The 54422-nt window shown below is 40.7% G+C and overlaps 2 protein-coding genes across 4 annotated transcripts in view; one reads left to right on the forward strand and one right to left on the reverse strand.

The window, feature by feature from the left end:
- Positions 1-4080: 4080 nt before the first annotated feature.
- Positions 4081-31703, forward strand: LOC133661323 (muskelin). Of its 3 annotated transcripts, none has more exons than XM_062064449.1 (19): positions 4081-4186; positions 6726-6795; positions 6891-7033; positions 7207-7295; positions 7371-7480; positions 9355-9547; positions 9618-9734; positions 9878-9943; positions 13026-13138; positions 13215-13427; positions 15012-15233; positions 15301-15430; positions 18343-18490; positions 22281-22395; positions 23405-23544; positions 25227-25329; positions 25403-25457; positions 28167-29522; positions 29796-31703. In XM_062064449.1, exons 1-18 carry the CDS (start codon positions 4107-4109, stop codon positions 28286-28288), a joined length of 2229 nt encoding a protein of 742 aa, XP_061920433.1. In that variant the 5' UTR covers positions 4081-4106; the 3' UTR covers positions 28289-29522; positions 29796-31703. The 3 variants fall into 3 exon arrangements, with proteins under 3 accessions (XP_061920433.1, XP_061920432.1, XP_061920435.1); XM_062064448.1 differs by having other exon boundaries at positions 28167-29489; XM_062064451.1 differs by having other exon boundaries at positions 9618-9695; positions 28167-29489.
- A 2370-nt stretch (positions 31704-34073) lies between these two features.
- LOC133662554 (collagen alpha-1(I) chain-like) overlaps positions 34074-54422 on the reverse strand; it is a 56291-nt gene continuing 35942 nt past the window's right edge. The window contains exons 3-8 of the mRNA XM_062066669.1: positions 51183-51331; positions 51074-51097; positions 40628-40760; positions 38791-38834; positions 38558-38677; positions 34074-34853 (exon numbers count right to left, since the gene is read on the reverse strand). Coding sequence (XP_061922653.1) covers positions 34659-34853; positions 38558-38677; positions 38791-38834; positions 40628-40760; positions 51074-51097; positions 51183-51331 — 665 coding nt within the window. The 3' untranslated portion in view covers positions 34074-34658. The remainder of the gene's footprint in view (positions 34854-38557; positions 38678-38790; positions 38835-40627; positions 40761-51073; positions 51098-51182; positions 51332-54422) is intronic.

Raw genomic sequence — 54422 nt, forward strand, 5'->3', positions numbered from 1 at the left:
GAGTGAGTGGGCGAGAGAGGTGAGGGAGTGTGTAAGACACCAATAAAGTCACAAAGTTGCAACAAACGGCCGGCCTCGTCATTCACCGTCAGCTGTAAAGACCCACTGCCGGGTAAAGTGAAGGGTGTTAGTGGTGAAGTACAAAGTACAAAGTACATAGACCCTGGAGGAACGTCTCCCCTGCACTCCTCAGTTCTTGTCCGCCATGTATGTCACGGACTCAACGTCTAGGTCCAGAGTATATCAAGTCAGCAAAAAGGAATGGACAATGAAGGTGAAGACAAAAGAGTGAGGAGTGTCCTGAGCAGATATCTACATCCCTAGTTTGATTGATGTCAAATGTTCTTGATCACATTGTTTGCGTGTGTAATAAAGATGTAGTAGTAAAAACAGTTCAAACTTCATTTTAGCGATCAGGACTTTAGTCTTCTTTGTATTTGACTTTCCCTCCATTCCATTGTTGCTCTCCTCACTGCCGCTCTCATGATTCGTCATCAGTCCTGCCTTTGATGGCATCTTACGTCACAAAGGAGTGCTAAGTCAAACCTTCCTAATTACGCCACATTCTGCCAGACTTCTGCTCTATCAAACGTCAGCTGCCCAACATTCTGCCGCCAACAATGCAGACTTACTGTGGTTGAAGACTTTGATGGTAAAATGACTTTAAAAGGCATACAAATGAAGATTAAAGTGTCAGCTTGGCACCAAAATATTACATCATGGAAATGGCAATCCTCATTTTGGAACATCCAGCAGCAAAGTTTGCTGCAGTGAGAAAATGTCAAAAAGATCTGAAATGAAATACAATAAATGTCATAGAATAATAGGAATAGAACTATTTCATTGTTTTAGTGGAGCATCACACCATCTTGTATTATCATCATTTTTAATACTAAATGAGCTTGATTAACAATTGTTGCCCCGATTCTCACTGAATGTTTTGAACGCCTATTTCCATCCCAAAGAGCATAAATAAAGTCGCCAAGCAGAGATTCTTGTTTTTATTAGGACAGCAAACCTCCTTGCACAAATGTTCTTCCTCTCAGCGGGACAATTCAAATAGTTCATTAACACCTGGTGTGGATTGTCAGCAGCTTTTATTGTGAAGGAACAATTGCCAGCACTGGAGGTGTTTCAACTGACAGGAAATAGTTCATTAACACCTGGTGTGGATTGTCAGCAGCTTTTATTGTGAAGGAACAATTGCCAGCACTAGAGGTGTTTCAGCTGACAGGAAATAGTTCATTAACACCTGATGTGGATTGTCAGCAGCTTTTATTGTGAAGGAACAATTGCCAGCACTGGAGGTGTTTCAGCTGACAGGAAATAGTTCATTAACACCTGGTGTGGATTGTCAGCAGCTTTTATTGTGAAGGAACAATTGCCAGCACTGGAGGTGTTTCAGCTGACAGGAAATAGTTCATTAACACCTGGTGTGGATTGTCAGCAGCTTTTATTGTGAAGGAACAATTGCCAGCACTGGAGGTGTTTCAGCTGACAGGAAATAGTTAATTAACACCTGGTGTGGATTGTCAGCAGAGTCACTCGGCAGCTAAGAAGACTTCTGACCAAAAACTGAAAGGTCCTGAGATCCCCTGAAGGCTCTTCTGCTCAGTCCATCATCCACAGGCCTCTGCTGGGACAAACAGGAAGTGTGTGAAGATCCGCTTCCTGAATCCTCAGCAATTATAACGCTTCGTGTCCAACATGTTTAGCATAGCTGGCATTTACTGACATAAGCTGGATAAATGACATGAAGCAGTACTCAGTAGTACCAGCAGGCTTGACCTACCAGAGTCTAAACATGCTAACATAAGCTGGATAAATGACATGAAGCAGTACTCGGTAGTACCGACAGGTTTGACCTACCAGAGTCTAAACATGCTAACATAAGCTGGATAAATGACATGAAGCAGTACTCGGTAGTACCGACAGGTTTGACCTACCAGAGTCTAAACATGCTAACATAAGCTGGATAAATGACATGAAGCAGTACTCAGTAGTACCAGCAGGTTTGACCTACTAGAGTCTAAACATGCTGACATAAGATGGATACATGGCATGAAGCAGTACTCGGTAGTACCGACAGGTTTGACCTACCAGAGTCTAAACATGCTGACATAAGATGGATACAACCTTTGATGTCTTGGCATAGCTGACATGACTCTGCCTGGTTCTAAGAGGAACACTGCATACCTCTGTCTTTTGTGGCCCAGAAGCAGAAGACTGCATACCTGTTCTAAAAGGAACACTGCATACCTTCGTCTTTTGTGGCCCTTGTGGGCGTGTGAGTTAGCGCACCTTGGCTTTGGCCCCGACACCTGACGCACACTCTCAGGACAGGAAGGCCCCCAGGCTCTCTTGAGAGGAGAATGCTTGCCTTGCCCGGTTCCTCGGGGCCAATACACCCCCACGTCCACATCTGGCAATTCTTCAAAGCCGACTGGACTAAACCTTGGGGAAAGTCCAAGTGCCAGGACTTCTGGGATGTGGGACATCTTTGGACTGACCCATGATTGACACACTGAGACAACAAGAAAGTAATGAGAGCCAAGTCTTTGGTCGTGTTTGAGAATCAAAGGAACCAAAGAACCTCTCTCTCCAGCACGTCTTCTCTTTCTGACGTTCCATGACTGAAGAACCAAAGAACCTCTCTCTCTCCAGCCCGTCTTCTCTTTCTGACGTTCCATGACTGAACAACCAAAGAACCTCTCTCTCCAGCACGTCTTCTCTTTCTGACGTTCCATGACTGAAGAACCAAAGAACCTCTCTCTCTCCAGCACGTCTTCTCTTTCTGACGTTCCATGACTGAAGAACCAAAGAACCTCTCTCTCTCCAGCACGTCTTCTCTTTCTGACGTTCCATGACTGAAGAACCAAAGAACCTCTCTCTCTCCAGCCCGTCTTCTCTTTCTGACGTTCCATGACTGAAGAACCAAAGAACCTCTCTACAGCACATCTTCTCTTTCCGGCCTTCCACTTTCTGCTATCACTGCACATGATACTACCACTGCACAGGATGCCACCACTGCATGTATATATATATATATATATATATATATATATATATATATATATATATATATATATATATATTTAAATGATCCCCTCAACTCCCCCCAAAAAAGACAATATAACATACATCCATAAACGTGGACGCATGTGAAAAAGTGCAATATATTTATCTGTACAGTAATCTATTTATTTATTTATACATATTTGTTTATTCTATATATATATTTATATATTATTTATATACATTTATTTATTTATATCTGCACCTTATTGCTTTTTTATCCTGCACTACCATGAGCTTATGTAACGAAATTTCGTTCTTATCTGTGCTGTAAAGTTCAAATTTGAATGACAATAAAAAGGAAGTCTAAGTCTAAGTCTAATATTGAAAAAGCATATTAGTAACATTGCAAAAAAGGTTATATTAGTAAGATTATAAAAGATGGTAAGAATGTATTAGTAACATTGCAAAAAAGGTTATATTAGTAAGATTATAAAAGATGGTAAGAATGTATTAGTAAGATGTTAAAAAAAGGTTATATTAGTAAGATTATAAAAGATGGTAAGAATGTATTAGTAAGATGATAAAAAAGGTTATATTAGTAAGATGATCAAAAATGTTATATTAGTAAGATGATCAAAAAGGTTATATTAGTAAGATAATAAAAACGGTTGTATTAGTAAGATGATCAAAAAGGTGTACTGTGCCTTTAAGGACTAACTTGACTTGTATGTTACAGTTTAAAGACAGAGGACTTTCATTAAACTATTATAAAAGATGGTAAGAATGTATTAGTACGATGATAAAAAAGGTGATATTAGTAAGATGATAAAAAAGGTGATATTAGTAAGATGTTAAATAAAGGTGTACTGTGCCTTTAAGGACTAACTTGACTTGAATGTTACAGTTTAAAGACAGAGGACTTTCATTAAACTATTATAAAAGATGGTAAGAATGTATTAGTAAGATGATAAAAAAGGTGATATTAGTAAGATGATAAAAAAGGGGATATTAGTAAGATGTTAAATAAAGGTGTACTGTGCCTTTAAGGACTAACTTGACGCCCCTGCTTGTTTGTTTCCTGCAACAAGATGGCTGCCGTTCCAGAGAGCAGAGTTCTTACTTTCAGCCTTTTTAAATGGAGCTCTTACTCCTCCACATATTTACCCGAGTGAGTCATTTTCACATTCGTTAGTCCGGTATTTGCATTCAATTCAAATGTTTGTCATCGCCATTGTGCCTTCCTACGAGCTAACTGGCCTAGCATTAGCATTAGCATTAGCATTAGCCAACCACTTTCTTGCTTTCTAACCGCTATCGTTTCCAAATAATATTGTCGGTTCATCATTTGAATGCTAATAAATGAAGAGATATTGTGGTTTATACTGCGTTGTGTCATTGTTGTCTTTCTGACATTTTAACATCACGCAGAAGTAGCGACATGCACGGCTTCATCTTTATTGACTTTTTCCTTCTCCAAGCACACAATTGTTGACATTTATTTCCCCACACATTTCACATATTAGTATCGAATTGTTGACATTTATTTCCCCACACATTTCACATATTTTGTAAACATGGCTTCTATTTTATTGATTTTTCCTTCTCCAAGCACACAATTGTTGGCATTTATTTCCCCACACATTTCACATATTAGTATCGAATTGTTGACATGTATTTCCCCACACATTTCACATATTTTGTAAACATGGCTTCATTTTTATTGACTTTTCCTTCTCCAAGCACACAATTGTTGGCATTTATTTCCCCACACATTTCACATATTAGTATCGAATTGTTGACATTTATTTCCCCACACATTTCACATATTAGTATCGAATTGTTGACATTTATTTCCCCACACATTTCACATATTAGTATCGCTGGAACTTTCCCGAAACGCAGCAGTCAGCCGGCTTGCAAGTTCATGTTGTAAACTGCCTTGTTTTAGCCATCAAACCTGCTAATTAACATTTCATATATCAACTTATGTATCCATACACCAACTTATGTATCCATATATCAAGTTATGTATCCATATATCAAGTTATGTATCCATACATCAACTTATACATCCATATATCAACTTATGTATCCATACATCAACTTATGCATCCATACATCAACTTATGTATCCATATATCAAGTTATGTATCCATATATCAACTTATGTATCCATACATCAACTTATATATCCATATGAGGGCGGCGTGGCGAAGTTGGTAGAGTGGCTGTGCCAGCAATCGAAGTGTTGCTGGTTACTGGGGTTCAATTCCCACCTTCTACCTTCCTAGTCACGTCCGTTGTGTCCTTGGGCAAGACACTTCACCCTTTGCCTCTGATGGCTGCTGGTTAGCGCCTTGCATGGCAGCTCCCGCCATCAGTGTGTGAATGTGTGTGTGAATGGGTAAATGTAGAAATACTGTCAAAGCGCTTTGAGTACCTTGAAGGTAGAAAAGCGCTATACAAGTACAACCCATTTATCATTTATCATTATATATCAACTTATGTATCCAAATGTCAAGTTATGTATCCATACATCAACTTATGTATCCATACATCAACTTATGTATCCGTATATCAACTTATGTATCCGTATATCAACTTATGTATACATATATCAACTTATGTATCCATACATCAAGTTATGTATCCATATATCAAGTTATGTATCCATATATCAACTTATGTATCCATATTGCAAGTTATGTATCCATATATCAAGTTATGTATCCATAAATCAAGCTATGTATATATATATATATATATATATATATATATATATATATATATATATATATATATATATATATATATATATATATATATCAACTTTTGTATCCATATTGCAAGTTATGTATCCATATATCAAGTTATGTATCCATAAATCAAGCTATGTATCCATATATCAACTTATGTATCCGTATATCAAGTTATGTATCCGTATATCAAGTTATCTATCCATATATCAAGTTATGTATCCATATATCAAGTTATGTATCCATATATCAAGCTATGTATCCATATTGCAAGTTATGTATCCATTTTGCAAGTTATGTATCGATATTGCAAATTATGTATCCATTTATCAAGTTATGTATCCATATATCAAGTTATGTATCCATATTGCAAGTTATGTATCCGTACATCAAGTTGCATTTAATGTACGAGTGTCTTTTCTCGTGAATGTGAACCTTTGCTACTATCGACTGTCAGCTACCCACAATGCACTGCACTGCCCCTTGTAAACAATCGGTCAAAATAATCTCTGGAAGATGATTTAAACAATAATTTATGCCTGTTTTACCTGACATATATTTGGGTTATGGTCAAATATAACATCTGGCTAAATTGGGCCCTTTGTGGACATATGTGTAGGAAGGTTCTCCTTCTGTTCATTTGATTGTAACATGATCTATTTTGTGAAAAAGTCGATTTAATACATTAAACATTGTTTGTATAGATTTGCTTTGTTCTTTTCTTCGCTTAAGTTTTGTCAGTAAGTCTATTGGAAACTTTTGCTCCGATGCTGTAATCTGCGGTTTTATCCAAGCATTTTGCTTCAATGCTGATATCAGAATCAGCTTTATTGGCCTGCATGGTTGTTATAATTTGACCTTCTTTACAATCTTCTCAATCTGAGAACTTTGAATGAATGCTTGTGTAATGTCTGAAGAGCTTTACTTGTTTCTATTCTGAATGTCGTATAGGAACATTTTGGTGGACAAACCGAATGATCAGTCCTCCAGGTGGTCTTCTGAGAGCAACTACCCTCCACAGGTAAAGTGAAGTTCATTAAAATGGTGTAAAATGACACATTGTGATTTCTGCCGTTTGTGAGAATTGATATGCAAACTGTCTGTCTTGCTGCACAGTTTTTAGTCTTGAAACTGGAAAGGCCTGCGATTGTTCAGAGCATCACCTTTGGGAAATATGAGAAGACGCACGTCTGCAACCTGAAGAAATTCAAAGTGTTTGGTGGGATGAGTGAAGAAAACATGACGGATCTTTTGTCCAGGTGAGGTCGCGCTGCTTCCAATTAAATGGAATAATAATAAGAAAAAGATGGCAATGAGAAAAATATGCTTTTGTTTGAATGTTAAGCAATTTTACTAGCAAGTGGGTGAAGTCCTCACATCCGACAGTTGGAGTTGTGAAAGAGTGGCCTCTGTTTTTCTTCCCCTCCACCAGTGGCCTTAAAAACGACTACAACAAGGAAACTTTCACCTTAAAGCACAAGATTGACGAGCAAATGTTTCCCTGCAGATTTGTCAAAATAGGTAAAAAGAAGGGATTTCTTGTTTGTGCGCTTGTACTTCCCAACTTTGTTGACAACAAGTACATTTGTCCCCCAGTGCCTCTGATGTCATGGGGGCCCAGTTTCAACTTCAGCATTTGGTACATTGAGCTACATGGCATTGAGGATCCAGATGTGGTGCAGCCCTGCCTTAACTGGTACAGCAAGGTCAGACACTTGAACTTCACCATCAGCTTCAAAAGAAATTAGTCTTGACATGGACATTAGAAACATGTCATGGTGATGCGGACCAACATCCGTATCACAATACATTTAGCAGCCTCCAGTCATAACCATACATTATTTGGCATATCAACGATAATAGGACCGTAATTTAGCAGCAGACTAGGGATGTAACAATAATATTGTATTGATAACCGTGGTAAAACTCCAGTATTACGGTTTTGGATTAAAATGAGGTAAAAAAGGACATTAACAACTGTAGTTTGATAAACAGACTGACTGGTGCCAGCTCACTAGCTTAAATTATAACATGAAAACAAGAGTCATTAACGTATTTCCCCTTATTAAGAGAGGCCATACCCCAATCTTTGGATTCAAATGAGGTAACCGATATTAATAACTGCACTTTGATAAACAGACTGACTGGTGCCAGCTCGCTAGCTTAAATGCTAACATGAAAACAAGAGTCATTAATGTATTTCCCCTTATTAAGAAAGGACATAGCCCAATCTAAACTTATGTAAATCCACCAAGATATTTCATTGTGAACCTTGAACCAACAAACTGCTCTCTTAGCATCCTAAACCGAGAGGAAAACAAAACAAGACAAGACCAAGGTGTTTTCAAGAAACTTGCCCCCAACACGCATTACAAGCACATGAGAGTATTAATGACTCTTTGACTGCACATAGTCAAAGATGAGTAAGGAGACAAAGTTCACTTCCAAACACCCCCAGACAAACTTAACTTTTACCAAAATAATGTCATGCATTCAAGTAAATGTTGACATTTTGACAATAAAATTGCATTTGTGTCCAACTGTTGGGCCCTTTTTAAGTGGATTCAAATGATTCTTAATAACCTTTAGTTAATCATGATTAATTCTAGAGATGTCCGATAATGGCTTTTTTGCAGATATTCCGATATTGTCCAACTCTTAATTACCGATTCCGATATCAAGCGATACCGATATATACAGTTGTGGAATGAACACATTATTATGCCTAATTTTGTTGTGATGCCCGCTGGATGCATTAAACAATGTAACAAGGTTTTCCAAAATAAATCAACTCAAGTTATGGAAAAAAGTGCCAACATGGCACTGCCATATTTATTATTGAAGTCACAAAGTGCATTATTTTTTTTAACATGACTCAAAACAGCAGCTTGGAATTTGAGACATGCTCTCCCTGAGAGAGCATGAGGAGGTTGAGGTTGGGGGGGGGGGTTTAGGGGGTAGGGAGTAGCAGGGGTATATATTGTAGCGTCCCGGAAGAGTTAGTGCTGCAAGGGGTTCTGGGTATTTGTTCTGTTGTGTTTATGTTGTGTTACGGTGCGGATGTTCTCCCGAAATGTGTTTGTCATTCTCGTTTGGTGTGGGTTCACAGTGTGGCACATATTTGTAACAGTGTTAAACTTGTTTATACGACACCCTCAGTGTGACCTGTATGGCTGTTGACCAAGTATGCATTGGATTCACTTGTGTGTGTGTGTGTGTGTGTGAAAAGCCGTAGATATTATGTGACTGTTCCGGCACGCAAAGGTAATGCCCTTAGGGTTTATTGGCGCCCTGTACTTCTCCCTAAGTCCGTGTACACAGCGGAGTTTGTAAAAGTCATACATTTTACTTTTTGAAACCGATGCCGATAATTTCCGATATTACATTTGAATGCATTTATTGGCCGATAATATCGGCAGTCCGATATTATCGGACATCCCTAATTAATTCCCATTCAAAAGTGTGATTAAATGGGATCATGACCAATTTTGGGTATTGTCAAGGCACAAGTGGGCTTGTTGTTCCACACACACACGTGCAGCCATCCACTCTGTGGTGAAGTGTCTTCCTGCCTTTGCAGTACAGAGAACAGGAAGCCATCCGCCTCTGCCTCAAACACTTCCGTCAGCATAACTACACCGAGGCCTTTGAGTCGCTGCAGAAGAAGACCCGGATCGCACTTGAACACCCGATGCTGACCCACCTGCACGAGCGACTGGTGCTGCAAGGAGACTTCGACGCCTGCGAAGACCTCATAGACAAAGCCGTAAGAGGTGAAGAGTCCGGCGGTGGCTCCATGGCCACTTGACGTGGTGATGATCAACTCTTTTCTCTCCTTGCCAGACGGTTTGTTTAACCAGTACATCAGCCAGCAGGAGTACAAGCCCAGGTGGAGTCAGATCATCCCCAAATGCAACAAAGGTACAAGCGCCCAAGAAAGCAACAGGGACGACGTGAACAGTGAGCCCATCTATTGAAAGAGTATATTGTCCAAGCTTTGTAGCTGAAACAATGCTGCCTTCCTTTTGGGTGTGGCTTCCCCATCCTCCTTGCATCCACGCTCACATGCTGTCCTTGTACCCGCCTTCCTCTGCTCTCTGCAGGTGATGCTGACGACAACAGGCCAGGGATGAGGGGAGGACATCAGATGGTTATTGACGTCCAGACCGGTGAGAAAGACTTGCAATGACTTGGTTTTTTTTCTTCCTTTTGTCCTTCCTGCTGGTATTCTGACAGGAAGTGTTTGATGTGCGTAGGGCTGGGCGATATATCGATATGCGCGATATATTGCGGGTTTGTCTCTGTGCGATATAGAAAATGACTATATCGTGATATTGGAGTATGTGTTCTCACGCAGTTGCTTTTAGCTGCGGGCATTACACTACAGGCTCTCCTCGCACTTTCCTGTGTCTCCTTCTCACAGACAGCAAGCGCACCTTCTTACACACGTCACATACTGTCACGTCATACGTCACATACTGTCACGTCATACGTCACATACGTATACACCCTCACGCGGCAGAGAGGTAGCAGAATGGTAACGTTAGCTGTGATGCTAGCATAGCCGTGTGAGCGGTAATACAAGCGAAAGAAGGTGCGAATCTGGTAACAAATGAAGGAATAAATAATTCCCCCAAAAAACAGCAGGGGGTCCATCGTCTGGCGGTGGTTTGGCTTCAAGTGGGAATATGTCAAACAGACAACCGTCATTTGTCAAGTGTGGAGCAAAAGCGTTGCTATAAAAAGTAGCATTACTGCTATCCCCACCTTCTACCATCCTAGTCACACCGTTGTGTCCTTGGGCAAGACACTTCACCCTTGCTCCTGATGGCTGCTGGTTAGCGCCTTGCATGGCAGCTCCCGCCATCAGTGTGTGAATGTGTGTGTGAATGGGTGAATGTGGAAATAGTGTCAAAGCGCTTTGAGTACCTTGAAGGTAGAAAAGCGCTATACAAGTATAACCCATTTATCATTTATTTATGTAGCATCATTTGAAAAGTCACCTGCTAGAGAATGAAGAGTGCTTACTCCGCACGTCAACATCTCCGTTCAGTGCCACACGCCCACACCATCAAAATGCAGAGGCAAACTTTTCCAGATCAACACCGTATGAAAAAAATAGTGATTTTTTTAGTTGTGATTTCCTTCTCTGCATGAAAGTTTTAAAGTAGCATATATTAATGCAGTAAGAAGAAATGGTAAATGGGTCGTACTTGTATGGCGCTTTTCTACCTCAAAGCGCTTTGACACTATTTTCCACATTCACCCATTCACACACACACATTCACACACTGATGGTGGGAGCTGCCATGCACGGCGCTAACCAGTCCCATCAGGAGCAAGGGTGAAGTGTCTTGTTCAAGGACACAACGGACGTGACTAGGATGGTAGAAGGTGGGGATTGAACCAGTAACCCTCATATTGCTGGCACGGCCACTCTCCCAACTACACCACGCCGTCCCCAGAAGAATGTTTTAATGTAGACACATAGAACCATCATACTGCTGTGATTATATGCATCAAGTGTTCATTCAAGGCTAAGGCAAAATATCGAGATATATATCGTGTATCGCGATATGGCCTTAAAATATCGCGATATTAAAAAAAGGCCATATCGCCCAGCCCTAGATGTGCGACAGAGGGACTTAGGAGACATTGCTAAGCACGTACCGTTCTCAGTCATTGAACACAAAATAGACAAAGGGACAAGCGGTACAAAATGGATGGATTAATGTGTCAGCACCAAACATGAGGAAACTATCGTCTTCTTTGCTCCACTGTTGAGAGAAGAGCATCTTAGATGGTCGCTTTTGAAGTGTCACACATCATCAAGGACCTGATACCTACTACAGACCGACTGACGGCTTTTTTTAGGGCCAATAACCGATTATTAGTAGTCAAGGAGGCCTGTAAGCCATATGTGGAGGTGATATTCATTATTTAAACATGAGTATTAGATGTATTTATTTATTTGAATTGGGACAATACATATTCATCAACATAGAGCAACAATGTAAATATGCTCATTTTCATCAGTTGTCCTAAGGCAGGTAGTAATACAGTAAACATTCAACAGGTCATGATACAAAAGAATACATCAATCTCAAGACATTACACATTACAAGCATACCGTAAGCACAGACCTTGGACAAAAAAAGTAAAACAAACTACAAACAAAAAAACCTGTGAATAATCTAATTGTGTGTGCATGTCTGATTAGCTTCAGTGCAGTTTTAAATGTTAAATAGGTGTCACAGTTTCTGCTCCATGACTGTATGCCTCTGATAGACATCTCAGTAAACATCTGGACAATTATTATTATTTTCTAGGAAGGCCTGGACCAGTAGTGACATAAAGTTTGATGTTGTGTTTTGCTGCTAAATGAAACACAGCAAACACCTTTATTAGGTGTGTCTCAGAGGAACATCAACATTTGATTTCAAAATATGGAACATCACCTGGGAAAATTGGTCAAAATATGAATACATTTCACATTCATTATCATAATAACTCATCTACTCCATTTTATAACACTGTATAGATTTAATACATTGTAAGGTTTCCTCGTTAAATATTGTCAACATTTCAATAAAAACACGTAGATTATAGTTGAGATGTTTTTCAAGATGGCTGACATCATTTCTTCCTGGATGTTACAGAAAGTATGAGAATGTGTCAGCTGCTGCCTGCTCTTCTTTACTAATATAATCATCTCATATTTGTCAGGATATGTACACAAAGCTGAGATTTTTCTGTCCGTCCATCTCTGTTGCGTTACTTGGTTGAATTACAGAACGTGAAACTCTCCACGCTCCTTTTAATGAGCCCACACTCAGATGGAGGATTGTTCCTTGCAGTAACCAAACACACAAAGCGCAACCGGTAAAACAGCCCCTGAAAGAAGGACAAAAACTGGATGTCCTGCAAAAAAAGGAAGATTTGCAAGCTAAGCAGAAGAGATATAGCGTGTAGAAGCGAGCAACACAAGAGGAAGTGGGTCGCTCTTCACATGCTTGAACAGTGATTATAACCATCTACTTGACTAATACATATTTTTAAATACTATGTTGATGTCCTTCTGTTGTAGTTGTGAAACAAAAACAAAAAAAAGAAGAAGATTGTTACTGCTATAGGACAAAATGCCAAATATCGGCACGGATAATGTGTGGTGATTGAATCCTGCATAGCCTCAAGCAGGTGGCGCTGTCACGCTTGCCATCTATCAAGCATTTTTCCAATGGTGTTCAACAGAGACGGTCTACCTCTTTGGGGGCTGGGACGGCACACAGGACCTGGCTGACTTCTGGGCTTACAGTGTGCAGGAAAACCAGTGGGTGTGCATCTCCAGGGACACTGAGAAAGAGGTAATGGAGTCACCCACACACACAACATGCACCTTAACCCTCCACCTTCAGCAAGCCATACCTGTGCGCCGTTCAGAGCGGTCCCAGCGCCCGCTCCTGCCACAAGATGTGTATCGACTCCCAGCGACGTCAGATCTACACACTAGGCCGCTACCTGGACTCCAGCGTGAGGAACAGCAAGTCCCTGAAGAGTGACTTTTACCGCTACGACATCCACGTCAACACCTGGACACTCCTGAGCGAGGACACGTCGGCGGACGGAGGGCCCAAGCTAGTGTTCGACCACCAGGTAGTTCAGTGCAGCACTCTTCTGCACCTGCTGTTGTGTCCATCATCCAATCAGGGCCAATATTTTCCTTAGTTGAGATTGAGATACACGCTTAGAGTCGACATTTCATTCATGATTTGATTGTAGCTTTTGTTTAGTTATTGTGCACGACTCGCTATGAACAATTGTACGTCACATTCAATACCTCAAATTTACAACAATACTAGCACATTCTAAACATAACAAGATAAGCCTCTCAAAAATGTGTTATTGTGTTTACTTTAGCTACTTGCCTCAAAACATTGTCACTTCTATAATTTCTCGTCTAAATTCGGACTCGAAAGGGGATTGAATCGAAGTCTGAAGGCCAAAAATGCTGAGCGGGACATCCCTAATGTTTGCACATTGCCATTAAAATATCAAACAAATAGTCTGTAGAATTGAAGAAACATTTGGAGAAGATATGGCAAAGTCCCTGGCAGCGGTTCTTCATATGTGGGACAAATCATCATTCAAGTAGAATCAACACAATTCATTAAGGGCATTGATGATGAGATTTCACGCTTTTATCAACTCTTTTCTTCTTGGCGGCTTAATCCACACGGTGGTCAAGCAGCTTGAGCGTAGCATTCAAACAAGTGAGAGTGAGTGTAGAGTTTGAGCAGAAAATGTCGTATAGCTGTTCCAGTCGTTCAAATAGAGATAGGAAAGAACTTTCATAGAGTCATAACGGTAATAAAGTCAGGAAATAAAAGGAAAAGTCTCTTAAAAATATCACTTTCATCATCTTGTGGAATACAATCGGACCATGCTGGTGTCTGCAGTGATCACTTTGTAAAAAGTTTGAATATTTGATTTGTTTGAGAAAGCTTCTGTGAAGCAATCCAGTTGATTTATCCTTAATAGTATTAATAAAGGAGATGAATACATCTCAACAGCATATACTGAATCGTGATATCGCTAGCAAACATTGCAGAACAACAGGGGCATCCATACCTAAATAATGAGACAAAATATCAACTTCCATCCATTTTCTACCGCTTATCCTTCTTGGGATCACGGGGGTGCTGGAGCCTATCAACTTCACAGCATGAAAATAACTGCAGACATGAATTGTAGATGAGACTAAGATTTGTAGCAGGAAATCAACTGCAAACAAACTTTCTCATTAGCGTCACGATCACAGCAGCACTCAATGCACAATAAATCCAACTTTGTCTTTCACTGATTAATATTTAATTTGTGGACCCCTCAGACTTGATGTGCCTCCAATCTTTTCTTTTTTAAATCCAAATAAAGTGAGGTTGTAGCAAGCAGTAACGTCTTGGTGGTGATAAATGCTTGAAATCTTTTCAAAAAGTATTTTTCTTTAGAGCGTATAAATCCACTCCATCCCATTTGAAGTATTTTTTCATGATCGCCTATATATTTGCCTCTGAACCTTTCCAAATACGCCCACATTTCCGCTGATTCAGGGAAATAAACAGTAGCCTAATGGGGCTCCAGACCATGGCCTGGAACCCAGAAGTGCCTCTGGGTCATGTGATTGTTTAGTAAAAGCAGTTGTTGGTGAAATGATCATATTGCCCTTCATTTTGTCCTAAGATGTGTATGGACTCTGAAAAGCACATGATCTACACCTTCGGCGGACGCATACTGACGTGCAACGGAAGCGTGGAGGACAGCCGCACGTCCGAGCCCCAGTTCAGCGGCCTCTACGCCTACCACTGCCAAGCCGGCACGTGGAGCCTCCTGCGGGAAGACTCCTGCAACGCCGGCCCAGAGGACATCCAGTCCCGTATTGGACACTGCATGCTCTTCCACACTGTAAATCTGGAAGACATATTGGTCTGTTGGAAAGAATCCTCTATGTTAATCACATTTTCTCTGGCAGAGAAACCGCTGTCTTTATGTGTTTGGCGGTCAGAGGTCAAAGACCTACCTCAATGATTTCTTCAGCTACGACGTGGACGGGGACCATGTGGAGATCATATCTGATGGCACTAAGAAGGACTCGGGCATGGGTAAGATACCTTTTTTTTCTCTACACTAACCTTTTCCATTTTTATTTTACACATTGGGTCTAAAATCACCCACAATTCAAGAATATTTTAATTTGGTCACTGTAAAAATGTGTAATGGAGTGAAACCTTGTAACTTAGAATACGCATTTAAAATGCATGATTCAAAAACTGATGTACACATCTAGCAAATGACAAAGACTGATATACTATTTATTTGAATCGTCCTTCAAAACCAGGCGAGGCCTCCGTTGATAACTACGTACACAACAAATACTGTATTTTCCAGACTATAGGATATAGTCTGGAAAATACAGTCGGTATATAAGCCGCACCCACTACATTTTAGAAGAAAAACATTATTTTCCATATATTAGGACTATAAGCCGCAGATATATAGTACATTGTAAAATGAGTTATTTACACAGAAATATTTTGTAAATTAATTTACATACCTTAATTATTTCCAAATGGTGTCTGTAACACGGCAGTAAAACGGCCGATCAAACAAAACAGAAGTCATGGTCATGGACCCACTAGCTGCGGAAGCTAGCTCTCCAATCAGCTTGACAGACTCAATAACTCCACGCTGAATTTACTGAAGAATTTGTGAAAGTGAAACAATACAAAAAGAATGTCAGTGTAAGATAATAATACTAACACAGACACTCGTAAACCTTATCATATTAGAGAATGCTCACAACGCTAGCGTCATTACATTACGATAGCATGTTCATGAAAACACTCCTACAGACATCACACATGGGAAGGTTTAGTAAGTAAGAATTGTTTTAGTTATATTGTAAACCTTACAAACGTTGCTTGGAGTCATGAATGAAGAATCAATACGAGTAGAAACGCTATGGACGGCTAGAAGACAGAACGCCACTTCTACTTCCGGTCCAAAGCTTTGAACAGCAGGAAACACTTGTAGGCATTCACCCAGCAGCACCTGCAGTGAGCCAACTCGTCCAAAAGATGGCGCCGTAGCACAAACACTAACACACCTATTCAGTGTCTTCGCATGTCCATCCATCCATCCATCTTCCTCCGCTTATCCGAGGTCGGGTCGCGGGGGCAGCAGCCTAAGCAGGGAAGCCCAGACTTCCCTCTCCCCAGCCACTTCGTCCAGCTCTTCCCGGGGGATCCCGAGGCGCTCCCAGGCCAGCCGGTAGACATAGTCTTCCCAACGTGTCCTGGGTCTTCCCCGCGGCCTCCTACCGGTCGGACGTGCCCTAAACACCTCCCTAGGGAGGCGTTCGGGTGGCATCCTGACCAGATGCCCGAACCACCTCGCATGTGTTTAATGAAAACTGTTTGCTTTATGGCCGTCAGCAAAGAAAAATCCATAAATTACCTGCACCGTTTTATAAGCCTTAGGGTTCAAATGGTAGGAAAAAAGTAGCGGCTTATTGTCCGGAATGTAGGTTAAATTGTCCCTATTCAAAAAGTCAGTGTTGGCCTTGCAAAGCAATAAGGAGCGTCTTTGCGTCAGTTGGCCACTTGATGTCACTGTTTGCATACTTTTTCCATCGCCCAACCAAACGGCTGTTCATGCTTTGATTAGATGTTGTTTTTCCGGAAAGTGTTGCCTTCCCCTGCATCACAATGACACGTGATAGTGAACATTAAATCCGCTTTTATTGCCATTGCAGGCAGTTAGAAGCCTTCACTCTCTGCGTCTGCAAGGTAGAGGACTTCAACAAATCTGGACACTTGCTAATGTAAGACGGGAAGCACTTTCTCTCTGGCCTATAAATGGCTCTCAGCAGCATCCTGGATGCCATGAATGCAGCTAATGGAAGGTTGCCAAATGTAATTCATCCTCTACTTAGTCTATCTAGTGGAAGTTTTCTGATAAGTCATTTTTGGACAAACTGTATCTATGTTGATATTCAAAGTGACAGGCAGAACAAATACATCATGCACTTTATAATTGACCTGTGGGACCTTTTCCTCAATCAAGGTTAGGGAAACCCTCTTTTAATCCATCACAGTCCAAACAAGTGAAATGAATTATATTTATATAGCCTTTTTCTCTAAAGCCCTTTACAATATGAAACATGTTTAAAGCAGTGTGGGTGGCACAATGGCAGTGCCTAGGATGTTGGCAGACGCCCACATAGCATTGAATTATTTGTGCCATTGCATAAACAACAACATTGAATGCTACTTTTTTATTTGATATTTATTTACTAGAACGATTAGCATATAACACATGGGTTTTTGCAACTGAGTCTGATCATTTCTTTTTTTTACCGTAGCATTAAAAACACAGTAAGACTTCATCTGTCGCTAGCTAAAATTGCATTAAATACAATACATATAATAAATACAAATTCTTCAAATGTAACTGCAAATATTTTGTGTGAATTGAATATACATTTTTAATCCTAAATGAAGTCTTTACAGTGTTGCACTTTAGAAGGGTAAATTCCCCCACAGTGTGAATTGAATATACATTTTTAATCCTAAATGAAGTCTTTACAGTGTTGCACTTTAGAAGGGTAAAGATATATTTCCCCACAGGGTGTTGAGTATGAGCTTGTTAGCGGAAGCTAAATCGATGGAGCTCTCTGTCTTGTGTCCCTGACGCGCTTTTTTATTCTGCATGCTGGAAAGGCTTATTATTAATAAATGAAGCAGTTGTATTTATGTGTTAATTATGAAAAGTATTTATTGACCGTAAAGACGTATTGCAAATAAAGGCCGTTAAAATCAGGATGAATTTGCATGCGGAGCGTCTGCGCTTGTTGCCATGGCGCCAGGCTGTTTTTGCTCGTCTGCTGCTTGCTGTTTTAGTTTTTTTTCTCATTGTGGGAAAAAATGCAATAATTAATGCAGCTTATTTGAATCTTTTTCATACCTAGTGTGCTGTACTTTTGAATAATGATGGTCGCTTCCTTGCTTCTTAGTGCCAATGACCGGCTTCACCCAGAGAGCCACCATCGACCCCGAGCTCAACGAGATCCACGTCCTGTCAGGCCTCAGTAAGGACAAAGATAAACGCGAGGAGAACGTCCGCAACTCTTTTTGGATTTACGACATCGCCCGTAACAACTGGTAGGACTCTAAACTCGCTGACTACCCTCTCTATGCCTGAGCAGAATTCAAAACCGCCAGCACTTCCTTAACCCTCCACTAAGGAACCGCCCATCCCACCCTACATAAACACACACTTCATCTGTTTCCATGCACTAAAAAAGTCATTATTTAAAAGATGGGACTAACATTCAGACAACATTTTTTGCATTTGTTTAACAAAAAGGTAGTTTTATTTCCTCAAAAAGTGCCAACAAATTCAATAGAAGTGACCAGAATATGACTTGAAATAAACGTACAACCTGTCACTATTCAACTAATTCTTGTAAGTGAAGTAGAGATGAACTGCTATGGGTAATAATCATAGGGCGTAGTGGGTAGAGCGGCCGTGCAGGTTCGCTCCCCGCCTCTTCACATCCAAATCACTTCACCCTTGCCCCCATTGTCGCTCACACTGGTGAATGAATGATGAACGATGGGTGGAGGTCGGAGGGGCCATAGGCGCAAACTGGCAGCCACGCTTCCGTCACTCTACCCCAGGTCAGCTGTGGCTATGAAAGTAGCTTACCACCGGCAGGTGTGAATGAATGATGAAAGTAGCTTACCACCAGCAGGTGTGAATGAATGATGAAAGTAGCTTGCCACCAGCAGCTGTGAATGAATGATGAAAGTAGCTTACCACCAGCAGCTGTGAATGAATGATGAAAGTAGCTTACCACCACCAGCAGGTGTGAATGAATGATGAAAGTAGCTTACCACCAACAGGTGTGAATGAATGATGAAAGTAGCTTACCACCACCAGCAGGTGTGAATGAATGAGGAAAGTAGCTTACCACCACCAGTAGGTGTGAATGAATGATGAAGGTAGCTTACCACCAGCAGGTGTGAATGAATGATAAAAGTAGCTTACCACCACCAGCAGGTGTGAATGAATGATGAAAGTAGCTTACCACCACCAGCAGGTGTGAATGAATGATGAAAGTAGCTTACCACCACCAGCAGGTGTGAATGAATGATGAAAGTAGCTTACCACCACCAGCAGGTGTGAATGAATGATGAAAGTAGCTTACCACCACCAGTAGGTGTGAATGAATGATGAAAGTAGCTTACCACCACCAGCAGGTGTGAATGAATGATGAAAGTAGCTTACCACCACCAGCAGGTGTGAATGAATGATGAAAGTAGCTTACCACCACCAGCAGGTGTGAATGAATGATGAAAGTAGCTTACCACCACCAGCAGGTGTGAATGAATGATGAAAGTAGCTTACCACCACCAGCAGGTGTGAATGAATGATGGCTTCTCACTTCTCTGTGAAGCGCTTTGAGTGTCTAGAAAAGCGCTATATAAATGTAATCCATTATTATTATTATAACAATACACTGTTGTGACTAATATACAATTATTAAAACCACCATGTCTTTAAAACCGAGTGACGCCTCTGTTCGAAACTTTAACCAAGGGTCTTTGAACGCACTACAGTTATGGGCAATGAGATGCAAAAAGGTGTACACAGGATTGAGGATATTGGTACCTCATCCTGGTTCCATGATGTTGGTGCTGTGTGTGGGCACAGTCACACATGGCAGTCAGCCATCTCTGTGCTTATTTCTTTGTGTCTTGTCCCAATCAGGACATGATGACTAATGCTGCTGATTGAATGACATTTGACCTGTTCAGTTTATGTCCAGGACAGTTCATCAAATGACGCTTCACTGTCTTCTTCTCATGACTAAAAAAGGTAGACATACATGGCTCACCACTTTGGCGACATAATGTTCAAAGCCCAACAGGGTCATTTCTAGGGAAAATTGATTGTATTGTCAACTTGATCAATATCTTTAAATAGGACCTATGATGATTGTGGTCTTTTCTGACTTATTAATGTTGTTACAAAGTTGGATACTGGTGGTCAACACCACCAAAGTATCACATCATAAGGTTCATGCTTTTTGGCGAAAGCTTGCACGCTGTTTTGGATGCCTCTGTTAGCGGGGTTTTGCAGTCTGGCAGGGTTTCCCCGAGACTGTCAAGATAACTGTGGCGGTGGGGGCGTGGTCACCTTGACGCCATTGAGTAATTTGCATAATTTACTCTGACAATATGATTTTCTTTAAATAGGCTCAATTAATGTATACATACATCCTAACACAAATCTGTTATTATTAATTAGTATTAACATATATATATATATATTTTTTTTTTTAAATCGTTTTGCCATATTTACATTTGTTGCTGCTTTTTATACAATGTACTTTGTTGGGATTTTTTCAAGTGTTTACAGACTTTCAGAGACTTTTTTAAATGAAAAACAACTAGCAACAAATCTAGCATCTTCTTCTGGTGGTGTTATGGAATGTACTCGTGTTTAGAGACTGACATGTCCCTGACTAATGAGGCTGCAGTCACACTTGCGTAGCACGGTTGCTCCAGTTGGATTTTCTCTTCTTAAAAGCTGCCGTTGTCCTCTTAATATTTGCACATTTTGTAGATATCTGCAATATGTATAAAAATCACAGACATGCTGACAACGCTCCAGACAATGGCGTGCGTTTTGTTTACTTCCGGTTTTGGTAGTGCGGTTTTCGGTGATAAAAGTCTTTATTCAGTGGTCAAGTTGTCGGTAAATCACTTGTCGAAAGTGCACAAATAATATGCTACATTAATGAACTCATACTGTAACGATCAGCTAATGTTAATGTTTTATGTTCGTGTGGTTTGGATTGGATTTCCCATGTTTACAAACACACCATCCGTGCCTGACAGGTGATTGGCGGAGAATGAGGAAATGTTGTTGTGTGTCCGGCGGGGAAGCAAAGACTCAAGGAGACCAAAGTGTTAAAACTTGTTGGAATTGTGCCGTTGTTTGTTATCATAAGATTTGTAATAAAAGTAAAAAATGGCGTCAGACTTTGTGTGATTTCTGCTGGGGGCTACAATACATTATATTACTTTGATTTGTTTTCAAGTACAAAAAAACCCTTATTTTCAAGGTGTGTCGGTAATAAAAAAAAGCCGTGGCGACGTGCCACATTCAATACCTTTAAGAGGAGACATTGCTGTGATGTCAAAGCCAGGCGGATGTACTTATTTGGACGTTAACTAAAGCTCGCAGTTAAAGGGAGAAAAGCTCCTCCCCCTCTGCTTCAGGTAGTGAGGAAACACAAAAGGTAGGATAAAGTATTATTTTCATCTAATCTTGGCATGCGCAGAATAAAACCCACGTGTGACGTAAATGCTGCATGAAGCAGCTTTTTTCATGCTCAGTCGGAATCTGAGAGTTTGCAGGTGTACCTAATGATGTGACCGAGTGAATTTGTAGCATGTTATTTTCGACTGTCTGTAAAAAGAACTAGCAGTAACAACTTCAAGATATTTTTTAAACAAAGTACATTTTCCAAAGATACTTATGATGCAATCTGGCACCGCCAGGAAGTGTTGAAATGTAGATTAAAATCATCTTTAGGCAGTGTGAAAGTGCAACATAACTACTGTCTGGTTACACAATATCCATATGTGCACACTGTGACTTCCTGTTAGGTGGGCTTCAAAACAAAAGCATATTGGTTAATAACCTGGATTGTATCACTATCAAAATGCCAAAGCCATTATTATAAGCAAGATTTACAAAAGTTTTATATAGTCAATACATACAACAAAAGGACCATAACAGCTGTTAGGTAACATCAAAAGAATACAAATATACACAAATGACCATGTCAACAAACTGCTGTTGGTTTTATTATCACCCATGTTACCTTTCACAAGTCTGTATTCAAAGTGCCAAGTCTTGTATTTTTACCCATCCAAGGTCTTGCGTGTACAAGAACGACCAAGTCGTGAAAGAAAACCCCAGCAAGGTCCTGCAGGAGGAGGAGCCGTGTCCACGCTTTGCACACCAGCTGGTCTACGACGAGATGCACAAGGTAACCTGCTCCTCATCAAGCTTTTAACTACTGCCATCAATCATTGAAGAGGAAGAGGGGTTTTTTTCTCCCGGCATGTGAGTGACAGACATGTTGGCCAATCAAAATTGTTGATGTTTCGCTTCAAAGAGAAAGAGGTCTCACTCTGTGTTGTTAATTCTACTGTTAACTAAACACAGTGAGCCCTCTTCTCAGTCATCCACAATCTTTGTCTCGGTGGGCGGAGAGCACACAGGACGCACGGACAGAGAGCCTCCCTACTCGCCAGTGAGAAGTTCTGACCAAAATTAGGAGAAAAAAACCTTCCTTTGTGGTAATATTTCAGCTTCTAATGGGATGGGCACGTACGAAGGAGCGAGAATGCCGTGTTAGCAATAAACACAAACACCTTGTTCTTCCAACTGGGGAAAAAATGCACTTCCAGTTCAAGTTTTGCTTACATAGATGAGTTTGTTTTATTTTTTGTTATTTACCTTCCAATGACAGTAGTAAACAATGGTAAAGTAATGAGAAATAAAAGTTTAAATTGTTTCTTGCATTATTATGATCTATTATGATTACATGACATTATAATCACTGTATAGTTTATTCCTTCAGTTTAAGAGCATGATGTTGACACAAGCTCTGAGTCTAACTAAGTCTGTCTGCATAAAGCCAAAGATTTTTTTGAAAGTCAAAATTATGGAACAGTCTGGGGTTCTCTGCTTGGGATGCTGCCCCCGTGACACGACCTTGGATTAGCGGAAGAAGTTAACGGATGGAAATGTTCTAATGTGCAGCACCTTGAGACAAGAATGCATTTATATGTATAAAATATAGAGATAGCAATTTTGGAGAGAAAAATCGCAATGAGGTTTTTTTCTCTAAATGGTGCAGCCCTATGTGGTTAAAGTTGGTATATTCCTTTGTTAGCTATCATGCAAAGACACACTGAAGTATTGTATTTGCAGAAAAAGCAGCATGTGACAACTCTGCATGATTCTGAACTATTTAGTGTTTGCGCTCTCAGGTGCATTACTTGTTTGGCGGCAACCCAGGGAAATCTTGTTCTCCAAAGATGCGCCTGGATGACTTCTGGTCGCTCAAATTGTGCCGACCCTCCAAGGAGTACCTCCTCCGCCACTGCAGATACCTCATCAGGAAGTACAGGTCTGTGAGCCCCCAGTGGATGGAATGCTTTTCGCCGACAGTGTTCCCTCGCTACAACACGCTTCACTTTACACAGCCTCGCTCTTACTCATTTTTTTACAGTGTCACATGCTTTTTTTTTACAGTGTATGAACGCGCATTGTGTTCTGCGTCCTGATTCGCTAAAGGACTGTTGACCATTGTCAATCAATCTTATTCATGCACACTGGGGGGATATCGTTCTGAACAAGTTTTTAATATGGATGAGAATTTGGAAACAAATGCCCTCTTGCACCTTTATAATGCAGGACGAAGCCAAAAGCGCAGGAGTTAAGGCCCAAAAAGATTGTGTGACTCTGGTTATGTGTGGAAATGCTGCAGGCTTTATGATTTAAAAAAAAATCCTAGAGCTAGGGCTGGGCAATATATGGATATATCGCGGGTTTGTCTCTGTGCGATATAGAAAATGACTATATCGTGATATTGGAGTATACGTTCTCACGCAGTTGCTTTTAGCGGCGGGCATTACACTACAGGCTCTCCTCGCTCTTTCCTGTGTCTCCTTCTCACAGACAGCAAGCGCACCTTCTTACACACGTCACATACTGTCACGTCATACGTCACATACGTACACGCCCTCACGCAGCAGAGAGGTAGCAGCATGGCTAACGTTAGCTGTGATGCTAGCGCAGCCGTGCGAGTGGCAATACGAGAGAGAGAAGGTGTGAATCTGGTAACAATTGAAGGAAGAATTAATTCCCCCCAAAAACAGCAGGGGGTCCATCGTCTGGCGGTGGTTTGGCTTCAAGTGGGAATGTGTCGAACAGACAACCGTCATTTGTCAAGTGTGGGTCAAAAGCGTTGCTATAAAAAGTAGCACTACATGCTAATATGTAGCATCATTTCAAAAGTCGCCTGCTAGAGAATGAAGAGTGCTTACTCCGCATGTCAACATCTCCGTTCGGTGCCACACCATCAAAATGCCGAGGCAAACATTTCCAGATTAACACCGTATGAAAAAAATAGTGATTTTTTTTAGTTGTGATTTCCTTCTCTGCATGAAAGTTTTAAAGTAGCATATATTAATGCAGTATGAAGAAGAATGTTTTAATGTAGACACATAGAATCATCATACTGCTGTGATTATATGCATCAAGTGTTCATTCAAGGCTAAGGCAAAATATCGAGATATATATCGTGTATCGCGATATGGACTTAAAATATCGCAATATTAAAAAAAGGCCATATCGCCCAGCCCTACCTAGAGCCCTAAAAAACAGCTTTTAATCTTTGGTTCCATTGTTTAATACAGTAGTGTACTGTACTTATTTGTTTAAATCCACCAAGATTTGAACTTTGAGAGTGTTTAAACGAGAGAAATGTGAGAAAATGTTAATGCCTGTCTGAGAAAAGTGTGTGGTTAGGGGTTTTACAGATTTAAAACACATATAAGAAATTAAAAAACATATACTGTACAGGACTGTAAACGGAAAAAAACATATACAAAAACAACCTGTAAACGAAAAGAATATATAATGAACAAAATGAAAAAAATCAACTTCTTCTAGAGGGATTTCACTTAAAGCGGGTATTTTTTGGAAGGTAACCCCAGCGTTAAAGGAGGGAACACTGTGTAGGTCTTCTCACTGTGGGCCGCAGAAATATGATTTGTCAGGACTGCAGCGTGTCTTTTGCTCTGCCAGGTTCCAAGAGAAAGCCCAATCTGAGCCACTGAGCGCGCTCAAATACTTGCAAGATGACCTCTCGCTCACTGTGGACCACACAGACCCCCAGGAGACTAAAGAGGTTCTGGATTGGCCTTTTATTGTGCTCTATTGTCTCTCTGCTGACAGTTGATAATATTGATGTTGCAATATAGTTTCAGCTCCTGCCCTCGGCTCTCTTCAAGTCCAGCAACGATTTCATCCCCCTTGGTGAGTCTCTCATCTGATTTCACATGTTTGACAAAATAGTGGAAGAGAGCTGCACAATTGCATGTGATTAAGTAGCAAATAGGCTAAAATCATGTTTGCAAATGATATGTCCAAGGTAGCACAATAGTGGATTGGAATTGTCTTCATCCTGGCATTGAGACCCTTCAGTAAGCCCCACTCTTGGCTTTTACACTAATGATGGCACTTCTCAGTACGTGTCCATGCACTAAGTTAGTCTGATTTCTCAAAGAGTTTGGTTTTAAATAAGCCCATGGAGACACCTTTGTCCGATCGTGTTCAGTTTTTGAAAAATGGCACTACACACCTGGATTATGACATTGGAAAGCAGACCTCTGGAGGGGACCCTTCACATCCTCTCTCTGAACCCTGAAGCAGATACCTTTCAATAAAAACATAGCAATTGTCATGAAGAGGAGAAAGTTTATTTGCTTCACAAATGAAAAGAACAGAACATTTTCAAGTGCATGGATGGGAGGAAAGAAGAAACAGATTTATTTAAGAAGGTAGCAAAGGAAACCCATGGTAATATATCTAACAAGGTGAATACTAAACCTCTTCACACTGCAATCCAAACTGATGAACAATAACTCTGTATTCCACAAGATAATCCACAACCATAGCAAACTTCCTCTGCAACAGTATCCATCGGAACAAGAAGGCTCTTTTCCTTCCATCAATCCACAGAACCTCATGAATGAACTTTGAAACGTTTTAAAGTTTTGTTTCCATGATTCTTTGTCCAAGCATCCCTTGAAAACAACTCCTCTTCCTTTGTAGTAGTGTCATGTTGAAGATCATTTGTATTTAACATCAACATAGCCATTAGAGACCTGTGCCAATATCACTTCAAACAAGTTGTAAGGATCCACAGATGGCTGGTGTTAGGTCATAGGTCAACTGGAAAAGGACTGAAGTAAGCGCCCCCCAGTGTACTGGAGGCTCATGACTATGACCAATAGTGGAATTACTGGACACTTCACATGTAGGTGTGAAAATACTCAACTATTTGAGAAATCAGACGCATTTAGTGCATGGAAAGGCAGCGACTGTAGTAGGCCATCAATTCATTCATTGATGAAAATGAACTTGGTAGGCCTGGGCCATATGGCCTCTAAATAAAAGCAACCATTTTGTCACCAATAATTTGATTGATTTTCCCCCTGCTTTTTAAAGAAAGCAGTGAATACAAATGAACATCATCAAATAAGATGATGTGTGATTACAGACTGTGTTTATGATTAAAACATCATCAAATAAGATGTGTGATAACAGACTGTAGGAACACAAGTTCTAATTAGAACATCATCAAATAAGATGATGTGTGATAACAGACTGTAGTTCTAGTTAGAACATCATCAAATAAGATGATGTGTGATAACAGACTGTAGTTCTAGTTAGAACATCATCAAATAAGATGATGTGTGATTACAGACTGTAGTTCTAGTTAGAACATCATCAAATAAGATGATGTGTGATAACAGACTGTAGTTCTAGTTAGAACATCATCAAATAAGATGATGTGTGATTACAGACTGTAGTTCTAGTTAGAACATCATCAAATAAGATGATGTGTGATAACAGACTGTAGTTCTAGTTAGAACATCATCAAATAAGATGATGTGTGATTACAGACTGTAGTTCTAGTTAGAACATCATCAAATAAGATGATGTGTGATTACAGACTGTGTTTATGATTAAAACATCATCAAATAAGATGTGTGATAACAGACTGTAGGAACACAAGTTCTAACTAGAACATCATCAAATAAGATGATGTGTGAAAGCAGACTGTAGTTCTAGTTAGAACATCTTTAAATAAGATGATGTGTGATAACAGACTGTATTTATAATTAGAACATCATCAAATAAGATGATGTGTGATTACAGACTGTAGTTCTAGTTAGAACATCATCAAATAAGATGGTGTGTGAAAGCAGACTGTAGTTCTAGTTAGAACATCTTTAAATAAGATGATGTGTGATAACAGACTGTAGTTCTAGTTAGAACATCATCAAATAAGATGGTGTGTGAAAGCAGACTGTAGTTCTAGTTAGAACATCTTTAAATAAGATGATGTGTGATAACAGACTGTATTTATAATTAGAACATCATCAAATAAGATGATGTGTGATTACAGACTAGGAAAACATGTTCTAGTTAGAACATCATCAAATAAGATGATGTGTGAAAGCAGACTGTAGTTCTAGTTAGAACATCATCAAATAAGATGATGTGTGATTACAGACTGTAGTTCTAGTTAGAACATCATCAAATAAGATGATGTGTGATTACAGACTGTAGTTCTAGTTAGAACATCATCAAATAAGATGATGTGTGAAAGCAGACTGTAGTTCTAGTTAGAACATCATCAAATAAGATGATGTGTGATTACAGACTGTAGTTCTAGTTAGAACATCATCAAATAAGATGATGTGTGATTACAGACTGTAGTTCTAGTTAGAACATCATCAAATAAGATGATGTGTGATTACAGACTGTAGTTCTAGTTAGAACATCATCAAATAAGATGATGTGTGATAACAGACTGTAGTTCTAGTTAGAACATCATCAAATAAGAAAGTGTACATTTAAAAAGTGAAGGAAAGTCTGAAGATGTTTTCAGAGTGAGGCTGTCACCTGGTGGACATTTTGTTTCCTTCAAGCTGTTTGATTGGCTGCTCCCCTCAGGGTTCTCCGACATGGACCAGACGTACGCCCAGCGCACTCAGCTCTTTGACACCCTGGTCAACTTCTTCCCTGACAGCATGACGCCGCCCAAGGGCAACCTGGTGGACCTCATCACCCTCTAGCCCCTCCCTCACAAGACAGACTCCTCCTCCACCTTACCAAACACACACACACACACACACACACACACACACACACACACACACACACACACACACACACACACACACACACACACACACACACACACACACACACACACACACACACACACACACGGGGCAGAGAGAGAGTGAAGGACAGCAGGTATTTCTCTGACCAACAACAACTGTTAGTGTTCAAGACCCCCACCCTCTCCTAGCAGTAGATGACATACATCCATGTAGAAAAGTGTCTTGTGGATGGAAGCTGTGCTAGCTAGCAGGCTACTGTCTCTAGGTTCTACCATGTGTGTTCTCCTCCTACTGTCTGTGGGTTCTACCATGTGTGTTCTCCTCCTACTGTCTGTAGGTTCTACCATGTGTGTTCTCCTCCTACTGTCTGTAGGTTCTACCATGTGTGTTCTCCTCCTACTGTCTGTGGGTTCTACCATGTGTGTTCTCCTACTGTCTCTAGGTTCTACCATGTGTGTTCTCCTCCTACTGTCTGTAGGTTCTACCATGTGTGTTCTCCTCCTACTGTCTGTGGGTTCTACCATGTGTGTTCTCCTCCTACTGTCTGTAGGTTCTACCATGTGTGTTCTCCTCCTACTGTCTGTAGGTTCTACCATGTGTGTTCTCCTCCTACTGTCTGTAGGTTCTACCATGTGTGTTCTCCTACTGTCTGTGGGTTCTACCATGTGTGTTCCCCTCCTACTGTCTGTAGGTTCTACCATGTGTGTTCTCCTCCTACAATCTGTGGGTTCTACCATGTGTGTTCTCCTACTGTCTGTGGGTTCTACCATGTGTGTTCTCCTCCTACTGTCTGTGGGTTCTACCATGTGTGTTCTCCTCCTACTGTCTGTAGGTTCTACCATGTGTGTTCTCCTCCTACTGTCTGTAGGTTCTACCATGTGTGTTCTCCTCCTACTGTCTGTGGGTTCTACCATGTGTGTTCTCCTACTGTCTGTAGGTTCTACCATGTGTGTTCTCCTCCTACTGTCTGTAGGTTCTACCATGTGTGTTCTCCTCCTACAATCTGTGGGTTCTACCATGTGTGTTCTCCTACTGTCTGTGGGTTCTACCATGTGTGTTCTCCTCCTACTGTCTGTGGGTTCTACCATGTGTGTTCTCCTCCTACTGTCTGTAGGTTCTACCATGTGTGTTCTCCTCCTACTGTCTGTGGGTTCTACCATGTGTGTTCTCCTACTGTCTGTGGGTTCTACCATGTGTGTTCTCCTACTGTCTGTGGGTTCTACCATGTGTGTTCTCCTACTGTCTTTAGGTTGTACCATGTGTGTTCTCCTACTGTCTGTAGGCTCTACCATGTGTGTTCTCCTCCTACTGTCTGTAGGTTCTACCATGTGTGTTCTCCTCCTACTGTCTGTGGGTTCTACCATGTGTGTTCTCCTCCTACTGTCTGTGGGTTCTACCATGTGTGTTCTCCTACTGTCTGTGGGTTCTACCATGTGTGTTCTCCTACTGTCTGTAGGTTCTACCATGTGTGTTCTCCTCCTACTGTCTGTAGGTTCTACCATGTGTGTTCTCCGCCTACTGTTTGGAAACCATTCATTTCCGTCATGCCGCGTTTGCATCCCAAGCAACAGTCCAATAATGTATATTCCATGTGCCAGGATGCTACTTTGTGCACATAACTACTCCCTCGCTTATCGCTCTTAATTGGCTCCGGACATATCATTCATCAACCTTCTAATGAACAATTTGACAGCTTTTTAGTCACAAAATATTACACTCTTTCATCCAACCTAGTAATGCTGCTTGAGGCTGAGCCAATCAGTGGCCAGCATACTGAACAGTGGTTTACTCTCATCTGTTGGCCAGTACTACTGTAGTCTTGACATGTTTATGCTTATGTAGCTCTAAAAAATTGTAGAATATATATATAAATAAAACATGTCAATACTACTGTAGTCTTGACATGTTTATGCTTATTTAGGTCTAACTAATGCTTGAAAAAAGTTTTGAATACAATCCCATGTGGCGAGGGACGACTGTACATCAATTTATTTGGATCCAACCTTCAGATTATAGAACATTACAGAGATATATTTTGGTCAAATATGACTTTTTATGCTCCAGCCTCACTCACTAGCGCTGAATAAGAGTTGGGATCCATGCTGCCAATAAATCAGTTGTGTGAATAATTGTAGCAGGTTTTATTCACCCTGCAGATAATACTTTGATGGTACTGTAGTATTATTGAAACACTATTTGGGCCACACTGAACAGAAAAGGATTCTTTCTAAAGTCGGTCGTCGTTAATTGACCTCAAACTAGAAGCTTCTTTCAAACCTGCCACCTTTTACTATTTTGTTGTTGTGACTGTTCTCATGTTTACAGTTTTTGTTATGTTAGGTTGTATTTTTATTCTAATAATGTTATTAAGACTCCTTTCTTTCTCGTTAAATCATGACAACGCTTTGTGGTAAAATGTCTTCTTTAAAAAATGGGACTTTTCTTAATACTGACAATACAATATTCAGACTTTAGACACGTAAAATGACAATTTTCCTCCTACAATATTGTTGTTTTAAAAGCCCGTTCCATAGTTGAGTTACAAACTTTTCCTTTTATGAATACAGCCTTTTTCTTGACGTCCTGTAAGATTATGACTATTTTGTCAGAAACGGCTGTTCATAATTATTTTGTCACGATGAGTTTATTACGATAATATCATTAATGTTTTCTTGTATTGTCTTAGACTTTTCCCCCTAAAACCTTAACCCTAACCTCTTTTCAGAATACATAATGTCTTAATATTGCAACCAATGAAATTCTCATCATTTCTACTAGGAAAATGACTTGAGTATTTTTCCCATAAAAAATGTTTCCTTGTATTGGTCTCAATAAATGACACCTTAGTGACAATACATGTTTACTTTTTGTAAACAATATTATTCCTCATCAAATTCAGTGTCACAAATGTTAGAATGTTGCTCACTAAATGTAAAGATGAAATACAAAAGACTGGTAAAGTTCTGACTTCACAACCTCATCGTCATATTCTCACTTTATTCTGACAAAATGATAACTATATAACCCCTCTACTGTTATACTTTTCTGTTCAGTGTGGCTTTAAGCGTCAGTGGTGTAACGACTGTAATATGAATACTAGTCTTTTGCATTAACACTGGTCATGTTGGTGTTTTGTTGTCTGCAAAAGCTATCAGAAATAATCATATTGTAAAAAAAACTAAAGCACCTTTGTTTCAAAACAATGCCAAATATGAAATGCTGTTTTCGGGGTTTCCTTAAATTCCCCTCTCATTCTTCTCTGTGGAGAAGTGGGCTGCCCTCACCTGTGCCAGCACTTCTCCATGGCCTTGTAGTATTGCATTGTATGTAATGTACATAAGGAATAAAGATTGTATTTTCTTCAGCTTTTCTTCTATTCTTGGCTTGGTGCTGCCCTCCTGTGGCCACGTAGGAGCATTGCCTTCAAAAAACAGGTTGGTTTGGTGACAAAAATACATTTTATTTGCAAAAGATGTGAGAGCTTCCAGTGTGTCAGACCCCTGTTGTTCACTTGTACAAGCAAACCAGCCATAAATACAGTCTGTGTACATGCATCACATACAGCATATATACAGTGTGTACATGCATCACATACAGCATATATATAGTGTGTGTACATGCATCACACAGCATATATACAGTGTGTGTACATGCATCACATACAGCATATATACAGTGTGTACATGCATCACATACAGCATATATACAGTGTGTACATGCATCACATACAGCATATATACAGTGTGTACATGCATCACATACAGCATATATACAGTGTGTGTACATGCATCACATACAGCATATATACAGTGTGTACATGCATCACATACAGCATATATACAGTGTGTACATACAGCATATATACAGTGTGTACATGCATCACATACAGCATATATACAGTCTGTGTACATGCATCACATACAGCATATATACAGTGTGTGTACATGCATCACATACAGCATATATACAGTCTGTGTACATGCATCCCATACAGCATATATACAGTGTGTACATACAGCATATATACAGTGTGTACATGCATCACATACAGCATATATACAGTCTGTGTACATGCATCACATACACCATATATACAGTGTGTACATGCATCACATACAGCATATATACAGTGTGTACATGCATCACATACAGCATAAATACAGTCTGTGTACATGCATCACATACAGCATATATACAGTGTGTACATGCATCACATACAGCATATATACAGTGTGTACATACAGCATATATACAGTGTGTGTACATGCATCACATACACCATATATACAGTGTGTACATGCATCACATACAGCATATATACAGTGTGTACATACAGCATATATACAGTGTGTGTACATGCATCACATACAGCATATATGCAGTGTGTACATGTATCACATACAGCATATATACAGTGTGTACATGTATCACATACAGCATATATACAGTGTGTACATGTATCACATACAGCATATATACAGTGTGTACATGCATCCCATACAGCATATATACAGTCTGTGTACATGCATCACATACACCATATATACAGTGTGTACATGCATCACATACAGCATATATACAGTGTGTACATGCATCACATACAGCATATATACAGTGTGTACATGTATCACATACAGCATATATACAGTGTGTACATACAGCATATATACAGTGTGTGTACATGCATCACATACAGCATATATACAGTGTGTGTACATGCATCACATACAGCATATATACAGTGTGTGTACATGCATCACATACAGCATATATACAGTGTGTGTACATGCATCACATACAGCATATATACAGTGTGTACATGCATCACATACAGCATATATACAGTGTGTACATGTATCACATACAGCATATATACAGTGTGTGTACATGCATCACATACAGCATATATACAGTGTGTACATGCATCACATACAGCATATATACAGTGTGTGTACATGTATCACATACAGCATATATACAGTGTGTGTACATGCATCACATACAGCATATATACAGTGTGTGTACATGCATCACATACAGCATATATACAGTGTGTACATGCATCACACAGCATATATACAGTGTGTGTACATGCATCACATACAGCATATATACAGTGTGTGTACATGCATCACATACAGCATATATACAGTGTGTGTACATGCATCACATACAGCATATATACAGTGTGTGTACATGCATCACATACAGCATATATACAGTGTGTACATGCATCACACAGCATATATACAGTGTGTACATGTATTACATACAGCATATATACAGTGTGTGTACATGCATCACATACAGCATATATACAGTGTGTGTACATGCATCACATACAGCATATATACAGTGTGTACATGCATCACACAGCATATATACAGTGTGTGTACATGTATCACATACAGCATATATACAGTGTGTACATGCATCACATACAGCATATATACAGTGTGTGTACATGCATCACATACAGCATATATACAGTGTGTACATGCATCACATACAGCATATATACAGTGTGTGTACATGCATCACATACAGCATATATACAGTGTGTACATGCATCACATACAGCATATATACAGTGTGTGTACATGCATCACATACAGCATATATACAGTGTGTGTACATGCATCACATACAGCATATATACAGTGTGTACATGCATCACATACAGCATATATACAGTGTGTGTACATGCATCACATACAGCATATATACAGTGTGTGTACATGCATCACATACAGCATATATACAGTGTGTGTACATGTATCACATACAGCATATATACAGTGTGTACATACAGCATATATACAGTGTGTACATGCATCACATACAGCATATATACAGTGTGTACATACAGCATATATACAGTGTGTGTACATGCATCACATACAGCATATATACAGTGTGTACATACAGCATATATACAGTGTGTGTACATGCATCACATACAACATATATACAGTGTGTGTACATGCATCACATACAGCATATATACAGTGTGTGTACATGTATCACATACAGCATATATACAGTGTGTACATACAGCATATATACAGTGTGTACATACAGCATATATACAGTGTGTGTACATGTATCACATACCACCAGTCCAATACACCTGGGACAGGTACAGTATACTGTGGATTGAACTGTGCTATTGACAGTGTTCATTTCAAGAGGCCATCTTTGATAGTTGGGCATACAGGATGAAATATGATGGTGTGAAGAAAGGAGTCATTCAATGTTCAGGGTAAATGTGTGTCCTCCTCATCACACTTCCACAGGTGTGCCAGGTGGCTCCTCCCTCTCACAGGTGCGTGTCTTCCTCGTCAGGGACGTCCTCCTTCAGCAGGTTGTCCATGGGCACGATCCAGCTGTCGCCAAAGTCGCCGTTCAAAGCCAACTTCTTCTCCTGCATCTCCGGCTGCACCTCCATCACCTCCAGCGTGGGGTTGTCATGGTAACCGTTTTCCACTGTGTGAAGCTCCTCCGTCAGGTGTTGCTGGTAAGCAAACATCAAGTCACATAAACAACCTGCTCATTTTATGTACATCTTTCATCAAAGTATGGATAATAAGGATGTTATTAAAATAACATTCAATAGAGAAACACACCACCTACATTACCCATGATGCATTTCAGGTCAAATGACAGATTGTGCATTGTTTTTGTAAGAACATTTTCTAGGCATGAATCAAGTCTAATAGGATTGAAGAGTTCCTCACATTGTTAGTTTGTAGCACTTGACATCAATAATATTGACAGTAAAACTAAACTGTATAAGTCTTCTTTGGTAATACACCTGGAAATGGAAGTCATGTGATCTCAAGACCACATGAAATGATGATTTCAAGATTCAAGACCACATGAAATGATGTGACAGGCCGCTTTAAATGAAGTGGCAAGACCACATAAAATGACTTGGCAAGCCACTTTAAATGAAGTTGCAAGACCACATGAAATGACTTGGCAAGCCACTTTAAATGAAGTTGCAAGACCACATAAAATGACTTGGCAAGCCACTTTAAATGAAGTTGCAAGACCACATGAAATGACTTGGCAAGCCACTTTAAATGAAGTTGCAAGACCACATAAAATGACTTGGCAAGCCACTTTAAATGAAGTTGCAAGACCACATGAAATGACTTGGCAAGCCACTTTAAATGAAGTTGCAAGACCACATGAAATGACTTGGCAAGCCACTTTAAATGAAGTTGCAAGACCACATAAAATGACTTGGCAAGCCACTTTAAATGAAGTTGCAAGACCACAAGAAATGACTTTGCAAGCCACTTTAAATGAAGTTGCAAGACCACATAAAATGACTTGGCAAGCCACTTTAAATGAAGTTGCAAGACCACATAAAATGACTTGGCAAGCCACTTTAAATGAAGTTGCAAGACCACTTTAAATGACTTTGCAAGCCACTTTAAATGAAGTTGCAAGACCACATGAAATGACTTGGCAAGCCACTTTAAATGAAGTTGCAAGACCACATGAAATGACTTGGCAAGCCACTTTAAATGAAGTTGCAAGACCACATGAAATGACTTGGCAAGCCACTTTAAATGAAGTTGCAAGACCACATGAAATGACTTGGCAAGCCACTTTAAATGAAGTTGCAAGACCACATGAAATGACTTGGCAAGCCACTTTAAATGAAGTTGCAAGACCACATAAAATGACTTGGCAAGCCACTTTAAATGAAGTTGCAAGACCACATGAAATGACTTGGCAAGCCACTTTAAATGAAGTTGCAAGACCACTTTAAATGACTTTGCAAGCCACTTTAAATGAAGTTGCAAGACCACATGAAATGACTTGGCAAGCCACTTTAAATGAAGTTGCAAGACCACATGAAATGACTTGGCAAGCCACTTTAAATGAAGTTGCAAGACCACATGAAATGACTTGGCAAGCCACTTTAAATGAAGTTGCAAGACCACATGAAATGACTTGGCAAGCCACTTTAAATGAAGTTGCAAGACCACATGAAATGACTTGGCAAGCCACTTTAAATGAAGTTGCAAGACCACATGAAATGACTTGGCAAGCCACTTTAAATGAAGTTGCAAGACCACATGAAATGACTTGGCAAGCCACTTTAAATGAAGTTGCAAGACCACTTTAAATGACTTTGCAAGCCACTTTAAATGAAGTTGCAAGACCACATAAAATGACTTGGCAAGCCACTTTAAATGAAGTTGCAAGACCACATGAAATGACTTGGCAAGCCACTTTAAATGAAGTTGCAAGACCACATGAAATGACTTGGCAAGCCACTTTAAATGAAGTTGCAAGACCACATAAAATGACTTGGCAAGCCACTTTAAATGAAGTTGCAAGACCACATGAAATGACTTGGCAAGCCACTTTAAATGAAGTTGCAAGACCACTTTAAATGACTTTGCAAGCCACTTTAAATGAAGTTGCAAGACCACATGAAATGACTTGGCAAGCCACTTTAAATGAAGTTGCAAGACCACATGAAATGACTTGGCAAGCCACTTTAAATGAAGTTGCAAGACCACATGAAATGACTTGGCAAGCCACTTTAAATGAAGTTGCAAGACCACATAAAATGACTTGGCAAGCCACTTTAAATGAAGTTGCAAGACCACATGAAATGACTTGGCAAGCCACTTTAAATGAAGTTGCAAGACCACATGAAATGACTTGGCAAGCCACTTTAAATGAAGTTGCAAGACCACATAAAATGACTTGGCAAGCCACTTTAAATGAAGTTGCAAGACCACATGAAATGACTTGGCAAGCCACTTTAAATGAAGTTGCAAGACCACTTTAAATGACTTTGCAAGCCACTTTAAATGAAGTTGCAAGACCACATGAAATGACTTGGCAAGCCACTTTAAATGAAGTTGCAAGACCACATGAAATGACTTGGCAAGCCACTTTAAATGAAGTTGCAAGACCACATGAAATGACTTGGCAAGCCACTTTAAATGAAGTTGCAAGACCACATAAAATGACTTGGCAAGCCACTTTAAATGAAGTTGCAAGACCACATGAAATGATAGGGCGGGCCAGATTTGGCCTCGGGGCCTTGAGTTAGAGAGCTGTGCCTTCTAATAATCAGATGTGGTGACTTTGTGGTGATTGTTTTCAAGTTGTTACCTTGACCAGCAAGATGGCAGCATATGATGGTAAGATGGCAGCATATGATGGTAAGATGGCAGCATATGATGGTAAGATGGCAGCATACAGTATGATGGTAAGATGGCAGTATACAGTAAGATGGCAGCATATGATGGTAAGATGGCAGCATATGATGGTAAGATGGCAGCATACAGTATGATGGTAAGATGGCAGTATACAGTAAGATGGCAGCATACAGTATGATGGTAAGATGGCAGTATACAGTAAGATGGCAGCATATGATGGTAAGATGGCAGCATATGATGGTAAGATGGCAGCATATGATGGTAAGATGGCAGCATACAGTATGATGGTAAGATGGCAGTATACAGTAAGATGGCAGCATATGATGGTAAGATGGCAGCATACAGTATGATGGTAAGATGGCAGCATACAGTAAGATGGCAGCATACAGTATGATGGCAGCATATGATGGTAAGATGGCAGCATACAGTATGATGGCAGCATACAGTATGATGGTAAGATGGCAGTATACAGTAAGATGGCAGCATATGATGGTAAGATGGCAGCATATGATGGTAAGATGGCAGCATATGATGGTAAGATGGCAGCATACAGTATGATGGTAAGATGGCAGTATACAGTAAGATGGCAGCATATGATGGTAAGATGGCAGCATACAGTATGATGGTAAGATGGCAGCATACAGTAAGATGGCAGCATACAGTATGATGGCAGCATACAGTATGATGGTAAGATGGCAGCATACAGTATGATGGCAGCATACAGTATGATGGTAAGATGGCAGCATACAGTATGATGGTAAGATGGCAGCATACAGTATGATGGTAAGATGGCAGTATACAGTAAGATGGCAGCATATGATGGTAAGATGGCAGCATACAGTATGATGGTAAGATGGCAGCATACAGTAAGATGGCAGCATACAGTATGATGGCAGCATACAGTAAGATGGCAGCATACAGTATGATGGTAAGATGGCAGCATACAGTAAGATGGCAGCATACAGTAAGATGGCAGCATACAGTAAGATGGCAGCATACAGTATGATGGCAGCATAAGACACACCTGGTTGTCAGAGTAGGGTTTGCGGTGGTGTGAGGCACAGACGGCCAGGATGATGATCATGATGAGCAGAGCGCCACACGACGCCAAGATGGCGATCAGCGTTTTGTTGTCTGTGGCTTTCTTCAGGTGGCACAAGCAGAGGTCAAAGGTCAGTGCAGGTGTTGTCCAGCAGCATCATCACAACTCACCTTGCTGATGTCATCACAGTACTGAGTGACATCATCATAACTCACCTTGCTGATGTCTTCATAGTACTGAGTAGCCAGCGCAGTCTTCACTGTCACACACAACAACTACATCAGTATTCTACTTCCTGTTCATCTACTTGCTCCACTTCTATGTACATGTACATCATCTATATCTGATGTAGATGATCTATATCTGATGTACACTTCTATGTACATGTAGATCTATAGCTGATGTACACTTCTATGTAGATGATCTATATCTGATGTACACTTCTATGTACATGTAGATCTATAGCTGATGTACACTTCTATGTAGATGATCTATATCTGATGTACACTTCTATGTACATGTAGATCTATAGCTGATGTACACTTCTATGTACATGTAGATCTATAGCTGATGTACACTTCTATGTAGATGATCTATATCTGATGTACACTTCTATGTAGATGATCTATAGCTGATGTACACTTCTATGTAGATGATCTATAGCTGATGTACACTTCTATGTAGATGATCTATAGCTGATGTACACTTCTATGTACATGTAGATCTATAGCTGATGTACACTTCTATGTACATGTAGATGATCTATAGCTGATGTACACTTCTATGTACATGTAGATGATCTATATCTGATGTACACTTCTGTGTAGATGATCTATATCTGATGTACACTTCTATGTACATGTAGATGATCTATATCTGATGTACACTTCTATGTACATGTAGATGATCTATATCTGATGTACACTTCTGTGTAGATGATCTATATCTGATGTACACTTCTATGTAGATGATCTATATCTGATGTACACTTCTATGTAGATGATCTATATCTGATGTACACTTCTATGTAGATGATCTATATCTGATGTACACTTCTATGTACATGTAGATCTATAGCTGATGTACACTTCTATGTACATGTAGATGATCTATATCTGATGTACACTTCTATGTACATGTAGATGATCTATATCTGATGTACACTTCTGTGTAGATGATCTATATCTGATGTACACTTCTATGTAGATGATCTATATCTGATGTACACTTCTATGTAGATGATCTATATCTGATGTACACTTCTATGTAGATGATCTATATCTGATGTACACTTCTATGTACATGTAGATCTATAGCTGATGTACACTTCTATGTAGATGATCTATATCTGATGTACACTTCTATGTACATGTAGATCTATAGCTGATGTACACTTCTATGTACATGTAGATGATCTATATCTGATGTACACTTCTATGTACATGTAGATGATCTATAGCTGATGTACACTTCTATGTACATGTAGATGATCTATATCTGATGTACACTTCTATGTACATGTAGATGATCTATATCTGATGTACACTTCTATGTACATGTAGATGATCTATAGCTGATGTACACTTCTATGTACATGTAGATGATCTATAGCTGATGTACAATTCTACAAACCCCGTTTCCATATGAGTGAATACAATGATTTGCAAATCCTTTTCAAGCCATATTCAGTTGAATATGCTACAAAGACAACATATTTAAATATGTTGTCTTTGTAGCATATTCAACTGAATATGGCTTGAAAATGATTTGCAAATCATTGTATTCTGTTTATATTTACATCTAACACCATTTCCCAACTCATATGGAAACGGGGTTTGTAGTAGTACACAGCCCAGCTAGTATTGGAGTGTACTTTCGAGGCTAAAAAGAAGTAAAGCATATTTCTAAATCTTCATTTGAGCTCATCCAATACATGATAATTTATTGTATTTAATAACTTCTTTTGTCAACTAGGTTTGCACTTGCTGCACGGCTGTGAGGCCATGAAGGTGACACATTATTGTGTGTGTGTACTTGATGAGGCGCTGCTACCTTTGCCGTTGATCTCCACACAGTCAAAGAGCAGTTTGCCCTGGTGGTGGCGCCATGTCAGCGTGCAGTTTCCATCCTTCAAATGAGCCATCAGGCGCCTGCACACCTCCATCAGGTCTTTGTCTTCCTCCTCCTACAACAGGTAAGTACACGCTCACAACATCAAACAGCTTTATATGTGGTTATAGTCTACATACATTTATATGTTGTTGTAGTCCATATATATTTATATGTGGCTATAGTCTATATATATAGTTATATGTGCTTTATATATATTTATATGTGGTTATAGTCCATATATATTTATATGTGGTTATAGTCTACATACATTTATATGTTGTTGTAGTCCATACATATTTATTTGTGGTTATAGTCTATATATATAGTTATATGTGCTTTATATATATTTATATGTGGTTATAGTCCATATATATTTATATGTGGTTACAGTCCATATATATTTATATGTGGTTATAGTCCATATATATTTATATGTGGTTATAGTCCATATGTATTTATATGTGGTTTTAGTCCATATATATTTATATGCAGAGGTGGGTAGAGTAGCCAGAAATTGTACTCAAGTAAGAGTACTGTTACTTTAGAGATTTATTACTCAAGTAAAATTAAGGAGTAGTCACCCAAATATTTACTTGAGTAAAAGTAAAAAGTATGTTGTGAAAAAACTACTCAAGTACTGAGTAACTGATGAGTAACCTGTTCGTTTAATGATGACGGCAACAAATAATGCACAAAAACATAAAAATAGCAATGAGCAAATTCAGAGCCAGGAATATCTCTTAAGCAACTAAAACAATAATATATATTAAATAATAATACATTCACATAAAAAAATGAAGGCAAATTGAGCCACAATAACTTAACAGCACCATAGGCTCAGTAGGCAGAGATTACAAAGGAAAATAACAAGTTAGCCTTTAAGCAAACCATAAACTGATAGGTGTGGGCTGCACCTGGTAACACACTGATTGGTGTTTCTATGCATGCGTGTGTGTGCGTGCGACTGTGCGTGTGCGTGTGTGTGTGTGTGTGTGTGTGTGTGTGTGTGTGTGTGTGTGTGTGTGTGTGTGTCTATGAGGCTGCAGTGCGTTAATAAATGTCCCCACACGATGTACATGTGACAGTGATTCATAGCAGAGAAGCTAACATCAGCCTACGGTGACAGCCAAAATATCTAATAAGGTTACTTACCGCCATGTGCTTCCTCAAATTTGACGTTGAGTTCATGTAAGCTTAAGCTTGTTGTTTGCCGCTGAAACTTTATGTGCAGTTAATCACGTGACCGCCTGGCTCTGTTTGATTGGTGAAACAGAGTCAAACGTCACCAGTGACTGCATTTGATTGGTGAAACGGAGTCAAACGTCACCAGTGACTGCATTTGATTGGTGAAACGGAGTCAAACGTCACCAGTGACTGCATTTGATTGGTGAAACGGAGTCAAACGTCACCAGTGACTGCATTTGATTGGTGAAACGGAGTCAAACGTCACCAGTGACTGCATTTGATTGGTGAAACGGAGTCAAACGTCACCAGTGACTGCATTTGATTGGTGAAACGGAGTCAAACGTCACCAGTGACTGCATTTGATTGGTGAAACGGAGTCAAACGTCACCAGTGACTGCATTTGATTGGTGAAACGGAGTCAAACGTCACCAGTGACTGCATTTGATTGGTGAAACGGAGTCAAACGTCACCAGTGACTGCATTTGATTGGTGAAACGGAGTCAAACGTCACCAGTGACTGCATTTGATTGGTGAAACGGAGTCAAACGTCACCAGTGACTGCATTTGATTGGTGAAACGGAGTCAAACGTCACCAGTGACTGCATTTGATTGGTGAAACGCAGTCAAACGTCACCAGTGACTGCATTTGATTGGTGAAACGCAGTCAAACGTCACCAGTGACTGCATTTGATTGGTGAAACGGAGTCAAACGTCACCAGTGACTGCATTTGATTGGTGAAACGGAGTCAAACGTCACCAGTGACTGCATTTGATTGGTGAAACGGAGTGAAACGTCACCAGTGACTGCATTTGATTGGTGAAACAGAGTCAAACGTCACCAGTGACTGCATTTGATTGGTGAAACGGAGTCAAACGTCACCAGTGACTGCATTTGATTGGTGAAACGGAGTGAAACGTCACCAGTGACTGCATTTGATTGGTGAAACGGAGTCAAACGTCACCAGTGACTGCATTTGATTGGTGAAACGGAGTCAAACGTCACCAGTGACTGCATTTGATTGGTGAAACGGAGTCAAACGTCACCAGTGACTGCATTTGATTGGTGAAACGGAGTCAAACGTCACCAGTGACTGCATTTGATTGGTGAAACGCAGTCAAACGTCACCAGTGACTGCATTTGATTGGTGAAACAGAGTCAAACGTCACCAGTGACTGCATTTGATTGGTGAAACGGAGTCAAACGTCACCAGTGACTGCATTTGATTGGTGAAACGGAGTCAAACGTCACCAGTGACTGCATTTGATTGGTGAAACGGAGTCAAACGTCACCAGTGACTGCATTTGATTGGTGAAACGGAGTCAAACGTCACCAGTGACTGCATTTGATTGGTGAAACGGAGTCAAACGTCACCAGTGACTGCATTTGATTGGTGAAACGGAGTCAAACGTCACCAGTGACTGCATTTGATTGGTGAAACGGAGTCAAACGTCACCAGTGACTGCATTTGATTGGTGAAACGGAGTCAAACGTCACCAGTGACTGCATTTGATTGGTGAAACGGAGTCAAACGTCACCAGTGACTGCATTTGATTGGTGAAACGGAGTCAAACGTCACCAGTGACTGCATTTGATTGGTGAAACGGAGTCAAACGTCACCAGTGACTGCATTTGATTGGTGAAACGGAGTCAAACGTCACCAGTGACTGCATTTGATTGGTGAAACGGAGTCAAACGTCACCAGTGACTGCATTTGATTGGTGAAACGCAGTCAAACGTCACCAGTGACTGCATTTGATTGGTGAAACAGAGTCAAACGTCACCAGTGACTGCATTTGATTGGTGAAACGGAGTCAAACGTCACCAGTGACTGCATTTGATTGGTGAAACGGAGTCAAACGTCACCAGTGACTGCATTTGATTGGTGAAACGGAGTCAAACGTCACCAGTGACTGCATTTGATTGGTGAAACGGAGTCAAACGTCACCAGTGACTGCATTTGATTGGTGAAACGGAGTCAAACGTCACCAGTGACTGCATTTGATTGGTGAAACGGAGTCAAACGTCACCAGTGACTGCATTTGATTGGTGAAACGGAGTCAAACGTCACCAGTGACTGCATTTGATTGGTGAAACGGAGTCAAACGTCACCAGTGACTGCATTTGATTGGTGAAACGGAGTCAAACGTCACCAGTGACTGCATTTGATTGGTGAAACGGAGTCAAACGTCACCAGTGACTGCATTTGATTGGTGAAACGGAGTCAAACGTCACCAGTGACTGCATTTGATTGGTGAAACGGAGTCAAACGTCACCAGTGACTGCATTTGATTGGTGAAACGGAGTCAAACGTCACCAGTGACTGCATTTGATTGGTGAAACGGAGTCAAACGTCACCAGTGACTGCATTTGATTGGTGAAACGGAGTCAAACGTCACCAGTGACTGCATTTGATTGGTGAAACGGAGTCAAACGTCACCAGTGACTGCATTTGATTGGTGAAACGGAGTCAAACGTCACCAGTGACTGCATTTGATTGGTGAAACGGAGTCAAACGTCACCAGTGACTGCATTTGATTGGTGAAACGGAGTCAAACGTCACCAGTGACTGCATTTGATTGGTGAAACGGAGTCAAACGTCACCAGTGACTGCATTTGATTGGTGAAACGGAGTCAAACGTCACCAGTGACTGCATTTGATTGGTGAAACGGAGTCAAACGTCACCAGTGACTGCATTTGATTGGTGAAACGGAGTCAAACGTCACCAGTGACTGCATTTGATTGGTGAAACGGAGTCAAACGTCACCAGTGACTGCATTTGATTGGTGAAACGGAGTCAAACGTCACCAGTGACTGCATTTGATTGGTGAAACGGAGTCAAACGTCACCAGTGACTGCATTTGATTGGTGAAACGGAGTCAAACGTCACCAGTGACTGCATTTGATTGGTGAAACGGAGTCAAACGTCACCAGTGACTGCATTTGATTGGTGAAACGCAGTCAAACGTCACCAGTGACTGCATTTGATTGGTGAAACGCAGTCAAACGTCACCAGTGACTGCATTTGATTGGTGAAACGCAGTCAAACGTCACCAGTGACTGCATTTGATTGGTGAAACGGAGTCAAACGTCACCAGTGACTGCATTTGATTGGTGAAACGGAGTCAAACGTCACCAGTGACTGCATTTGATTGGTGAAACGGAGTCAAACGTCACCAGTGACTGCATTTGATTGGTGAAACAGAGTCAAACGTCACCAGTGACTGCATTTGATTGGTGAAACGGAGTCAAACGTCACCAGTGACTGCATTTGATTGGTGAAACGGAGTCAAACGTCACCAGTGACTGCATTTGATTGGTGAAACGGAGTCAAACGTCACCAGTGACTGCATTTGATTGGTGAAACGGAGTCAAACGTCACCAGTGACTGCATTTGATTGGTGAAACGGAGTCAAACGTCACCAGTGACTGCATTTGATTGGTGAAACGGAGTCAAACGTCACCAGTGACTGCATTTGATTGGTGAAACGGAGTCAAACGTCACCAGTGACTGCATTTGATTGGTGAAACGGAGTCAAACGTCACCAGTGACTGCATTTGATTGGTGAAACGGAGTCAAACGTCACCAGTGACTGCATTTGATTGGTGAAACGGAGTCAAACGTCACCAGTGACTGCATTTGATTGGTGAAACGCAGTCAAACGTCACCAGTGACTGCATTTGATTGGTGAAACGCAGTCAAACGTCACCAGTGACTGCATTTGATTGGTGAAACGGAGTCAAACGTCACCAGTGACTGCATTTGATTGGTGAAACGGAGTCAAACGTCACCATTGACTGCATTTGATTGGTGAAACGGAGTGAAACGTCACCAGTGACTGCATTTGATTGGTGAAACAGAGTCAAACGTCACCAGTGACTGCATTTGATTGGTGAAACGGAGTCAAACGTCACCAGTGACTGCATTTGATTGGTGAAACGGAGTGAAACGTCACCAGTGACTGCATTTGATTGGTGAAACGGAGTCAAACGTCACCAGTGACTGCATTTGATTGGTGAAACGGAGTCAAACGTCACCAGTGACTGCATTTGATTGGTGAAACGGAGTCAAACGTCACCAGTGACTGCATTTGATTGGTGAAACGGAGTCAAACGTCACCAGTGACTGCATTTGATTGGTGAAACGGAGTCAAACGTCACCAGTGACTGCATTTGATTGGTGAAACGGAGTCAAACGTCACCAGTGACTGCATTTGATTGGTGAAACGGAGTCAAACGTCACCAGTGACTGCATCTGATTGGTGAAACGGAGTCAAACGTCACCAGTGACTGCATTTGATTGGTGAAACGGAGTCAAACGTCACCAGTGACTGCATTTGATTGGTGAAACGGAGTCAAACGTCACCAGTGACTGCATCTGATTGGTGAAACGGAGTCAAACGTCACCAGTGACTGCATTTGATTGGTGAAACGGAGTCAAACGTCACCAGTGACTGCATTTGATTGGTGAAACGGAGTCAAACGTCACCAGTGACTGCATTTGATTGGTGAAACGGAGTCAAACGTCACCAGTGACTGCATTTGATTGGTGAAACGGAGTCAAACGTCACCAGTGACTGCATTTGATTGGTGAAACGGAGTCAAACGTCACCAGTGACTGCATTTGATTGGTGAAACGGAGTCAAACGTCACCAGTGACTGCATTTGATTGGTGAAACGGAGTCAAACGTCACCAGTGACTGCATCTGATTGGTGAAACGGAGTCAAACGTCACCAGTGACTGCATCTGATTGGTGAAACGGAGTCAAACGTCACCAGTGACTGCATTTGATTGGTGAAACGGAGTCAAACGTCACCAGTGACTGCATTTGATTGGTGAAACGGAGTCAAACGTCACCAGTGACTGCATCTGATTGGTGAAACGGAGTCAAACGTCACCAGTGACTGCATTTGATTGGTGAAACGGAGTCAAACGTCACCAGTGACTGCATTTGATTGGTGAAACGGAGTCAAACGTCACCAGTGACTGCATTTGATTGGTGAAACGGAGTCAAACGTCACCAGTGACTGCATTTGATTGGTGAAACGGAGTCAAACGTCACCAGTGACTGCATTTGATTGGTGAAACGGAGTCAAACGTCACCAGTGACTGCATTTGATTGGTGAAACGGAGTCAAACGTCACCAGTGACTGCATTTGATTGGTGAAACAGAGTCAAACATCACCAGTGACTGCATTTGATTGGTGAAACGGAGTCAAACGTCACCAGTGACTGCATTTGATTGGTGAAACGGAGTCAAACGTCACCAGTGACTGCATTTGATTGGTGAAACGGAGTCAAACGTCACCAGTGACTGCATTTGATTGGTGAAACGGAGTCAAACGTCACCAGTGACTGCATTTGATTGGTGAAACGGAGTCAAACGTCACCAGTGACTGCATCTGATTGGTGAAACGGAGTCAAACGTCACCAGTGACTGCATTTGATTGGTGAAACGGAGTCAAACGTCACCAGTGACTGCATCTGATTGGTGAAACGGAGTCAAACGTCACCAGTGACTGCATTTGATTGGTGAAACGGAGTCAAACGTCACCAGTGACTGCATCTGATTGGTGAAACGGAGTCAAACGTCACCAGTGACTGCATTTGATTGGTGAAACGGAGTCAAACGTCACCAGTGACTGCATTTGATTGGTGAAACGGAGTCAAACGTCACCAGTGACTGCATCTGATTGGTGAAACGGAGTCAAACGTCACCAGTGACTGCATTTGATTGGTGAAACGGAGTCAAACGTCACCAGTGACTGCATTTGATTGGTGAAACGGAGTCAAACGTCACCAGTGACTGCATTTGATTGGTGAAACGGAGTCAAACGTCACCAGTGACTGCATTTGATTGGTGAAACGGAGTCAAACGTCACCAGTGACTGCATTTGATTGGTGAAACGGAGTCAAACGTCACCAGTGACTGCATTTGATTGGTGAAACGGAGTCAAACGTCACCAGTGACTGCATTTGATTGGTGAAACGGAGTCAAACGTCACCAGTGACTGCATTTGATTGGTGAAACGGAGTCAAACGTCACCAGTGACTGCATTTGATTGGTGAAACGGAGTCAAACGTCACCAGTGACTGCATTTGATTGGTGAAACGGAGTCAAACGTCACCAGTGACTGCATTTGATTGGTGAAACGGAGTCAAACGTCACCAGTGACTGCATTTGATTGGTGAAACGGAGTCAAACGTCACCAGTGACTGCATTTGATTGGTGAAACGGAGTCAAACGTCACCAGTGACTGCATTTGATTGGTGAAATGCAGTCAAACGTCACCAGTGACTGCATCTGATTGGTGTAACGCAGGCATGCGATAGATCCTACTTAGAAGGTCTGTCTGACAAAGCAAAACAAACAAAGCGTGCATTAACAGATGGATAAAAATCAGTAGTGAGCTGAATGTAGATAATCTCTATAAATATACTCAAGTAAAAGTAAAAGTATGTTGCATTAAAACTACTCTTAGAAGTACAATTTATCCCAAAAGTTACTCAAGTAGATGTAACGGAGTAAATGTAGCGCGTTACTACCCACCTCTGTTTATATGTGGTTATAGTGTATATATATTTATATGTGGTTATAGTGTATATATATTTATATGTGGTTATAGTCTATATATATTTATATGTGGTTATAGTGTATATATATTTATATGTGGTTATAGTGTATATATATTTATATGTGGTTATAGTCTATATATATTTATATGTGGTTATAGTGTATATATATTTATATGTGGTTATAGTCTATATATATTTATATGTGGTTATAGTGTATATATATTTATATGTGGTTATAGTGTATATATATTTATATGTGGTTATAGTCTATATATATTTATATGTGGTTATAGTCTATATATATTTATATGTGGTTATAGTGTATATATATTTATATGTGGTTATAGTGTATATATATTTATATGTGGTTATAGTGTATATATATTTATATGTGGTTATAGTCTATATATATTTATATGTGGTTATAGTCTATATATATTTATATGTGGTTATAGTCTATATATATTTATATGTGGTTATAGTGTATATATATTTATATGTGGTTATAGTCTATATATATTTATATGTGGTTATAGTCTATATATATTTATATGTGGTTATAGTGTATATATATTTATATGTGGTTATAGTGTATATATATTTATTTGTGGTTATAGTCTATATATATTTATATGTGGTTATAGTCTATATATATTTATATGTGGTTATAGTCTATATATATTTATATGTGGTCATAGAGTATATATACAAACCCTGTTTCCATATGAGTTGGGAAATGGTGTTAGATGTAAATATAAACAGAATACAATGATTTGCAAATCATTTTCAAGCCATATTCAGTTGAATATGCTACAAAGACAACATATTTCATGTTCAAACTCGTAAACTTTATTTATTTTTTTGCATACAATAATTAACTTAGAGTTTCATGGCTGCAACACGTGCCAAAGTAGTTGGGAAAGGGCATGTTCACCACTGTGTTACATGGCCTTTCCTTTTAACAACACTCAGTAAAGGTTTGGGAAGTGAGGAGACACATTTTTGAAGTGGAATTCTTTCCCATTCTTGCTTGATGTACAGCTTAAGTTGTTCAACAGTCCGGGGGTCTCCCTTCTGCTATTTTAGGCTTCATAATGCACCACACATTTTCAATGTCTGGACTACAGGCAGGCCAGTCTAGTACCCGCACTCTTTTACTATGAAGCCACGTTGATGTAACACGTGGCTTGGCATTGTCTTGCTGAAATAAGCAGGGGTGTCCATGGTAACGTTGCTTGGATGGCAACATATGTTGCTCCAAAAGCTGTATGTACCTTTCAGCATTAATGGTGCCTTCACAGATGAGTAAGTTACCCATGTCTTGGCCACTAATACACCCCCATACCATCACACACTAATACACCCCCACACCATCACACACTAATACACCCCCATACCATCACACACTAATACACCCCCATACCATCACACACTAATACACCCCCATACCATCACACATGCTGCCTTTTACACTTTGCACCTAGAACAATCCGGATAGTTATTTTCCTCTTTGGTCCGGAGGACACGACGTCCCCAGTTTCCAAAAACAATTTGAATTGTGGACTCGTCAGACCACAGAACACTTTTCCACTTTGTATCAGTCCATCTTAGTTGAGCTCAGGCCCAGCAAAGCTGATGGTGTTTCTGGGTGTTGTTGATAAACGGTTTTCGCCTTGCATAGGAGAGTTTTAACTTGCACTTACAGATGTAGCGACCAACTGTAGTTACTCACAGTGGGTTTCTGAAGTGTTCCTGAGCCCATGTGGTGATATCCTTTACACACTGATGTGGCTTGTTGATGCAGTACAGCCTGAGGGATGGAAGGTCACGGGCTTAGCTGCTTACGTGCAGTGATTTCTCCACATTCTCTGAACCCTTTGATGATATTACAGAGCGTAGATGGTGAAATCCCTAAATTCCTTGCAATAGCTGCTTGAGAAAGGTTGTTCTTAAACTGTTCAACAATTTGCTCAGGCATTTGTTGACAAAGTGGTGACCCTCGCCCCATCCTTGTTTGTGAATGACTGAGCATTTCATGGAATCTACTTTTATAGCCAATCATGGCACCCACCTGTTCCCAATTAGCCTGTTCACCTGTGGAATGTTCCAAATAAGTGTTTGATGAGCATTCCTCAACTTTATCAGTATTTATTGCCACCTTTCCCAACTTCTTTGTCACGTGTTGCTGCCATCAAATTATAAAGTTAATGATTATTTGCAAAAAAACTAAAGTTTATGAGTTTGAACATGAAATATGTTGTCTTTGTAGCATATTCAACTGAATATGGCTTGAAAAGGATTTGCAAATCATTGTATTCCGTTTATATTTACATCTAACACCATTTCCCAACTCATATGGAAACGGAGTTTGTATGTACAGTATATATATATATATATATATATATATATATATATATATATATATATATATATATATATATATATATATATATATATATATATATATATATATATATATATATATATATATATATAATATGAGAGAGTACAGTACCTGGTGTAGATGTAAGTACAGTATGTAATATATATAATATGAAAGAGTACAGTACCTGGTGTAGATGTAAGTACAGTATGTAATATATATAATATGAGAGAGTACAGTACCTGGTGTCCACTGTTGAGAGAGTACTACATATAAAGAAAGAAATGAAGTGTGGTTAGTCACAAACAAAGACTGCAACTCATGCACAAGTCACATGACCGGGTGTCTTACCCAATACTTCTTCGGGTTGGAGTTGAAGGCTTCCACAGCAGAAGGTGTTGTTGGGGCCCCAGTGGGGGCCACAGTGTGGGTCCCCATCCTCTCCGCTGGCTGAAAAGTCCTTGTTTCTGTTGTCTGTCTCAGGCTTCTAGTGCTTTCCTCTGTGTTGTAAGACATCACATTGTTACTGGAATCTATTGTTGACCTATTTGATAACATCACATTAACACTGGAATCTATAGTTGACATATTTGATATAGTCACATTGATACTGAAATTCATTGTTGACATATTTGATATCATCCATTGTTGACATATTCTTTTTTTTTTGGTCCTGTCCAGCTTCTCAGGCACATCATATAGTAGATGTAGATGCCCATATCGGCTGTTCACATTTACTTTACAAAAGAGAAGTGTAGGATACTTCTCTTGTGTACTCTAACCGTCTACAGGAACAGTTCTGCTCCAATGATTCTGCGGCCGTTTGGAGAGGGCTAAGGGCCCTTACAAACTATAAGCCCAAAACCCCCCAGGCCCCTGAGCGAGGCCTCAACACACATTACTGTCGTCATGAACAACCTTCAGCTCATCAAAGCTCTGCTCCCCCCACCATCACCCTCCCCACCAACGCCAGCACTTCATTAAAGGATTTAAAGGACGCCAAGGACATCACAGGACTCCAGGAACATCATAGGACTGTAAAGGCCCTCTCCATCCAAGAGGATGATGTATGCCGGCAGTTCTTGAAGCTGAATACGCAGAAGGCCCCCGGGCCGGATGGTGTCTCCCCCTCCACTCTCAGACACTGTGCGGATCAGCTGGCTCCTGTCTTCACTGACATTTTTAACACCTCTCTGGAGCAATGCCGCGTGCCGTCCTGCTTTAAGACCTCCACCATTGTCCCTGTCCCCAAGAAAGCACGGATCACAGGACTTAATGACTACAGGCCGGTTGCGCTGACGTCTGTGGTCATGAAGTCCTTTGAGCGCTTGGTCCTGCCCCACCTCAAGGACATCGCCGCCCCCCTCCTGTTTCCACTGCAGTTCGCCTACAGAGCCAACAGGTCTGTGGATGATGCAGTGAACCTGGCCCTCCACTTCATCCTGGAGCATCTGGACTCCCCAGGAACCTACGCTAGGATCCTGTTTGTGGACTTCAGCTCTGCCTTCAACACCATCCTCCCTGGACTGCTACGAGACAAGCTCTACCAGGTCAGCGTGCCCGACTCCCTCTGCAGTTGGATCAATGACTTCCTGACAGACCGAAGACAGCACGTGCGGCTGGGGAAGATTGTCTCGGACAGTGGAACCACAAACATTGGTACTCCTCAGGGCTGTGTACTCTCCCCCTGGCTCTTCTCCCTGTATACAAACTGCTGCACCTCCAGTCACCAGTCTGTAAAACTGCTCAAGTTTGCGGATGACACCTCCCTCATCGGGCTTTGATTGATTGATTGAGACTTTTATTAGTAGGTTGCACAGTGAAGTACATATTCCGTACAATTGACCACTAATTGGTAACACCCAAATAAGTTTTTCAACTTGTTTAAGTCGGGGTCCACTTAAATTGACTCATGATACAGATATATACTATCAGATATATACTATCATCGTAATACAGTCATCACACAAGATAATCACATTGAATTATTTACATTATTTACAATCAGGGGTGTGGAGGGGGAGGAGGGGTAGGATATGGACAGCAAGTAGTGGACATAGAGAGAGAGAGAGAGAGAGAGAGAGAGAGAGAAAGAGAGAGAGAGAGATCCGAAGGCATAAGAAAAAGTATCTGCATTTGATTGTTTACATTTGATTATTAGCAATCCGGGGAGGGTGTTAGTTTAGGGTTGTAGCTGCCTGGAGGTGAACTTTTATTGCGGTTTTGAAGGAGGATAGAGATGCCCTTTCTTTTACACCTGTTGGGAGCGCATTCCACATTGATGTGGCATAGAAAGAAAATGAGTTAAGACCTTTGTTAGTTCGGAATCTGTGTTTAACGTGGAGCTCCCCCTGGTGTTGTGGTTATGGCGGTCATTTACGTTAAGGAAGTAGTTTGACATGTACTTCGGTATCAGGGAGGTGTAGCGGATTTTATAGACTAGGCTCAGTGCAAGTTGTTTAACTCTGTCCTCCACCTTGAGCCAGCCCACTTTGGAGAAGTGGGTAGGAGTGAGGTGGGATCTGGGGTGGAGGTCTAGAAGTAACCTGACTAGCTTGTTCTGGGATGTTTGGAGTTTAGATTTGAGGGTTTTGGAGGTGCTAGGGTACCAGGAGGTGCATGTGTAATCGAAAAAGGGTTGAACGAGAGTTCCCGCCAGAATCCTCAAGGTGCTTTTGTTGACCAGAGAGGAGATTCTGTAGAGAAATCTCGTTCGTTGGTTAAACTTTTTGATTACCTTGGTTGCCATTTTATCACAGGAAAGGTTAGCCTCTAGAATGGAACCTAGGTAGGTGACCTCATCTTTCCTGGTGATAACAATGTCACCCACTTTTATGGTGAAGTCATTGACTTTCTTAAGGTTGATGTGGGACCCAAACAGGATGGATTCCGTTTTACCCAAGTGTATGGATAGCTTGTTGTCAGCGAGCCAGGGCTCATCTCGGATGGCGATGAGACCGCCTACAGGAGAGAGGTGGACCGGCTGGCGTTCTGGTGCAGCCTCAACAACCTGGAGCTGAACGCCCAGAAAACAGTGGAGATGATCATGGACTTCAGGAAAGTCACAGCCCCTCCATCCCCCCTCACCCTGATTGACTCTCTCACCCCCCTCTCCATTGTGGACTCCTTCCGTTTCTTGGACACCACCATCACCCAAGACCTCAAGTGGGAGCCGACCATCAGCTCCCTCATCAAGAAGGCCCAGCAGAGGATGTACTTCCTGCGGAAGCTGAGGAAACTTAAGGTGCCGACCGAGATGCTGGTGCAGTTTTACTCAGCCATCATAGAGTCCATCCTCACCTCCTCCATCACCGTGTGGTTCCCCGGCGCCACAGTCCAGGATAAGCATGGACTGCAGCGCATGGTACGTGCTGCTGAGAAGGTGATTGGCTGCAAGCTCCCATCCCTCCAGGACTTGTTCTCCTCCAGGACCAGGAGGCATGTGGGTCGGATCACAGCTGACTCTTCTCACCCTGGACACACACTATTCTCCCCTCTCCCCTCAGGCAGGAGACTACGCTCCATCCAGACCCACACCTCCCGCCACCTGAACACTTTTATCCCCTCGGCCATCAGGCACATGAACAATAA

The sequence above is a fragment of the Entelurus aequoreus genome, linkage group LG12 (assembly GCF_033978785.1).
Source record: "Entelurus aequoreus isolate RoL-2023_Sb linkage group LG12, RoL_Eaeq_v1.1, whole genome shotgun sequence".
Taxonomy (NCBI): Eukaryota; Metazoa; Chordata; class Actinopteri; order Syngnathiformes; family Syngnathidae; genus Entelurus; species Entelurus aequoreus.

Bases quoted from the DNA above. Each gene is read 5' to 3' on its own strand.
- LOC133661323 (XM_062064449.1), top strand. From the start codon at position 4,107: ATGGCTGCCGTTCCAGAGAGCAGAGTTCTTACTTTCAGCCTTTTTAAA. The intron at 4,187-6,725 runs GTGAGTCATTTT...AATGTCGTATAG, and splicing joins TCCTCCACATATTTACCCGA to GAACATTTTGGTGGACAAAC. The intron at 25,330-25,402 runs GTTCTGGATTGG...GTTGCAATATAG, and splicing joins ACCCCCAGGAGACTAAAGAG to TTTCAGCTCCTGCCCTCGGC.